The sequence below is a fragment of the Elaeis guineensis genome, chromosome 8, assembly GCF_000442705.2.
Source record: "Elaeis guineensis isolate ETL-2024a chromosome 8, EG11, whole genome shotgun sequence".
Lineage (NCBI taxonomy): Eukaryota > Viridiplantae > Streptophyta > Magnoliopsida > Arecales > Arecaceae > Elaeis > Elaeis guineensis.
This window is the reverse complement of record NC_026000.2, coordinates 11,662,508-11,733,733: the sequence shown is the minus strand read 5'-3', so window position 1 is coordinate 11,733,733 and position 71,226 is coordinate 11,662,508. Positions and strand designations below refer to the sequence as shown.

At 43.4% G+C, this 71,226-nt stretch overlaps 4 protein-coding genes and 1 pseudogene across 4 annotated transcripts; 2 read left to right on the top strand and 3 right to left on the bottom strand.

Annotated features, from left to right (window-relative positions):
* Positions 1–1,127: 1,127 nt before the first annotated feature.
* LOC105050082 (ethylene-responsive transcription factor 3) lies at positions 1,128–2,236 on the top strand. Its single transcript, XM_010929943.4, has one exon. It carries the CDS (start codon positions 1,402–1,404, stop codon positions 2,062–2,064), a length of 663 nt encoding a protein of 220 aa, XP_010928245.1. The 5' UTR covers positions 1,128–1,401; the 3' UTR covers positions 2,065–2,236.
* A 6,881-nt stretch (positions 2,237–9,117) lies between these two features.
* Positions 9,118–12,089, top strand: LOC105050262 (triacylglycerol lipase 2). Its single transcript, XM_010930217.4, has 9 exons — positions 9,118–9,331; positions 9,566–9,679; positions 9,774–9,914; positions 10,018–10,131; positions 10,211–10,354; positions 10,440–10,480; positions 11,274–11,353; positions 11,449–11,544; positions 11,770–12,089. Exons 1-9 carry the CDS (start codon positions 9,125–9,127, stop codon positions 12,087–12,089), a joined length of 1,257 nt encoding a protein of 418 aa, XP_010928519.1. The 5' UTR covers positions 9,118–9,124.
* Positions 12,090–18,302: 6,213 nt separating this feature from the next.
* LOC105050081 (uncharacterized) lies at positions 18,303–21,237 on the bottom strand. Its single transcript, XM_010929942.4, has 3 exons — positions 20,125–21,237; positions 18,855–19,155; positions 18,303–18,774 (listed from the first exon to the last, which is right to left on the bottom strand). The coding sequence occupies exons 1-3, from the start codon at positions 21,115–21,117 to the stop codon at positions 18,638–18,640; spliced, it is 1,431 nt and encodes a 476-aa protein (XP_010928244.1). The 5' UTR covers positions 21,118–21,237; the 3' UTR covers positions 18,303–18,637.
* Positions 21,238–41,896: 20,659 nt separating this feature from the next.
* LOC105050080 (glucan endo-1,3-beta-glucosidase GII) lies at positions 41,897–44,649 on the bottom strand. Its single transcript, XM_010929941.4, has 3 exons — positions 44,438–44,649; positions 42,966–44,339; positions 41,897–42,240 (listed from the first exon to the last, which is right to left on the bottom strand). Exons 1-3 carry the CDS (start codon positions 44,517–44,519, stop codon positions 42,206–42,208), a joined length of 1,491 nt encoding a protein of 496 aa, XP_010928243.1. The 5' UTR covers positions 44,520–44,649; the 3' UTR covers positions 41,897–42,205.
* A 2,672-nt stretch (positions 44,650–47,321) lies between these two features.
* On the bottom strand, positions 47,322–57,735 carry LOC105050079 (uncharacterized; annotated as a pseudogene).
* Positions 57,736–71,226: the final 13,491 nt, after the last annotated feature.

Genomic DNA, 71,226 nt, shown 5'->3' with positions numbered 1-71,226 from the left:
AAGTCATTTTTCATAGATAGTATTTACCTAGGAAATAGAAAAAAAAATCTTACCCATATAAGGGATGGTTAAATTATTTTTTCATCGGTCAGTAAAGTAGGTATTTAATTTTATTTTTAAATACTTTATCTTTATTTTCAATGCCTTCATCATTTTATACTTAATAACTCAGTCATTCATTTTCTCTAAATCTAAAAAGCATAAAGGATAATATGAGAAATATGATAAATTTTAGCAAGTTACTCAAAAAAGTAGTAATAAAAAAAAATATAAATAATAGATTTCGAAGCTATTTTTTCATATATAAAAAAATATGGATAAATTATTTTCATGTCTAAATATTGTCTGAATAATATTTATCTAGAAAAATATAGATTCTTAGATAAATTTTTATCCATAAATGAATTGATGTTAAAAAATTCTTGTTTAATAGAATGTCCAACCAACCACAATTCTACTTTTAAATTGCACATTGCAATAAAAATAAAAGGATTTATGTCTAATCTCCATAGCAATGTGTTGATGTTTCCAATAACATGCAATGTTGAATCATAACATAGATACATGAGTATAAAAAAAAAAAATGCGAGACTTCAGTCTAAATATCATAATAAGAATGGACTATGAGATAAAAATGATAATTTTTTTATTTTTTAGATACCCATATATGCCCCTTCATTTTTCTCATTCTCTTTCTCTTTTGCCCGATTATCTTTTCTTGATCAATCAATTTCTTTCCTCCTCTGCCCTGAAAGAGAGAGAAGGTGGATCATTAGTTTTAGTTTTTCCAGGTCATGACAACGACTTTTAGAAGGAAGAAAATGATCCATTATCTCTATATATTTAATAATTATTCCTACCATTTCTTTCTACCATCAAATACTACGGATTGTTAGTCCACATATTTCAGTCATTGCCAAATCCATATTTTACCTTAAATATGTGCGCATATTTCCTAAAATGTGTTTTTTTAATAAATCATACAAGCAACACGTGGCTAAAACTTTGGCACGTGTCAGGGCTACCCTGTAGTTTTATAGACCCCAATTAAAAGAGAGCTGTTTGAAGAGGGAAGGGCGTTTTGGGCATTCCACCGGCTAAAAGCCAAATATATGAAAAAAAATAGACAAAGGAGAGCTGGGGAAGGGTGGAAGAAAGTAACCAAGTCGTTTGTGGGGGCGAACGGGAGTGCGAGAGGAAGCAAAGGGAAAAGAGGTGGAGAAATCAAGACACCGCTTCTCGTTTTTTGTTAAAAGGAGAGAAAGCCAGCTCCCATCTCTCACCCCCTCCCCTCCCATCCCCAACCCTAGACCTTCCCCTCTCCCTCCGCGCCCTTTACATCGCTCCAAACCTTCATCTCCGTCTCCTCCTCTCTCCCTCCCTTCCTTCCTCCGATCAGCGATGCGGAAGGGGAGAGCTGGCGCGGCCCCGGCAGCGGTGGAGGCGGCGATCGGATCTGGATCGGGCCCGGAGGTCCGGTTCCGCGGCGTCCGGAAGAGGCCGTGGGGGCGGTTCGCGGCGGAGATCCGCGACCCGGCGAAGAAGACGCGCGTCTGGCTCGGTACCTTCGACTCCGCCGAGGAGGCCGCCCGTGCCTACGACGCCGCCGCCATCAGCCTCCGCGGCTGCAAGGCCAAGACCAATTTCCCCACCCCGTGCCCTCCCTTCCCGGCCGTCCCCCTCCCTATCTCCTCCTCCCCCACCGCCATCGCCGCCGCGGCCGCCTTTCCCCACACCCCCTACCCTCGCCAGCGCCAACCACGGCCGCAGTGGCCGGCCTCCAGCAGCCACAGCAGCACCGTGGAGTCCTTCAGCGGGCCCCGGCGCTCCTCCGCCGCTCCCCTCAGGTCTCAGCTCAGGAGCCAGAAGGCCGATCCGCCGCGCGTCCTCCCCGGCGAGGAGGACCTGCACAGCGACTGCGGCTCCTCGTCCTCCGTCGTGGACGACGATCTCGGGGACATCGCGTCCGTTTACCGCCATCCGCCTCTGCCGTTCGATCTCAACCTCCTCCCGCCGCCCGACGACCACGACCTCGCCCTCGACTGCACCGCCCTCCGCCTCTGATTCCCCCGATCGGCGCCGCAGCTGAAGGAAAAAAAGAAAAACATAAAATCTATTTGCTTTATATGTTTCTTTTTTTTTCCTGCTGTAGTCTTTTCCTTTTGGGGTCTTATTTTCTTCTTCTCTAGTTGAATCTATTTCGTTATAGCATAAATCTGAGATTGGGTTTTGCTTCTCTAGTCTCTATTTTTTTTTTTTTTCTTCCTTTCTTTCCTCTGTACAAAGGGCAAAAAAAAAAAAAAAAAAAAAAACATAAACCGATGAATGAGAAAAATTAGTGCTTTATTTGGATTAAGATTTTTCCCCCTTCCGTTAATGTCGATCAAGATCAGGGGTCCGGTCGTAGTGGGCCCCACAGTCCACTGCTGTGGGTTTGGTCGCCGAACTGCTACGCCACGCCATGGTTTGATATTTTTGAGACGAGATGGTGAATGGCAACCATTCGGTAGGAAGGAGAAGGTAGGGCGCGGCGTTCGCTACCGGAAGGGAAAGTTTGGGGGTTGGTTGGCGTATTGCATTCATACGCCTCCTTTTGGTTGCTTTCACATAATAGATACCCAGTAGGCAGCGGTGCGGAAATGAGAAGAAGGTTGGGGGGCAAAGAAGAAAACTCGATCTTGTTACATATTGTTTTTGGTTCTCTGTACATGGGCTGGTACTCTGTGCAGGAAAGGAGCATGATGTGCACATGGGGTGCGGTGTGTGGACTGGCATGTTATTGCTAATTTTGAAATGGTCATCGAACCGTATAGATAAGCATCTAGGCGTTGATAAGATAAGATAACCATGGATTGTATCTTTTATTCTTGTGGCCATAAATGATTGCCGCTGCCGAATGGCTCAAGGCATTAAGAAGTGGACGAGGCAGCATGAGGTAAAGTAGCCAGAGCACAAAGCAACTTGCCCTGCAATTGCAATAAATATGCCGTCGTTGAATCCGTTTTAGCTTTAGGGATTGCTTGCAACTGTTCCAAGTGCTGATGACATGCTCATAAACTCTGGAAAGAAGTAAAATTATGCATCAAGTTATCCTGATAGTTGAATAGAGGAGAAAAGTAAAAAGAGTTCATGAGGATTGAGGGGTGTTGATTATGGACCATGCTATGGACGGTATTATGAATGGTATCGTATGGCCAAGAATGGTAGATGCCCGAGGCCAGGTTTTTATTATTTCTTTCTCCTCTCTCATATTGAGTTTTTCAATTATGGTGGTTGAGTAGTTACTTGTAGACAATAAATCATGCCATCCAGCTGCTAAGACATTATGTGTATCAAACTACTCCTTTGGAGGGTTTGCACAATCTGATGAATTGTTAAGAATGAAGGTTTTTGTTGGAGACACGAAGTTCATTACATATGATGTGGCTAATATTCTCCACGCATTTCGATTCCAAATTAACAGCTATGCAAAGGTTAAGCAGCTTGGAGAGCTGAAATGTTTCTGAAAATGGATTGGTGGAATATTTCTGTTTGAAACCTCTTTTTTTCATAATTCATTTTTCCTTTTTTTTTTTTTTTTCTGTTTTTTTTTTTTAAAGAACTGGGATGGGTGGAAACCTAGCTATGCATTGGAGTGAGGGTGGAACCAGAGACGGCTCTCAATCCTCTATCAACACAAGAGACTTTATAACTCAGGCTGTTGGCATCCTCGGGTCATTACTTGATTAAGTACATGATCTCTTGAAAGAAAACGGCTAGCAGATGCTGCTGCCAAGCTATTTCTTCCGGAAGGTTTTACAACCTCATGAATTGCCAAGAACAAAAGTTTTTTGTTGGGGACTCGAAATTTTATCACATGCCTTCTGAAGACTCTATAAGAGATCCAAATAATATTATCGAGTGTATTTTAATTGCAAACATATGGCCAAGCCAAAGTAGTAGATCTATGGCTTGGAGATCTATTGAGGTATGTGGCAAATACATGACAACCACTATGCTACAAGTACAGTTGATGTACAAAAGTTTCTGAAAATGAATTACTAGAGGATTTCCATTTTAGATCACTGCAGCATGGAACTGCTCCAATCAGTCGATCAAGCACAATTATCAATTAAAGTTGATCTAACATGAAGGGAAAAGTCTTTGCAGGTCACATCCAATGAAGGTTACAAATGGTTGAATCAATACGTAGACAAATGCCTACCCAATTCAAAAGAATGGACAAGCTACAGAAGGCATTTTGTTTGTGATTGTATTGTATGATATAATGGAACCTTTTTGAATTGTGAAAGACGGACTTATTGGAGCTCCTTTCAGTACTTGATATCAGTCTGATGTTCACCAACAGACCTCCCTGGTCACTAGAGGCGAGCCCCGAGAAGACGAAGAAGTGTGAGACAATCAAATGGTCTTTACAAGGAACTGATTGCACTTGGAAAATACATGAGGAAATGACAAGGATAAAATTTAGTCAGTAGAAGTAGGATATACCATCAAATGATTATTAGAAGGAACCTATCGTGCTATTAAAATTCGTAGTGTTCCCTCAAAAAGAGAGAGAGAGAGAGAGAGAGAGAAAAGAAAAAAGAGAATATCTGTGAAATGACAAGGCAAACATTTAACCAGGAAAAGGAGGATATGACAGGGAGCTCAACCTAAATTTTTCAGTGTACCAAACCTAATATCTGCCTAAAAGACCCTGAAAAAAAAAAAAAAAAAAAAAATCAAACCTCAATATAAAGGAATAAAGCGACCAGTTGTTTCTGAGCCTGCCTGAGTCTGGCTAAAATATACCATGTCTGATTGGTTAATTACAGTCGAGTCCACCTAAGGTCTTATTAAAGAGGAGTATCATGTCTTACCATAAAAATAAAAATAAAAAAAAAAAAAAAGAAAAGGAAGAAGAAGAAGAAAAGAAAAGAAAAGGAGTCTCATGCATCAGTGCTATGCCAATGAAAACAATCCTCAAATTGTGATGCTAGAGCATGACAAACTGCTTGGATTTTATACATTTGACATTTGTATAATTCAAACTGAACTTGTCTCTGCACTTTTTTTTTTTTAATAGGCCGGATGAGTCATACTAATCTAGTATGAATACATTCAATAAAATTAGAAAATAAATTGTCATGCAATGGGACTGGCATGGTTGTATAATCGGCCCACAGCACATCAAAAGAATGCTCGGTCACAAATATTGGCACCATTATATATAGAGGTTTAGTTCAATCCTCTAGCCTCTTATTGTCATGTAGCTTTATGTAGGAGACCGAGTGGAATGGACAAAGAGGATCAACACTCTAGATTCAGCTTTGTATTCTGCATATACTAAAATTGACCACATGAAAATTTAGGGAAATTGATCTCCCTTTCCCTGATGAATCTGAATTTTTCACAAATTCCCATTGACCAAATTTTTTTAGATTTCCGACAAGTTGGATGACTTGCGCTTCCACTTTTGATCGCATACTTGCTAAGTTGCTATATGGCCACTTTTTCTCTCTCAAAGAAGAAGAGAGAAAGAATTAGTACTCTAAGATAAGTTGGATATGCTTTAAAATATGTATATCTTTGAGAATATTCTCAAGATATTAATATCCTCAAAAAGGCAGGCATGCCATCTTTTTCCCCTCAAGAAAAGGGTGCACATGGTTGAACATTTGGCAAAGGCAAACAAGGATTCAGGAGTTTGCTTCATAACATAATGAAAGTTTTGTCACAAAAGCATATTTTATTAAGAGGGGGTGAGGAGATCTGTGGTTGGATTAATTTTGGTTTGGGGGAGGTTAGCACAGGTTAGTTCTGTGTCAGGCTTGAACTTTAGGATCTGTTTAGGGACTTAAGGGTGGATTCTGGTGGGCTGGTTCAAATTGGTGCAGAAGACCCAATTCATGGATCTAAATAATGACTTGGGTTAGGTTTAGGTCAAGTTTATGTGGACAAAGGACCACTTGCTCCACCAAGCATAAAAAGGGAAGTTGGCATGCCGGTTTTGTTGCTGTTTCTGGCGTTTATATGGTCGGTTTGTCGTAGTCCATTGTTTGGCAATATTGCTTTGGAGGTTGCTACTTGTTGGATTGGTGGCCTGTTCTCTGCTTTGTTTTAGCGGGCTACGTGGCTGTTCCCTAGTTGTTGAACGGACATTTGGGTGGGCCCCGGTTCAGGGACTGTGGCCTTGTGTGGCTGATGTTGGGGGTTGTGGTCTTCTTGTTTCTGCTAAGGTGGTGGCTCTTTGTGGGCTATGTTCTGGCCTTTGAGGGGTTTATTAGTCTTAAATTTGGTTGTCATAGTGGTGGGCTCGTGGTTATGGTTGTAGTTGGCAGCTTTGCTCTCTTCCTGTTCCCTTGCCTCTTCGATGGACAGTTTTATTTCTTTTTTCTTTTTTTAATCTCTCTCTATTGGGTGAAGTCTTCTGCTAGGGCTCAATGGTCTCAAGGAAATGAATCCATTGGAGTCGCCAAGTCTACTAATGGAAATTTATAAACAAAAATAAAAGAAAGAAATTTTAGTTTTGATTGATGCTTAATTTGGAATGGAATAAAGGATGGATAAAACGTGGATAAAAGTTATTCCTGTGGAATAAACCATAATAACTGGCATGTGAATGTGTTACAGCCCCACATCGTATATTAGTAAAGTGGATGCGGATTCTTTACGATACTATGATGCATCGTATGGTATGATGTATATGCGCATCATCCATCATACAATGAATGACTGCACATAGCCGCATTCATATTTATACGATCGTATATACCATCCATCATGAGATAGATGGCATTATAATGCATCGTACTATGCGATGCACTGCAGAGGACCATGCTTTGGTGCGGTGCACTGCAGAGGACCGCGCATAAGGCGTGCAAAGGTTGTAATCCAATGTTATCTTTCACGGCGAAACAAAGAACACATTCGCACGAGTCCATTTCTGCTTCCAGAGTCGTGCAAGGTGCGATCGTGTCCTGAAAGATACATAACCCGAGCCCTAGGTTTGCGGGTAGGTTCGACTCCATAGTGGGTTGCCGTTGGAATTAGCATTGTCCACGTGTCGGCACGGGAGGCTATGATCTGTATATTCTCTTTTAAAAACCTTTATGTGGCTTGCCGGGCATGGCTGGGAAATATCGTGGAAAGAGATGGTGACCGTTTAATTTATTTTAATTGATTATAAATCGATCTAGATTATCTATTTAATAAAATAATCTGAATTTTATCTGAATTTTTGATCAATCTGATTTTTATATGTACAATAGACATGGTTTTGAAAAGAGTAAAAAAATATTGGAAAACAGTATTAGGTGATAAGTCTTAGATATAGGTACAATAGACGTGGTTTTGAAAAGAGTAAAAATTATTGGAAAAAAGGATGGGTGATAAGTCTTAGATATAAAAACTTAATAAAATAGAATCAAAATCAAGATGAAATTGAAATAGAAGAGTTCATATTACAAAAGTAATTAAGATGAAATCGATTAGAGAGAACTAGATGCATCCAACAATTTTCGACGATGGTCATGTAAGTATAGTGTAAATTGGAACCATGCCATCCAGACACTTTATTTTTTTTTTTTGTTAATTTCCTTCTAACCTTCTCATCATCACTCTTGAAATGACTGAATAATAATCAAGAAAAGGAAAAACAGAGATGCTTTCGTGCTTTTACCACCAGGCAATTAAAATATTGCAGCATGTATTTTTGACTTATATTAAATTTACTAAAACATCCAACACAACTTGCTTTTAAGTGTCATTTTAAATTATGGTGCTGAAATAGATGACAATATTGCTTCTCTTTTAATATTGAAAGATTGCATCCTAAGTAGGGGAACTTGGATGTAACTCTACCATATTCCTTCGAAAAGGTGATTGCATCCCAAGTGGAGAACTTGGATGTAACTCTATGGACGGTGATTAGCCCAAATGATATATTCCCTTGTTTATTAATTTCTTTTCTTCCCTCCCAGGTGGCTTGGGTTTATAATTTAATCAAATTGTAGCCTTCAAAAATTCTACGCAATCTTCAAGTTTGCAAACAACCCAAAAGACGCGACCAAAAAAGACTCGGCCTGAGCATGGGCAGGTTAATTGTTTGGAACTGAGACAGATGACCTACCAACAGATTCAGGGTGGTAGCCATGCCGACAGGTTGGTTTGGGATCTATTCCAACTCCAATAGAAGCAACTTAGCCGATTGCCACACGTACTCTGTTTTTTTTTTTTTTGATGAGAGCGTTAAAATGGATACATCTAACTAATCTAGAATAAATACATCCATGAGCATCATAAAATAGAATAAATGACATTGCAGAAGGGATATCTATCACAAATGTAGTATATGTCCAATAAATGGATCTACATGGGTCCCTTGGCTGCATAGGGATTGATCTGGCGTTCATCCAAGAATAAATTAAAGGTCATCATCAAGCAAGATATATGATCCATAGTGCTCTTTTTTTTTTTTCAGAGTCTTTCTGGAATGCCATCAGCTGATCCTTCCAAAATGAGGATAGTGGCCATATGGGAAGGGTGGGGGGAAACCATATTTGACCCATATGCTATTTGATATGAATAAAGAGTGCAGGTTCTTTGTGGTAGATGCATCATATGCACCATCCATCGTACGATGAATGGCTGCACGAGACCGCACGCAATGTGCATTGCAAAAGATCCACGCTCATGAATAAACTAATTCACCAAAGTGTGAACTCAATCGCACCATGGTACAACGCCGTGGCTGATCAATCAAATTATGTCGTTTTGTATTTTATTTGCCTATCACTAATCAAAGCCTTGCTTGTCTTCTTGATGCCCAATGATCCTTAATTCTCGATGTATCTTCTGAGCAGTCGTCGTTGTCCTCGACCAAGAGCCAACAAAATGCTGCCAATAGTTTACAATTTTTTGAGCGTTCTTACCTTGTTGGGGCAGCTCATTATTCCACATACTATAGTCATTATCAAAAATTGACATTTGAGACAAAATGCAAAGAGTACCTTGGACAAGCTGATCTGAAAGAATTTTGCTCAACTAATGCACGGCATCTACAATACCATACTGAAATTTTGTCTACTATAAAAGTCTAAGGGCCTAGAGAGCCAAAGAGAGAAATTGGACGAATTTGATCATGGCTAGCAATGCATGCCTGAAGCTTGCATGGCTTATTTATTTTGGATTAGCAATTGTTGGTGCTCTTGGGACAAGGAAGGAGCTCAGATTAGTTGATAGCATAAGCAAAGTCGGCTTGCAAGCACCGGCTCCAACACCATCCACTGCAAATGGTACATGCAAATCAAGGGTGGAGATTTATGGTTACGAATGCGAAGAACACACTGTAATACTTTCAACTGATTCCTCTCCCATATCATAAATCATGTATCATGGATTTGCTATTAAACCTAACCTAATGGTCAATTTGCATGGCTAATTTGTTGATCCATAGCAACCAAACAATCAGACTTATCTGATTAATAGGCTGTTTCAGTTAATAATTTCTTATGACAGCCTAGCTAGATCCTTAACTAGTTCCAGTCCTTGACCTTGCCTGAGACTGCCAAGCATGTTGCAGGTGACAACAGAAGATGGCTACATTCTAAGCATGCAGAGAATTCCAAATGGTCGTTTGGGCACACCCACCAGTGGGAGTAAGACACCAGTTCTTCTTCAACATGGACTCCTGATGGTATAAGTATTGTTGACATAGTAAATCTTGGACCAACTTATTTATGATACTTGGAATTCCTGTTCATGAAACTTTGAGCTTGGTGATTTGGCAGGATGGGATTACATGGCTGCTGAATTCACCTGATGAATCACTGGGGTACATTCTAGCAGACAATGGATATGATGTGTGGATAGCTAACACTCGTGGAACGATCTATAGCCTTGGCCACACATCACTCTCACCAAATGATTCAGTACTCCGCTTTTGATAAACTAGTTCCATTTCAATATTACGATCCCTTCCTGTCAAATGTTATTATCTTTTTAAGTTTTTCTGAATTGAGGTGTTCGTTGCAGGCATATTGGGACTGGTCATGGGATGAATTAGTTGCTTATGATCTTCCTGCCACTTTTAAGTATGTGTATCAACAAACAGGCCAGCAGAAGATCCACTACGTTGGGCACTCATTAGTGAGTTCTATTTTGTAGGTTTAGGGTCTGATGAGCTTTGAGTTTGGTGAAAACTGAAACTTGTTTTCCATATTGTTAGGGAACTTTGATTGCTCTTGCATCATTTTGCGAACAAAATCTATTGAGCATGTTAAGCTCAGCAGCCTTGCTCAGTCCAATAGCTTATATGGATCAGGTGTCATCACCCCTCGCAGGGGGCGCAGCTAAAGCTTTCCTTGCAGAAGTGAAGTTCGACAGCATTTTTGTTGAATTATATCTTTCTGCTAGCTTTGCATCTAGATAAATGATGACTTATGATTCCTTGGCAGGCTTATTATTGGTTGGGCCTTTATGAATTTAATCCAAACGGGTAATTGATCCACTCACCAGCTCAACAACCTATTTCAAAATAGTCATGCATTATTTTCTGCACTTGAAGGGAAGAATAATATGTCAAATTGAAGATAAAATCGTAATTTGGAAATACAATAGATTCAATATACTAAATATGAAGAAACAATGATAGGAAACATGTCTGCATATTGGAAATGGGGGTCGGGGGTTGGGATCTTTTTTTTCTTGGGTAAATCGGAAAAAAATTACACCATTCTACTATAAATATATCCGTGGGAAGATATCCAAAATCGGGACAGTAACACAAAATTCCATAAGAAGTTTCTATATAATTTGACTATATAAGATGCTATCCAATCTGCTATACTGTTAACCATGTTATAGACATGAGATGTTTCAAAAGAAAGCATATGTCGTATTTTCTTAAAAATAAAGTTTAAATCATTGTGAATAATATTAAGTGAGTATTATCATTAATAGAACTATTAGCATGAAATGATTCTAATGGAATGGCCAGAAAAAGCTAAAATGATCTAGGACCTCCTTTCTTTCAGGAAAAATGTTGGAATCCTACGTTCTTTCTATTTATTGTTAAGTAAATAAGAAACAAAAGATCCAGAACTAATGGGAAAGCAATACAACCATGCGTCGCATCACAAGTTAACCATCTAAGAGTCAAAAGCATAACCAGTTAACACTCAAAAACATGCAGCTTGAGCTACAATCTAAAATTCAATCTAGTTAAGACTACTGTTTCATGATCATACCACATAATTACATAATGATGCAGCTGTGTCATTTAACGACAGGGAAGCCGTTCATAATCTTCTCGAAACTCTTTGCAAGCAACCTGGTATTAATTGCTATGATCTTATGACAAGCTTCACAGGTAGGTCTTGCTCATCTTGCATATTAGTTTTAACTCCGAAAGACATACTTCTGAATGATCTTGTAACCCTTTGAGTTCTGAAATCTCAACTTAAGGTAAAAACTGCTGTCTCAACTCTTCCTCTGTCGAGCTTTTCTTGGACCATGAACCACAATCAACTGCGACAAAGAACATGGTTCACTTGGCTCAAAGTAAGTTGTCCCTTAAACTAGAAAAATAGGTCCAGGAAAGTTTGTCAATGTATCAAGTGCTTCCTAAACTAAACCTGCCTCCTACCAACCCATCAATTAATTTCAAACTAGAAACAAATTACCAACTGAAGAGTTTACATCCAATTCAAACTTCAAATCCATGACTACTTGGTGTGCTTCTGTCTAAAAATTTGTTAAAAATTTTTATTTTCATTGGATCAACAGTGATCAGAAGGGGCACCATCACAAAGTATGATTACAACAACGATAAGGAGAACATGGAACACTATGGGCAAACCACTCCCCCAGCTTACAACATGTCCAGCATCCCCAACAACCTACCTCTCTTTCTCAGTTATGGAGGTCAGGATGAGCTTTCAGATGTCACAGATGTCCAACACCTTCTGGATAGCCTCAAGTCCCATAATGGTGATAAATTGACGACTCAGTACGTGAAGAACTACGCACATGCAGACTTTGTCATGGCTGTCAATGCTAAACAAGTTGTCTACAACCCTCTCATGGATTTCTTCAAGCTTCAATGAAATCCATAGAGAGAATCTAGTTTCCCACCTGCTGAGGGGCATCAATATTACTGTTAGAAATAACTTTTTTGTATGCATGGTGGACCTTTCCTTCTTTCTTTCTCTTTCTGGCTAACATAGTAAAAGGTGATAATTTACCCTTTTTCCTACCCACAAAGTAAGTCTCCTTTAGCTGTTTCCTTCCCCCTCAAAAACATCCCTTGATATTTTCGTAAAATATACATGCCCAAGCATCATCACCTCAGCTTAAAGAAATAACATCATGTTGCTTGGCCACTGAACAAGAGAGTACATAGATTTAAATTTGTATTGGTACAATGTATGATGAAACGATTATTTTCCGGCTCATTAACCTTAATCATTAGCAGAAGCTAAAACAAAATGTAATATTCCCATCAATTTAGAGTACATCTCAGGCATATAATGGTAACTCGGTGGACAAGGAACTGGTGCCATGATAGCTGATATTATCTACACAATATGGAAACTTAGTAGAGGAGTGCTGGTGGAATACTTAACCATTGTGGCCAGGGATTTGTAGCATCTACAGCAGCCCGGCTTTGGTTCCATTGGAAAGCCTTCCATTGTCCAGGCCAACCACTTCCATGTCGACATTGCCGACAAGGATCTCCACCATTATCATGTGAGCAGTCTCTTATCTCAATCTCCTATGTCTTGATTTGGATCCAATGTCCAGGGGATTGAGATGATGATGATGAGATTATTCACATGATTATGGTGGAGATCCTTGCTGGCAATGTGGACGGGGAAGTGGTTGGTTTGGAATGGTTTGGAAGATGAAAGGCGTTCCAATGGAATCGAAGCTGGGCCGCTGTGGACGCTATGAAAGAGAACGCTATGAAAGAGAAGCTCTAGAAACTTCGCAGCATCATCCATCTCCTCACCTCCTCTTTCATTGCCCGGCCATCTCGCTGTCACTCTGCTGGCACCAGCATAGTCTGTCGATGTGCAGAGATCCACGTATCGAATTGTGCAATTGGTCCATCTCGTGAGAGGAGGGGAGTCTGCCATCTTCGAGCGCTGCTCGGCCAGGCCGAAGAGGACGGCGACTCATCGTCCGTGCTCCAGAGCTGCCGCCTTCGGTCCCCGAAGGCTCCGGAGTTTTCACTTTCTTCTTGCGAGCTTCGCTGGAGACGGTGGGCTTGTTGGGCTGCGGGGCTTCGTCCATGGGCTTGGAGATGAGGGGCGCGGGAGGCGAGACGGGGGCAGGGGCGGGCTCCTCGTCGGAGGATTCTTCTTTGGAGTCGGACTCGGATCCAGACTCGTTGCTGGATCCGGAAGCGATGGATTGGGGAGCCGGTATGATGGGCGGTGGCGGGGGGTGCTTCTTGGTCCGATCGTCGAATTCGGAGGAGGAGGCTCCTTCTTCATCGTCGACGCTGGAGCTTTCTTCTTCTTCGTCGCCGTCGCTGGAGGCGGCGGCGGGGTGATGGTTGGGCTTGGGGACCTGGGGAGCGGGTGCGGAGAGATGGATGGGCTTCTTTGGACGGGGATTTTTAGGGGAGGGGGATCGAGGAGAGGGACGCTTCCTCGCTGCCTCGTGGGAGGAGGAAGAGGATGTGGCTTCGACGGCGGGGCGTGTGGGGGGCTATCTCCACTCTTTCAAGCGAGGGTTTTATAACGAGAGAAGAGCAAGGGTTTGACGGTGGTGTGGGGAAGAGAGCATCGGTCTAGGGTTTTTTTGGGCCTCCGGTGAATCCGCTACCAATGCGTTCATCGCCTCGAGGACGCGTGGAGGGCAGATCAGCCCCGCTTCTTGGAGCATCTGCATCCACCTCAATACATGGCCTACAAGGAATTATTGATTAGAATAATCCTACTACATATATGCCGTAGACCATACAATAGCAAATCACAGCATCATATATTATTTTTTTAAATTTGATCGAAAATTTTAAATAATAAAAATTTTATAATTAACTATAATGGACAACTTTTATTGTTTTGAATAAAAAAAATTAATTTTCTTAGATGATGTGCTAGTTTATTATTAGATTGTCCAAGATATATATAATAGAACCATTCTAACCAATAATTCCTCACCCAAGAAAGAATACATGCAACCTAATTGGGTCAAATTCACTAAAATAGAAGCTAAAGTCCAACTCGACTTAAAATTCTTATCTCTTGAAACTTGACTCAAAATTGATTGAGTTTTAATATTTAAATTTAAATTTAATTTCACTAAATGAAAAAAATAATATTCGAGATCGATTTGATTTGATACAATTCCAACATGAATTGAACTATACTCGAACTCAAATTCAAAACTTGAACATTATTATATTATATTATATTATATATAATATAAAATTATATTTTAAAATATTAATAAATATATATCATAAATAATATATATATATACATACATACTTGATTAGATTCATCTTCGAATATTTTTCTATTTGAGCTCTATTCTAAAATCTATTTAAGCTATTTGAGTTTGATAATAATCAAATCAAGCTTGTATAGCTCCTAAGCTCTTTGGCTTATTTGCACTTTGAAAGAAGTGAAGAAATTACACCCTACATGAAGTGTAGGATAACAGCGGTACACCATGATAGTGAGATTTCTCATTCCTATGAGCTCCTTTCAGTCATGCAATTCTAAAGTTGATCTTGCTCCTGTACTAATCCTAGTTTTGGTTGGACTTGCTCTCATTTTGATTCTCCAAATTCTGAGGTCATATATTATTTAGATGCGCCTATTATGTTGCTACTCTTTTTGTGTTGCACTTGCTTTATTACGAGATAACATAAGTATCTTCTTAAAAGTTAATTGAACTTATTTAATATTATTGGGACAATCGAATTTGCTCTTTCTAATTCTACGTCGACTCCTATATTCGAAATCGACCTTTTGTTCCATACCTATATAAGAAGAATCAAGAGATCTGAAGAAAGGAGACTCTGAAAAGAAAGAAACTTCCAAAATTCAGCTTTCATGAAAGTCATCTAGTCGGAGTTATTATGGCCGAAGCAGAGTCATCATAGCTAAACTTGAATCATTATGGCTGAAGCAATATCTTTATGACCGACTGACCATCTTCATATCATGGCCAACTGATCATCTTCATGTCATGACCGACTGATCATCTTCATGATCGACTGACTATTTTCATGATTGACTGACTATTTTCATGATCAAACCAGCATCATAACGATCGACTGTCAAACAACCGACTGCCGACTGTGTCAAACGATCGATTGCCAAATATATAACTACGATACTAAAATCATAGATAATAACTACATGCCACGATCATTAGTGGATATAAATTGTCCACTAACTCCATTATTATGGCTCGATAATCAGGATAACTATCCATTAGTGCCATAAAAAGCGAGACCACGTGCTCAACGGTTACATCCGAATCATCAATAAAGGGAAGGTAAGGGAACAGGCAAGGGATAAGACACTTCTGGACTGATATTCTGTCAATTTTAATATTCTACTTCCTATTCGATCACTTTTCACTGACTTAAGCATCGAAGGATCCCGTCAAATACAACTCCAATCAGTGTGGATTTCTTTTACAGGTACTCTTCACCGACATCAAACACTCCAGAGGATTGATCGCAACAGATTGGTGTGCCAGATAGAAGGGCAAACAAGCCTTGAAAGAACAATGGCAAGAGGAAAACCCTAGAAGACATCTATCAACAATGGCTGGCGACCTTCTTGAGGGAAGAGGCTGTCTGAGCCAAAACGTAGAGTCCTTATGCTCCACAGCAACAATCAAGGGAGACCCACCATCCTTGATCACTCTTTCAAATCGACACCACCAATCATTGGCTGCCTCATTTCGACATAGCCAACATCGATGGTGGCGTAATCTCACTGGTGGGATTGGCCACACCACTTAGCCCATTACTCTCAATGCGTCGATTGCCACCTATCCCCCTCCCCAAAACTGATAAGGAAAAATAACGATGTATATTTAGAAAGCTTCTCCAAATGATGAATCGATCGTGATCGATGATTATGAAAGCTTCTCCAAACGATGAATCGATCATAATCGATAATTCAGAAAGCTTCTCCAAATGATAAATCGATCGTGATTGATGATACAGAAAGCTCCCTTCAAATGACGAATCGATCCTGATCGGCAATTCAAAAAATTTTTCTAAATAACAATTATGCTCCTTTACAATGGAACGACTTATGATCATGTTCTGGATCAACGAAATAATCTATAATAATGTTCCTATATAGCAGAACGATTGCTCTTCAGACATGGAATGCCAACAATCTACGACCGTATCTTCAATAAAGTTGTTCTTATGATAATAGCTCTTAGTTTCTTCAACATACTTTCAACTGAAATATGATACAATAAGCTCCGGCTTAAGATGATTGGATGATAAATATGAGCTCCAGCTCAAAGATGATTCGACGACAAATACAAGTTCCGACTCATGCCTCAAAGGGCCAAAGTAGAAAAATACTGATCTACGGATTGAAATGAGTCTCCAAAAGGCCAACATGCCGACTCGACTCCGATCGGATAGAACAACATGCCGACTCGACTCTAATCGGATGAAACAACATACTAACTCGACTACGGTCGGATGGAACAATATGCTGACTCGACTTCGATCGGATGAAACAACATGCCGACTCAACTCCGGTCGGATGAAACAACATGCCAACTTCACTCTGATCGGATGGAACAACATGTCGGCTCGGTTCTGATCGAACGAAACATGCCGACTCGACTACGATTACGAAATGACATACCGACTCAACTCTGATCGAGCGGAACAATATGCCGATTTGACTACGATCGGACGGAACAATATACCGACTTGACTACGATTGAATAGAATAATATATCGACTTGACTATAATCGATCGAAAGAATATACCAACTTGACTTTGGTTAGCCAGAAAATATTCAACAGTTATCTATGATGAATGATAATCACATTCAAAGAGACAACACAAAAAAATTTCTTTCACTACAAACTGAATGCTATGAAATCAGACTAAGATCCGATAACAAAAGAAAATTTTTTTTATTATCAACTAAAATGACTACAAAATCGGGACTCAAAGTCATGGCAAAAGATACGATGACTCTCATTGTCCAATGCGTCAAGCCATCTGAAACTTGAGAGTAAGGGACAACTGTTGGGATAATCAAATTTGCTCCCCCCGATTCTACATCAGCTCTCATATTCGAGATCAGCCTTTGCTCCATACCTATATAAGAAGAGCCAAGAGATCCCAAGAGGAAAGGCTCTGGAGGGAGAAAACTTTCAGAATTCAGCTCTCATGAGAGTCATCTGGTCAAAGCAGAGTTATTATGACCAAACCAGAGTCATCTAACCAAAGCAAGTCATCATGACTAAACTTGAATCATCATGACCGAACCAATATCTTCATGGCCGACTAATTATCTTTATATCATGACCATCTTCATGGCATAGCTGACTGACCATCTTCATGACTAAACCAGCATCATAACAACTGACTGTCAAACAACTGACTGCCGACTGTCAAACGACCGATACCAAGTATATAACCATGATACTACAATCGTGGATAATAACTACATGCCACGATCGTTAGTGGACATAAATTGCTCACTAACTCCATGATTATGATCCGATAATCGGAGCAACTATCCCTTAATGCTATAAAAAGAAGGACCACATGCTCGACGGTTACCTCTGAATCACCTATAAAGGAAAGGTAAGAGAACAAGGAATAAGATATTTCTAGACTGATATTCTACCAATTTTGATATTCTACTTCCTATTCGACCGCTCCCTACTGACTTAAGCATTGAAGGATCCCCATCGGATGCAACTCTAGTCAGCATGGACTTCTTTTGTAGGTGCTCTTCACCGATGTTAGACGCTCCAAAGGATTGGCCGTAACAAATATATAAAAAATTTAGTCCACAATCTAAAGTTAGATCTATTTTATTGTTGCACACCTTTTTTATAACTATATATCAAATCAACATTTCTTTTTTATCTTAATTTTAGCATGTTGAGGGAAAAATTCATTTGAAGTCCCAGCATCTCACTCCTTGCTAGCAAGCACATACCAAAAGAAAAAAGAGACTACAGATTATGTAAAACCAACATTACCATGCCCATATCTTACTCATATTCAATGCAAGGAAATCAAATTGTGTTCTTGCAGCATTCGTACCAGATAACAGAGATGTATTTGCCAATGTCACTAAGATCATCTGTAGATGTATTGCAGGTGCCTCAACACACATTCACCTATTCCAATCTTATAGGATTTGCAAAATAATAAACATGTGTCACGAGTGATTGGAGATATATTCTAGGAAGTTACAAAACAAAATATAAGGTATTAAGAGCCAATTTTACACCTTGGGAAATAGTCGAGCAAATATTACGTGATACTTTCAGCTGACATGAACTCATAGTACCTGAAAACCTCCACCATTGCTTTCGTATCTCATAAATCTATACCATTTCCTTTACGTGAGGAGGGTGAGAATCCATATCCAAAAGAATAAATCGAAGGAGATCATGATGGCCCTAAGAGATACCGATTGTCTTCCCCAACAGCCACAGAACAAGAGAAAATTCAATCATAAATAAGCCCTGTAGCGAAGATCTGTCCACCACGAACCCGAACACAGTGATCCCTGCTCTGTTGTTCTCTAGATATGTCACTAATAGAGGGGAAGAAGGGATCAGAACAACTACCATGGATAAGTAGCTAGTAAAACTAACAGAATACAAGAGTGCTCACCTAGTGCCTGCCTCTTCTGAAAGGAAATGGTGTTGACATTAGATGGCATGAGCTTTGTGTCATCCAATCCAAGCTCATCCCCAGTCTCTTCTTCGTCTGAGTCACCCCCGGAATTGCTCAATGGGTAGACACTTGCAGATGTTTCCAACACCAGGTCTTCAGTGTCTGCACTAAAGGATTCTATGGTAGCAGAAACGTGCCATGTTGCAGCATGACTTGTAATTGCTTGAGCCTTATGGGTTATCTTCGCAGCGCTACGCAGGCATATGAGCAGTCCAGTCATAAGTCCAATTGAGCAAAGCTGCCAAATTGCAAATGGAAGTTTGATCAATTCAAAAGCTGAATTATAAATTCACTGCAGCATCAATAGTACAACTAGTCTGTAGAATTTGGTCGGCTTTGTATCCTAAGTTCCACAGCCTGACTGACTGGGCAATATTATATTGCTTCTTGTGGTTAGAGATTATGGCAGAACATATAGATACCGGACATGGTCGAATAAGTGACTTCTATCCAACTTGAAGTTCCTATTCTTGTTGTTATAATTAAGTTCTCCTATTGGAGTGGGCCATGCAGCAATCAAGGGAAACAATGCAGAGGAACAACTCGTTGTAATTGGAATGCTGAATATGATGACTATATTTTTAGACAGCTCATGTGAAGAATTAAAGTCCAATAACTCGGCATGCGGAAAAAGGCAGATTTAAGGAAAGGCATGATACTATCCATGTATTCCATCTCGGTAAAGCCTGCAAATGCTATTCTACCAAGAAAGCCTTTTCAAATGCCATAGCATCAAAATTTGCCAAAATTTCGTATGTGGCGATCGAATAACAGAGATCTACTTTATGATATCCTCGGCTGATCTTTGGATATGTAATTTTTCTTGTTTGATTTCAATCATCCAATTTAACATTAAAAAAAAAAAATGTTCGTCGGTGATGTATATGTAGTTGAACTCGAAACCAATGTAGCAATGTGAGCATGAGAACTTGATGATGATCTCATGGAGACCTCTGTTAGAGAGGAGATCATGGACCCAGGATATAAACAACAGCAACTTGAAAATATTCAAATTCTTTGTTACAACCTCAAATGTGGATTACAGCAGAAAGTTGTTATGAATTAGCTTGTTAGCGTAGTTTGAATATTTCCCTTATCCTCTGGATTCATGAGCTCTAACGGTAATCTTGCCCATTGTTCAAGTGAAATTACTGTATTACGTTTTGTGATGATCAGAGAGAGAGAGAGGGATTTAAGAAACACTTACAGCGAGCTCGCCGGTGTTGGCGATGTTGGTCGAGGCATGGTGGCGGCCAGTGGTGAGCAGCAGCGACACGAAATTGCTGGCCGTGACCAAAACGAGGCAGGACACAATGAAGGCCCGGTACCGGTGACTGATAATCCTGAGCTGCCTCCTTATCCTCAGATGCGCCCTCAACACCGCCGCGACGTCGGACTCCTCCTGGAAAACCGCCGCGAAGTCCTGCAGCCGCAGTATCTGCAGGTAACAAATCAGCCGGAACAGCACGCACACCAAGAAGAATATCGCCATCCGGTATATCCACGACGCCAGCTCCAGCCCGCAGGCCGCCGCCTCGCTCGCCCACGCGCCCCACCTCCCCCCGAATAGTATCAGGTAGTCCGGGACCCTCCCTGCGCCGGTCGCGTACCACCAGATCTTGTAGGCCACGTCGCCGCCGAAGGAGGGCATGATGAAGAAGGCGAGGAGGCGGAAGGATCGGCTGAGCTGGATGGTGTAGTCGAGGCGGACGCGCTCGCTCTCCCCGACCAGCTTGTCGAGGAAAAGGAAGCGGCGGAGGCCGTACCGGCGGTGGAAGGCGGAGAGGCAGAGGTAGGAGAGGGAGGAGACCGCCGTCAGCGAGAGCTGGACGGCGAGATCGTAGGGGCGGCGGGCGGGGGAGTAGATCAAGAGGAAGTGGGAAGCGGCGGGGACGAAGAGGCCGAGGAGGAAGAAGAGGGACCAGGAGAGGACGGCGCGGGGGCCGTCGGATTGGTCGACGCAGAGCCAGCGGAGGCAGGAGCGGAAGCTCTTGAGCTCGTCTCCGGCGTGGGAGAGACAACGCGTGTACGACGCCTTCTGGGGAAGAAGGGGCTCTCTCGCACGATCAAACACTCCTCCTCCTCCGGATTTCGGCATTGATATCGATACTCTCTTTCTCTCTGTTCTATCTACCTGCTCCTCCAAGTCTCCTTCGTTGAAGATTGGAAGATGGATGCCTGCTTCTTTCTCTCTCTCCATTTCTTCTCCGTCCGTGCCCCCTTTTTGTTTTTGTTCGTTTCCTCTGTTCTTTTTCTTTCCCTTCTCTTTGCAATTGCGCCTACGGTTGCGGCGAAGGAGGAGGAGTTGACGACAAGGGAGGCGGAGGAGCCGGGTTATTTATAGACGGAGATGCCCTTGGTTGGCTTGAACGGGGTTTGATTCGAGGGAATGGTCCCAATGGATTGGTGCGGTGGCTTTCGAGGGATTCGGGTTCTATCTTTCGCGACGCCAACCGTTGGATCGCGCGACGAAAGCGATTGGAATGCTTTGAAACTTGTGCAAGTGTGATGCAACGGTTGGCGTCGCCAAAAAGGATCTACCATTCTTTCGCGCGAACTTACGCTCCTGCCGGTGCTAACCATGGTTAACCACGTCCCCGCCATGATGCCATCCCGGCACCCACACTACTGTTTTCCCCCCTCTCTTGTCTTGTCCCAAGGGACGTAAATATTCTTCTTCTCATGGCTGGTCTACCTGGCCATGGTCCAGGCAATAATTTCTCTGTTCTTATGCTTTGGGACACCGCAAAGGTTCTGGGAGCTTCAGCTGACACAGGCTTTGAAGGCCGCGAGAGACGTTAAATGGGGATTTCTTTTTTTTTTTTCTAAAAGAAAAGTTAAACAGGGAATTTATAGACAAGGACATACCCTTCATTACCCTAAATGGGGATTGATTCGAGGGAATGGATTGGCGAACAGATTCGAGGGAATGGATCGGTGGGCTTTCGAGCCACGTTATATGATACACGTTTTCAAGGCCCAAACACGATCCTGTGCGGTACAGGCCATGAGGATGGATGGCCATTGTATAACATGTTCTGATGAAGACCACCAAAAATTATATAGCACCTTATGATGCATTCCTCTATTGCGGAAGATATTAATTTTAAAATATCTTCATGTCCCATCTTCTGAGAATGGATGTCAATACCCTACAGTGCAAATAATGCATCAAGGATCTGAATTTTCACCATATCAAGAGTGATCTTAGCGCCAAAGAGATGATTATCCAGAAGCTGCGTGATATTTTGTATTTTAAATTTTTGGACTGCATCCGTATTAGAATGATGTGGCCATCTACTTGTATTAGAAGAAAAAAAAAAAAAAAAAAAAAACAGCTTGTGAGGAGTGACCTGTGGCCGTGTCTAGGTAGGATTAGAATGTAGAAGAGACACGTAGTATCCAAGTATTTGCTCAATCTTAGAAAAAGTGCGGCGCGTCGGGGGAGTAGGTTGGGTTACCACCTACCGTCACAAGCAACAAAGTTGGTGTCCGAGTCTCTCAGTCCTCGTTCCTCCAGAAAAAGGGTGGATGCTGCTTCTGCCTCGCATTTATGGACAAGTGTGCTTAGTATAGGGTTCATGTATGTAGATTGGTGATCATATAGCAAAAAAAAAAGAGAGGGGGAGGGGGGGGGGTGCATTTGGACGTCTGGTTGTCTGCTAGACCACATGAAGAAGATAATTTCAGTTGGACCTCAAATTCTGAGGGAATGGACCTAAAAATAATTTCAGTGATCCCAACGTCCTAGCATGAATTTTGCATATACTTTATTGAAACATGATGCCTTGCTTCTATATGTTTGAATAACTTGTACAAAGTTCATCTTCATTTGAATATTTGAGCTCCCTCCCCCCGTATGCATGGATCGTCCTAATAGGCACAACGAAAAGAAGCAAGAGTTAACCAGTGTGATCAACATAGCAGCATATGCTGACTTTAAATATCCAACATGTTAAAAAAAAATTGGGATGTATTCCCCTTGTCCTTTCATTGTTTTGTCCAAATAAGTGAATGAAATTTTTTTTTTTTTCCTCAGCATTTGTCTTGCTATATGTTGCTTTGGATCTTCACTTTGCTTGCAAAATAAACTTTTAGACTCGAGGAATAGGTAATGATTGTGGGGTTTTAACATAAAGATTAAGCTCATTAGATACTAATTCGGTGTTTGCATTATGACTGTTGTTACAAGATACATGTTACTAGACAAAGCCAAGAATAAACATGCTGTAGAATATTTCATTTTCATTAAGGTGACATCGATCCTTATGTCGCATTTTTTAATTAACAATCCGCATAGGCCATGTGGGTTCATCTAGCATTCATTATAATAGTTTAAAGATTAATCATGTTATGATCATCGAATCGTACAAATCCTATGAAACAACTAACTAGTTATAGTGTCAAGACAACACATGTTTAGGATGCAAGGCCATGAGCTTGGGTGCGAGCTCCGCAAGCTCTACTCTATATTTAGTAATTGTTTATTTGTGTAATACTGTTCTCAATCAACTTGTGATTCTACATGAAATTTTAGTTCATGGAGCATATATCAAGTGCACACAATCAGTAAGCAAGTCATCACATCTTGGTTAATCATGGAATGACATAAAAACGTTATCAAATAGTAATGTCCATTCCATAAAGAATATAAAGTTATTTTTATTTTTAATATTATATAATATCATTTATTGCTATTTTATCATATCAAAAATATTTTTTCAATTTATTTATCAGTATATAATTAAAATCTATAGCATTTTAAAAATATAGTTATTAAATAGTAAATAATATTTTATAAATATTTTATCTTTCAAAATTTCTATTACTCGAAAACTCTACTTTTTAAAGTTCAAAAAGAATCACTCCTAAAAGCAATCCCAAACAGAGAAAGAGGGCCTTCGAACTAGTCATGCGGACTATAATTTAAAATCAAAGCCATCTGATTGAAGTATTTATCCTTTAGCATATAGCAGTGTGGAAGAAAAAAATATTGGAAGTAATATGATGATGCGCACAATTCAATCAGGTTGATTCTGCTAGATGAAAATTTCTTGATATGAGTAGACGATCATTTTTCCCTCATTTTTCTCGACATGATGGAGTTTCCTGATTTTTTCCTTTTTCCTATTCTTCATTTTTTTAAGAACCGGTAGTGTTAAATAACAACCATGTTACGGTCATTTAGAAGTGCCAATGGGTGCATCAATCCGAAGCCCATAGTCAACAATAAAACGAGTATCTGGGTCTGTTGGAGGTTTGGATCAGATGATTATTTTTGACCGTAAAATCATCACTATATTGCTTAGATCTATGATTAATCAAGGTAGAGCTCGTTCGGTAGGGAGGACTGGAGGAGAAAAGTGTTTTTATTTTACTCTATTTTTTATTGAAGATCATTTTGGTCATTTAAAAAAAATATATTATATAGCATTTGAGTCCCATTATGACTTAATAGAGCGTCTAACGGTTTACATTAAACTGTAGGATTTAAGTAAATGTAAAAAATGTAGGTATAAATTTTTAAAATTATTGAATTTAATGTAATTTTGATCGGATCTTAGAAAAATTTTTATAGTATATATATATATATATATATATATATATATATATATATATATATATATATATATTTACGATTTCTATTGGAAATTATATAATATTATACGGTGCATTGCCCTTTTGCAGAAGAGATTCAAAGGTATCATCACGTCTCTTCTTCTGATAATGGGCACCGATTCCTGCGGTACAGATAATGCACAGAGGATTCTGGATTTTTCAAGCCCGTGGGGAGCGGCCATGTTTGGTTTTGCTGGCGTAGTAGGTAGGACGTAGAGTGCAGAAGAGATGCATGGTCTCCAATGATTTGCTCCATCTTAAAAAAATGCGACGTGTGGAGGGAGTAAGCTGGATTACCACCTACTCTCACATGCGACAAGATTGGCGTCCGAGACTCTTCAGTCCTTGTTCCTCCAGAAAAAGGGTAGATGCTGCTTCTGCCTCACTTGTTAATGTGCTTAGTAGAGTTTATATATGCCCAAAGATAAATTGGCTATCACATACAAGTCGTGAAATTGAATGATATCACATGATTGCTGATGGATTTGGATGAAGCCAAAAAAAAAAAAGGCAGTCGGACGTCTGGTTGTCCATTAGACCAACATGAAGAAGATAATTTATAATACGTTCACATTGGATATGAAATTCTTAGCGCATGGACCGAAAAAGAATTTGGTTAGTGATCCTAACGTCCTGCCGTGAATTTTGCATGTACTTTGTTAAAACATGATGCCTTGCTTGCATATGTTTGAATAACTTGTTCAAAGTTCAATCTTCATTAGAAAATTTGATCTCCATCCCCTGTATGCACGGATCGTCTGAATGAGCATAATGAAGAAGAAGCAAGAGCTAAGCCAGTGTGATCAAGTTAGCAACATATGTTGACTCTATTAAATATGCAATACGAAAAAAAATTGGGATATATCTCTAGGAGATATTATCCGTTCTAATCTCTGACGCTGTCGCATGAGACCGCATGATTTTGCTCCCTCAACCAAGGAAGAGTATATACGTGTGGGCATAAGGCTTTTTCTACTGGGCTTGTCCGTTTTAGTCTCAGGCACTATCGCATAGAGCCACACGATTTTATCCTTTAGAAGATGCTTCACGTAGAAAAAAAAAATTTCAATCTATATAAGTTATACTTCCTTTTAACTCATAATCGATATGGGACTCAACATGTCCTTCCCATCTATACCACAACAATCTCTCTTGTCCTTTCATTATTTTGTCCAAGTAAGTGAATGATTTTTTTTTTTTTTCCAGCATTTGCCTTGCTGCATGTTGCTTTGGTTCTTCACTTCTAAGTTGCTTGCAAAATAAATTTTTAGAAAAAAAAAATTTAGAATTCTACCAAAAAAATTAAACTTTTAGAAGAGAGGAAACAGGTTATGAATGTGGGGTTTTAAGTTAGAGATTAAGCTCATTAGATAATAATTCAGTGTTTGCATTATGATTATTTTTATGAGATATATTTTTACTAGACAAAGCTAAGAAGAAACATGCATGTCGTATAATATTTCATTTTCATTAAGGCGACATCCTTATGGTCACATTTTTTTAATTAACAATCTCTCTGATCCATATGGGTTCATCTAGCATCCATAATAACAGTTTAAAGATAAATCATGTTATGATCATTGAATCAGGCAAATCCTATGAAACAACTAGCTACAGTATCAAGACAACCCATGTTTAAGATGCAGGGCCATGAGCTTGGGTGCAAGCTCTTCTCTATGTTTAGTATTGGTGCAGAATTTCGCCGACGCCAGAGAAGCTAGAGTCGAGGAGATCGCGTTCGCCATCGGGACTTGCAACAAAAGTCTAAACCGGAGTTGGAGATGCTCCGGCAAGACTCTCCGACGCTCAAGTCAGTACTCTGCCTCAACAGAAATGGAGCACTCAAAAGAAATTTTAGCAGAGTTTCGAGATAGAGTTTAGAACTTAGAGAAGAACGTATCTGGGGGTCCCTTTCTATAGACAGAAAACGTAACTGATTGACAGCGACGTCTGTAACCACCTGGTAGTGGGCTGTTCAGGGCCATACAAAGTTTGTTATGGAGAGTAGTGGCGTCAGGGGGCCGTTCAGGACCGCGTGGAGTTTGTTATAGAGAGTGGAGTGGTGTCCGTTGTCGCGACTTGTCAGAGAGTAGTGGAGCCACGTGAAATCTGTTACAGAGAGTGGAGTAAAGTAGTGGCCATTGTCGTGACTTGCCAGAGAGTTCGGGCCTGACGGTCGAAGCTCGGCTGGGACGTCTGATGGAGCGGAATGGCTCTCTGTCTCAGCAATCCAGAAGAAGCTCGGATATTTTCGAGGTTGCTGACGAGCCTATTGTTGTCGGATGCCTTGGGCACTGATTGGATGCTGATGCTGTAGGCGGGAGTCATCTGCTGTAGAAGCTCGGACGGAGACTTTCTGTTGGAGAAGTCCGATAAGAGTCCAGTTGCCAGGAGAGCCCGTCTGCGATTTGCCTGATGTGGAAGCTCGTCTATAGATTGTCCGTCGGAGAGGTCCGATTTCATGAGGAATCTGGCAGAGGATCGTCCGACAGTGGAGTTCGGACGGCGTCGTAGAGGTTCATCCGCTGGAGGAGTCTTGAGGACACTGGGGAAGGTCGAACGTTGGAGGAGTCCGAGATTCAATTCTGTCGTAGAAGTTTGGACGGAGTCCGGCTCTTATAAGAGTTCAGAAAGAGACTTCTTATTGTAGAAGCTCGGACGAAGGCCGACTGCCGTGGAAGCTCGGATGGAGACTTCTTATTGTAGAAGCTCGGACGAAGGCCGGCTGCCGTGGAAGCTCGGATGGAGACTTCTTATTGTAGAAGTCCCGCTGCTGAGGAAGCTCGGTCGAAGATCAGTTATCGTGGAGCCCGTCCGTTGTAGAAGTTCGATTGGGATCCAGCTCTTGTAGAAGTTTAGATGAAATTCGAAAGGCGGTCGATCGTCGTAGAAACTTGGATGGAGTCTGGTTACTGTAGAAGTTCTACTGTTGGAGAAGCTCGAAAAGCGTTTGGAGCAGCCCGATAGATGAATAGAGGAGCTCATTGTCAGAGAAGTCCAGACGGTATTATGGAAGCTCGGACGGTCGGAGGAGTTCAGAGAGAGACACCGCATAAGGTCGGAAACCAGAAGAGCCCAGGGAGAGTCGGCCTTTTACAAACTTTTGCTGGGGGTATTTTATACCCAACACCAGTCCCCCTACTTTCGAGTTCGGATTCCGAATAAAGGAAGCACAGAGAAATTTTCACAGCCGAAGTTGTCTTCCTCAATTTTCGTACTTGGTTGTTTCTAGATATTTTGGCGTTTGGCGCACTGGTGCTGGAGCCTTTTCAAATCGAGGCGATCTGAAAAGATTTTTTCGAAATTTTCGCTGGAGCGTTGCTCTAAGTACGGCGCAATAATGGTTCTATCAGCTGTTAGTCGCTTTCAGCCACCTGTCATGGTGAGTGGGACATGTGGCGGTTGTAGATCGGTCAGAGGAGATCCGCAATCATCACTGCGTCGGACCTCATCGCTTATTTAAACCCGCCTCCCTCCTTCAAGGGTCTCACTTTACCTGGAAGCTTCTTCGGTCCCTCCTTCTTCCTGAGAGTTGCGTTCTTCTCGGCCTTAGGCGTTCTTTGAGTCATCCCCATCTCTGCATCTCTGCATCCTTCGGACCAGCCTAGGTTAGTTCCAGAACTCTCCTTCTGTATTTTTTCTTGCTGTTCTCCTCCCGTTTTTCTTCCTTTACATTCCACCTGTTTGGTTTTTCGCGGGCGCCCCGTTTCTTATTTTTCTCAATTTTTTCAAAATTTTTAGGGTTTTTAGTTGATTCAAAATGTCCTCCAACACTTTCTCCTTTAGTAGTTCTAGGAGTTCATCGGTTCCAGCCCCCCAAAATCTCAGTTCTGTAGATAAACCTCGTTCGATATTTGTACCAGACACCATCCCCAGCTCTCTGACTCCAGAAGAACTCTCATTGATTAGGATTCAGTATGGGGTTCCTTCAGAATACGAGCTGGAGCTTCCTGGGCCGACTGGCCGGGCTAGCGCCCCTCCCTTCGGCTACTTTTGTTTATACCAAGAAGCTTTTCGTGCCGGACTTCGACTTCCGCTTCCACCTTTTGTTATTGCTCTCTTTCGCTTCTTAAATATTTCTTTAGTTTCTGTAGCTCCGAACTCCTTTAGATTTCTAATTTCTCTCCCTCTGTAGTTTAGCTGAAGTTCGGCCAATCCTTTCTTTGTTTAAAAATTTTTATACCTTCAAGCGTCATCCCTCGATAAAAGACTGGTGGTACTTCTCTCCTGAATTCGGTAGAAAAAGGTTGCTGAAAGGTGCCCCTTCTTCTATCCACAACTGGAAGGAGAGGTACTTCTACGTTCGATGCCCGACCTTGGAGTTGGGGTTGCCTCCCTGAGGCTTCCTGAGAGATTTCGTCCGTCGAGCTTCTAGCTTGGGACAGGACGACCTTGAAGCCTCCAACAAACTTGAGGCTTATCCAGTCCCTCTTCTCTCCAACCTTCTGAAGGAACAACTCTTGTTCAACATCGGCCTAAGCCCTCTCAACCCCGCCAGTATTGATATATATATACTTTTTTTTTTGTCGTTCGTTGCTTCCCCTTTCTTCTTGTTCTTTTGTTAAGCTGTGTCGATCCTCATTCACTGCAGATATGGACGCTGACGCAGCTCGAATGCTAGCCCGAGGTCTCAAGACCCACAAAAGAAAAGGTGCAGCATCCTCGAGGGCGGCGAAGAGGGCAAGGGTAGAAGAGGCAAGCCCGACCGTGCCTGCTCAGGCGGCCGTTGCCGTCGATGCTTTCTCCGACGTTGAGCCCGTAGTCCCCCGGGCCTCTTCAAGGAGTCCCCCAACCGAGGTTTCCACTCCAGAGGCTTGGCCCGAGGAGGCACCAGGGGCCGAACGGAGAAGGAGAAAGAAGATATTGACCCGCAAGAGCCGCAGCAGCAAGGCTGCCATCGAGGGGGCCGATGGCTCCGAAGAAGATCCGGGGGAGAATCCCTTCAACAATAGGGATCTAATAAAGAGATTGGTCGACGGGTGCATCCTTCCTGAGGTCGTCCACAGGATCATCCACGTCGATCCTGAGCAGCGAGTCTAGGACTCTCTGGGGTCCTTTCTCGAGGTAGGTCAATTTACTCCTCTCTTCTTTTCGCCTCTTTGCTTAGCTTATTCTTCAGCTTTTATATTGACTCCCTGGCCGCTCCTGTAGATTGGACACCAGCTCATCGCCAATATCGAGGCGATGAACAATGCTAGAAAGGAGGCCGCCCAGGCGGAGGAAGGTCGCCTACCCGAGGCCGCCCGCCTCAAGGAGAAGATCGTTGATGTCGCGAGTCTCCAAGAGGCGCTGCAGAAGGAGCAGACCTCGGCAGACTTGAAGGCCAACTTGGAGGAGGAAAGAAAGAAAACAGAGGTCGAGGTCTCCGAGTTGAAGGCACAGATCCCGACCCTGGTTTCGGAGGCAACGGCTCGAACAGTGGAGGAGTTCAAAACCTCCTCCGAGATGAGGGATCTAAAAATCGAGTTCGGCCAGGCCGCCTTCAACAAGGGCTTTGAGCTTTGCCAAGAGAAGGTGGTCGGAAAGTTTCCCGAGCTGGATTTCGACTTCCTGGATGAGGCGTCCGATGACGAAGCCGGGCCTTCCGAGGCTGCTGCTGGTCTTCCTTCAGTCGAGACTTGCTCGACTGCTGCGGCTGCCATGGCCGATCTTCCGGGGGTGCCGAGCTCCCCCACTTCTAACCCACAGGTCCGAAACCTCTAAATTTATATTTTTTTTTGCAACTTTTTCTCGTTCTCTTGTACTTAAGAACTACTTAATCAATGAAATCGGGTTCTTCTTTACAAATGGCTCCTCTTTTTTACTCTGCATTCTTTTTCTTCTCTTTTTGTCTTCTAACACTGATTAGTGTTGTGGCACTCTTGTCTTCCAATGACAGTGCCCCACCGAAGCTCTTCCCTTACCACGAGGGATTCTTCTGAAGTCAATGGTCCGGGACCTCAGAAGGAAAGTTCGTCACCTGATGAAGAAATCCAAGAAGCTAGATGACAAACTTCACCGACGAGGAAGAGCCATTTGGAAGTCACTGTAGAGGCTACTCACTTTCGGGACCTCCACAAAAAGGACTTCATGGACTACACCCGGAGGAAGGCTGACTTCATGAAGGAGCTTGAGGAACTTCAAAAACGTGCCAACGACCGATCTTGGACTCAGGCTTCCCAGATCAGCTCCCTTGAGATCGAGCTGGTGGCTGCACGGGAGAAGATCGGTCAGTTGGAAGGGAGCTCATCCTGGCTCACAACTCAGGCCAACCGCGATCGAGACTGGTCGAAAAAATTCTCCGACCTTCAGAAGCAGCTGCAGGACGTCGAGGCGAACTACAACGCCTACCGAGTCGGCTGGTGCGGGCAAGTAGACGACTATCGAAGGAAGCTCAAGACGGCGACCGACGAGGTTGCTTGCCTTCAGAGGCAGTTGTCCGAGAGAGTCCAAGCCGCCTCTGCACAAGGCTCTGACAAGCTCCGCTCCTTGAGGAGGACCATAGAAGAACTGTCCGTGGCCCTTGGGTAGAAGAAGGTTGAACTGCAGCGGCTGAAGATTCAACTGGCCTACGAGCAGTAGGCGGTCAAAGATGCCGAGGCGGAGTCCGAAGTTCTAAGAAAGAGGCTTCAGGAGTCGGAGGGCGAGAATCAGTGGTTCCACCAAATGTATCGGGAGATGCTGTTAAGAAAGAAAGAACTGGAAGAAGAAGTCGAAAGTTTAAAGCAATCCCTGACGATGACTGAAACCGAGAGTTCGAAGTTGGAAGAAGCCGAACTTTCTTAGAGCTTCTTTTATCTTTTATTCTTCCATGTATTCCTTTGTTTTCTTGTCATTTTTCTTTTTTGGCCTTCAAAGGCTTTGTAATGCACACTTTACTAATAAAATGAAAAGAAAATTTTCCATTACCTTGTCCATTCTTGCATTAAGTTGTCGTTTACCGAACTTCTTTTGTCTTTTGTCTTATTCAATGTCGACGTCGTTTGAAGATTCCTAATCGTCCTGTATTGATTTGCCCCTTTTGTTCATGATCGAAGGTCTTTTCGAGGCCACTCGAGTTTGATGCTTCCTCCCGGTGCTCGAGCTTGAGGGTCCGAACTTCTCGTTACCTTGAGGAAGTCGATTTTCTCCTGCCAGTGCTAGGTTCCCTCTTAGAGACTGAGGGTTTTTGACAAGAGTCTCCTTCCTCATTGAGACGAGGTTCCTCGTGTCTTTGATGTAGTTTGTTTTTTCCTTATCACTAGCGTGGCTCGTCGCTTTCTCTTTTTCTCTCTCTCTTTTTTTTATGTTCGAGTGAGGGTTGTCCTTCTGCTCTTAACGGGATTGTAGGGGTGTAGAGGAGCCGTTGAGGAGGCTTTTCTCCTCATCCGATCTTGAACGACTGGACCTTCATTTGTGTCAGGACGAGGTTCTCCTCCTATTTCCAGCACAATCAATTTTAGCTCATGTTAGGATGAGGTTCTCCTCCTGTTCCTAACAGGGCTGTGGGGCCACGTAAGGACTGTTGCAAGGGCCTCTCCCCCCATCCGATCTTTAAATAATCGGACCTTCGACTTTGCTCATGTTAGGAAGAGGTTCTCTTCCTGTTCCTAATATGGCTGTGGGGGCACATAAGGGCCGTTGCAAGGGCCTCTCCCCCATCCAGTCTTTAAATAACCGGAACTTCGACTTTGCTCATATTAGGATGAGATTCTCCTCTTGTTCCTAACATGACTGTGGGGGCACATAAGGGCCGTTGCAAGGGCCTCTCCCCCCATCCGATCTTTGAATAATCGGGCCTTCGACTTTGCTCATATTAGGACGAGGTTCTCCTCCTGTTCCTAACATGGCTGTGAGGGCACATAAGGGCCGTTGCAAGGACCTCTCCCTCCATCCGATCTTTAAATAACCAGATCTTCGACTTTGCTCATGTTAGGACGAGGTTCTCCTCCTGTTCTTAACACGCTTAGTTTCGATTGTCGGAAGGAGCTACTCCCTGTCATTACGAGCTCATGCCAAAAGAAAAGATATGCAAATATGAAAGAAATTTTTATTTAAGACAGAGTTATTGGTAATACATTCATAGATTTTTCGAATCCTATAGTCGCGGAAGGTCTGCTCTCCGTCAGGGTCCTCTAGAGATGGAGTTGATGATCCCAATTGGAGGTCGATCTTCAGGCTGCTCCTCCCTCCTTGGCGGCTCCGGTTGTGGCAGGGCCCTCAGTCGATCTTTCCTACCTTCAGACCGGCATCGAATGAATCTGTCGAGCCGACCTCGTCTGATGAGCTCCTCAATCTCATCTCGGAGCTGAATGCACTGCTCCGTGTCGTGGCCGTGGTTACGATGATAGAGGCAGAACTTGTTAGGGTTGTACTTTTTGGGGTGTGTGCGCATCTTTTCTGACCTCGGTAGCTGCTCCCTGACCTCCATCAACATTTGGGTTTTCGATGCATTGAGAGGGGCGTAGCTGTGGAATCTTCCTAGGGGAGAGCTCCGTCGAACTATGCGGTTCGAGCTTCTCTACCTACGTGTCCGGGGAGGAGTCTGGACACGCTTGTGTCCGGAGGGAGTTCGAGAATATGGCCGAGCTTCACTCGGCCCTTTTTCAACTGCAAGCTTATTGGAGTCACCAGCCTGCCGCTCCATCGCGGCCTCCTTATCCTTCTGCTTGAAGGCTTCCTCCGCTCGGGCATATCCTTCAGTCCGAGCCAGCAGATCAGCGAAGTCCCTGGGATACTTCTTTTCCAGAGAGAACAGAAGATCGTTCTTTTGAAGACCGCTCTTCAGGGTGGCCATTGCAATCGATTGGTCCAAGTTTCGGACCTTCAATGCGGCGGCGTTAAAATGGTTGATGTAAGTTCGGATGGATTCTCCCTCCTTTTGCTTGATATTTGTTGGTGCAAAAATCTGCTGGCGCCGGATGAGCTGGAGTCGGGAAAGTCGCGGTCGCCGCCGGGACCTGCAAAGGAAGTCTAAACCGGAGGTGGGGTTGCTCCGGCAAGACCCTCCGACGCTCAAGTCAGTTCTCTGCCTCAACAAGAATGGAGCACTCGAATGGAGAATTTAGCAGAGTTTTGAGATAAAAAAATGAGCTTATAGAATAACGTATCTGGGTCCTCCTTTTTATAGGCGGAGGAGATGACGGATGGATGGCGACGCTTGTAACCGCCTGATAGTGGGCTGTCATAAGTCAAGCAGAATTTGCTGCGAAGAGTAGTGGAGTAGACCCGTGGCCCTCGCCGGAGCGTGCCACGTGGTGCTTGTTATAGGCAGTGGAGTCATGCAGCCCTCGCCGTAGGGAGTGGAGTAGAATTATGGCCGTTGATACAACCTGTCAGAGAATAATGGGGTCGCGTAGGATCTGCCGCAGTGAGTGGAGCAGAATCATGGCCGTGGATACAGCCTGTCAGATAATAATGGGGCTGCGTAGGATCTGCCGCAGTGAATGGAGCAGAATCATGGCCGTTGATACAGCCTGTCGGAGAGTAATGGAGCTGCGTGGAACCCGCCGCAGGAAGTGGAGCAGAATTATGGCCGTGATTGTGGCCTGGGAGTGCTGATCTGCGGGCTGGAGTTCGGCAGCGGCCGGAGTCTGGCCCCCGTAGGGGTCCGGGCAGAATCCTTCTTGCGGTTGGGGGTCGTGGGAGGAATCCGGCTCCCGTGAGGGTCCGGGTGGAATCCCCTGCAATCAGGGTTAAAGGCGAAGTCCGGCTCCCGTAGGAGTCCGGACCGTGCTTACCAGCGGTTGAAGTTGAGGACGGAGCCCGGCTCCCGTAGGAGTCCAGGCGAAGTCTACCCGCTGTTGATGTCGTCGGCGGAGTCCGGCTCCCATAGGAGTCCGGACGAAGGTCGCTGGCAGCTGCTGGAGTCGAGGACGGAGTCCGGCTCCCGTAGGAGTCCGGGCGGAGTCTATCTGCAATCAGGATTAAAGGCGAAGTCCGGCTCCCGTAGGAGTCCGGACTGTGCTTACCAGTGGTTGAAGTTGAGGACAGAGCCCGGCTCCCGTAGGAGTCCAGGCGAAGTCTACCCGCTGTTGATGTCGTTGGCTGACTCCGGCTCCCGTAGGAGTCCGGACGAAGTCTGTCTTCATCTGCTGGAGTCGAGGACGGAGCCCGGCTCCTGTAGGAGTCCGGGCGGAGTCTATCTGCAATCAGGGTTAAAGGCGAAGTCCGGCTCCCGTAGGAGTCCGGACCGTGCTTACCAGTGGTTGAAGTTGAGGACGGAGCCCGGCTCCCGTAGGAGTCCAGGCGAAGTCTACCCGCTGTTGATGTCGTCGGCTGAGTTCGGCTCCCGTAGGAGTTCGGACGAAGTCTGTCTTCATCTGCTGGAGTCGAGGACGGAGCCCGGCTCCCGTAGGAGTCCGGGCGGAGTCTATCTGCAATCATGGTTAAAGGCGAAGTTCGGCTCCCGTAGGAGTCCAGACCGTGCTTACCAGTGGTTGAAGTTGAGGACGGAGCCCGGCTCCCGTAGGAGTCCAGGCGAAGTCTACCCGCTGTTGATGTCGTCGGCTGAGTCCGGCTCCCGTAGGAGTCCGGACGAAGTCTGTCTTCATCTGCTGGAGTCGAGGACGGAGTCCGGCTCCCGTAGGAGTCCGGGCGGAGTCTATCTGCAATCAGGGTTAAAGGCGAAGTTCGGCTCCCGTAGGAGTCCGGACCGTGCTTACCAGTGGTTGAAATTGAGGACGGAGCCCAACTCCCGTAGGAGTCCAGGCGAAGTCTACCCGCTGTTGATGTCGTCGGCTGAGTCCGGCTCCCGTAGGAGTCCGGACGAAGTCTGTCTTCATCTGCTGGAGTCGAGGACGGAGCCCGGCTTCCGTAGGAGTCCGGGCGGAGTCTATCTGCAATCAAGGTTAAAGGCGAAGTCCAGCTCCCGTAGGAGTCCGGACCGTGCTTACCAGTGGTTGAAATTGAGGACGGAGCCCGGCTCCCGTAGGAGTCCAGGCGAAGTCTACCCGCTGTTGATGTCGTCGGCTGAGTCCGGCTCCCGTAGGAGTCCGGACGAAGTCTGTCTTCATCTGCTGGAGTCGAGGACGGAGCCCGGCTCCCGTAGGAGTCCGGGCGGAGTTTATCTGCAATCGATCCCGCTGAGGACTTCGGCTGTGGTCACTTTTATACCCAACACCAGTCCCCCTACTTCCGAGTTTGAATTTCAAACGAAGGAAGTACAGAGGGAGAGATGAGCGCAGCCGAAACCGTCCCTTCAAATTCCGTGCGCTGCCGCCTCCAGATATGTTGGAATTCAATGTGCGCACGTCAGAGCCCATTTTTCGGTGAAGGTGACGTAAAGAGTCTTTTCGGGACCCCCGTCGGAACGCGATCCCAAGCGTCGCGCTACGGAGATTTGCGAACGGTCAACCCTCGATAGCGATGAGGGGGACAAGCGGGACATGCGGCATGCACCAGCTGGCCCAGCAGTACTCGCCGCCATAACTGCGCCAGGGTCCGTCAGCTATTTAAACCCCCCAGCCTCCTTTCGTGACCCTATCCTGCTGACAGGACCTTCCCTTTGTCCGAGGGCTTAGCTACCTAGCCATTTCCTCAGCATTGGCCCTTGGCTTCTTCAGTCCCCCAACTCTTCTCCGAGGGTTTCCAGGCCGTGCCATCCATCCCGGAGGTCATTCTTGAGGGGACGTTTAGGACTTGGAGGAAGGAGAGGAGGAGAATGGCGGCCGGTGAGAATCTCCGTCGTGCTGAAGGGGGCTCGAGGAAGAATTCCTTCAACAACAGGGGTTTAATAGCGGGGGCCGCCGATGAAGACACTATACCCAAGAATTCGGAGCAGCAAGGTGAGGTGATACCGGTCAAGAGAGCAGAGCTGCCGTCATAAGCTGTGGCGAGATCTCCGATGCCGTCGGGGCCGAGGGACCAGAGGCGGTCGGCGTCGATGGTGGGGCAGTAGAATTTGTTGCGGGGACGGTGGAAGTAGCGCATGCCGACCTTGCCGGAGCGGCGGAAGTAGCGCACGCCGACCTTGCCGGAGCATTTTGGGTGGCGGCTGTTGCGGAGCGTTCGGAGATGGAGCATATAGCTGGCACCACTGCTGCCTCCGAGGTGACTCCGGCTCTTCTTGAAACAGGTCTTCGCCACTGCCATCGTTGCATCTACCGCCCCCGGGAATCTATCCCACCCTTTTCCCCTTAGGGTTGGGACGTCGGTGATGGAGTGAAGCGAGGTGGGGCTAGAGCTGGTCCGCTACACGCACTGGAGAACGCAGCTGAGAAGGACAAGGACAGGAAGAGGAGTTCGCAGATCGGAGCGGCCTTCGATGTACCCCTTCCAGGCCGTACCCGCGAGGCCTGCGTACATTTTTTTTTTTTTTCATCGGGTCCTGTAACATATACCTTGCTGAATGAAAAAAAAAGGGTTGAGTTATCCTGTTTGCATCTTGCGTTGAATGGTTGTCTGCCGAACTCCTCTATTTCCCTTTCCTCTTTCTTCCTTCTTGTCTTCTTTTCTTTTTCATATCGTCCCGAGGTCGTCGACGACCTCTTTTATTCGCGTAGAGTTGTTATTTGTCGAGCTCCTTTCACACCGTTCGAAGATATCCAGTCATCCTTCCGTTAGCGACCGCAGGTTCGTTTGGGGCCATTCGGGCCCGGGGTCCCTACTGGGGCTTGAGTTTGGGGATCCGCACTTCCGTTTCCCTTGTGCGCTGTTCGTTTTCCAATCATCGCTGTTGCGAGCCATAGCCTTTCCCCCTTCACTTTTGATGTCGTGGCTGAGTTCGGCTCCCGTGGGAGCCCGAACGGAGAATCCCTCTTGGAGTCGGAGTTGTGGGCGAAGCCCTGCTCCCGTAGGAGTCCGGGTGGAGTCTGCTGCTGTCGGCGTTGTCGGCAGAGTCCGGCTCCCGTAGGAGTCCGGACGAAGGCTGTTCGCAGCTGTTGGAGTCGAGGACGAAGCTCGGCTCCCGTAGGAGTCCGGGTGGAATTATCCTGTGGTTGATGTAGGCGATGGAGCCCGGCTCCCGTAGGAGTCTGGGCTGGGCTTACCCTGTAGTTGATGTCGGCGATGGAGCCCGGATCCCGTAGAAGTCCGGGCGAAGCCTACCCTGTAGTTGAAGTTGCTTAAGTTAGGACAAGGTTTCCCTCTTGGGGGTGCATAGGGGCGTTGCAGGGCCTCCCCCGCATCCGGTCTAAATGGAACCGGGCCTTCGACTTTGCTCAAGTTAGGGCGAGGTTCTCCTCCTGTCCCTAACAGGGCTGTGGGGGCACATATGGGCGTTGCAAGGCCTCTCCCCCCATCCGGTCTAAATGGAACCGGGCCTTCGACTTTGCTCAAGTTAGGGCGAGGTTCTCCTCCTGTCCCTAACAGGGCTGTGGGGGCATATATGGACGTTGCAAGGCCTCTCCCCCCATCCGGTCTAAATGGAACTGGACCTTCGACTTTGCTCAAGTTAGGGCGAGGTTCTCCTCCTGTCCTTAACAGGGCTGTGGGGGCACATATGGGCGTTGCAAGGCCTCTCCCCCCATCCGGTCTAAATGGAACCGGGCCTTCGAGGGAGCTTGAAGTTCGGCGAGATTGGTTCCTGCATGATCATTTGAAAGAAAGGAGGGTTAGTGCAGATGTCCTCACCGTAAGCAGTGGGAGCATGGCGGAGCTCTTCGACCCGTCAGTTCATCTCCCGAAATCTTTGATCCAGGAGGTCCTCTCGACTGCGAGTCTCGAGGGTCTTCTGGTGGAACGGAGGTAGAAACTTTCCGGAGGTGGAATCGTGATCGGACGGTGGGCTCTCCACCTTCTGCTTCCTCTTTCTGGGGAAGACAGGGCGACTTGCCCAAGTGGCCCGCCCGATCGTCGAATTCTAGAACTCCGACGATGCTCTTTCCAGCCGCACTGATGCCTGCAGCTGCTGCAACTGCTACTGCATAGCCTGCACTGCTTCGGTGAGGCCCCTGACCTACTGAACCAGCGAGTCAAACTGCTCCATGCTGACTACCATTGCCAGAGGAGGAGCCTAAAAAATTGGAGACGAGTTCGGAGTTTGCGGAGCTCGCTGAGATCTAGCCGCGAAGGTCGTGGATCGTCTGGTGGATGCCTTTCGGAGAGGCATCAGGTGGAGATCTGGCAGGAGAAGGAGAAGAAAATATCGAAGAAGATGACTGAAGACAGTCCCGTTGAGTACTCCTTTAAGAACAAGGGTACTACGAAGATACAGCACGCTTCCTCTAGCGCCAATTCTGTTGGTGCATAATTTCACCGACGCTGGAAAAGCTGGAGTCGAGGAGATCGCGTTCGCCGTCGGGACCTACAAGGAAAGTCTAAACCGGAGTTGGGGGTGCTCTGGCAAGATCCTTCAACGCTCAAGTCAGTACTCTGCCTCAATAGAAATGGAGCACTCAAAAAGAATTTTAGCAGAGTTTTGAGATAGAGTTTAGAGCTTAGAGAAGAACGTATCTGGGGGTCCTTTTTTATAGATGGAGAGCATAACTGATTGACAGCGACGTCTGTAACTGCCTGGTAGTGGGCTGTTCAGGGCCACGCAGAGTTTGTTACGGGTAGTAGCGTCAGGGGGCCGTTCAGGGCCGCGTGGAGTTTGTTATGGGGAGTGGAGTGGTGTCCGTTGTCGCGACTTGCCAGAGAGTAGTGGGGCCGCATGGAATCTATTACAGAGAGTGGAGTAAGATAGTGACCATTATCGTGACTTGCCAGAGAGTTCGGATCTGATGGCCGAAGCTCGGCTGGGACGTCTGATGGAGCAGAATGGCTCTCTGTCTCAGCAATTCAGGAGAAGCTCAGATGTTTCCGAGGTTGCTGACGAGCATAATGTTGTCGGATGCCTTAGGCGCTGATTGGGCGTTGATGCTGTAGGCGGAAGTCATCTGCTGTAAAAGCTCGGACAGAGACTTTCTGTTGGAGAAGTCTGGTAAGAGTCCAGTTGCTAGGAGAGCCCATCTGGGATTTGCCTGATGTAGAAGTTCGTCTGTAGATTGTCCGTCGGAGAGGTCCAGTTTCATGAGGAATCCGACAGAGGATCGTCCGACAGTGGAGTTCGGACGGCATCGTGGAGGTTCGTCCGCTGGAAAAGTCTTGAGGATACTGAGGAAGGTCGAATGTTGGAGGAGTCCGAGATTCAATTCTGTCGTAGAAGTTCGGACGGAGTCCGACTCTTGTAAGAGTTCAGAAAGAGACTTCTTATTGTAGAAGCTCGAACGAAGGCCGGCTGCCGTGGAAGCTCGGATGGAGACTTCTTATTGTAGAAGCTCGGACGAAGAACGGCTGTCGTGGAAGCTCGAATGGAGACTTCTTATTGTAGAAGCTCGGACGAAGGCTGGCTGACATGAAAACTCGGATGGAGACTTCTTATTGTAGAAGTCCCGTTGCTGAGGAAGCTCGGTCGAAGATCAGTTGTCGTGGAGCCCATCTATTATAGAAGTTCGGTTGAGATCCAGCTCTTGTAGAAGCTCGGATGAAATCCGGAAGGCGGTCGATCGCCGTAGAAACTTGGATGGAGTCTGGTTACTGTAGAAGTTCTGCTGTTGGAGATGCTCGGAAAGCGTTTGGAGCAGCTCGGTAGATGAATAGAGGAGCTCATTGTCGGAGAAGTCCGAACGGTATTATGGAAGCTCGGACGGTCGGAGGAGTTCATAGAGAGATACCGCATAAGGTCGGAAACCAGAAGAGCTCAGAGAGGATCGGCCTTTTATGAACTTCAGCTGAGAGTATTTTATATCCAATATTTAGTAATTATTTATTTGTATAATATTGTTCTCGGCCAACTCATGCTTCTGCATGAAATTTTAGTTCATAGAGTATATATCAAGTGGCCACAATCAATAGGCAAGTCATCACTTCTTGATTAATCATGGAATAACATGAAAAAGTTTTCAAATAGTGATGCCAATTCTATAAAAAATAGAAAGCTATTCTCTATTTTTAATATTATCCAATATAATTTATTACTATTTTATCATATCAAAATATTTTTTTAATTTATTTATTAAATATATGATTAAGATCTATAGCACTTTAAAGGTATAGTTATGAAATAGTAAATAATTTTTTATAAAAATTCTGTCTCTCAAAAATTTTATTATCCAAAAACTCTTGTTTCGAAGACTCAAAAAAAATCGCTACTAATAGCAATCCCAAACAAGGCAAAGAGGGCCTTTATTTTTTTTTTTTTCCAAGGAGTCATGCAGAATATAATTTAAAATCAAGACCATCTGATTGAAATATATTTATCTTTTAGCATGGCAGCATGGAAGAAGGAAAAAAAAATATCGGAAACAATATGATGATTCTGACACTTCAGCTATAAAGGTTGATCTCGCTAGATCAGAATTTCTTGACATGATTAGGCCATCATTTTTTCCTCATTTTTTCTCGGACACGATGAAGCTTCCACATTTTTTCCCTTTTTTTTTTATTTTTCGTTTTTCCAAGAACTGGTGGTGTTAAATAACGGCCATGTTATGGTCACTTTATTGTGTCAATGGGCTGCATCAATCCGAGGCCCAAAGTCTGCATGGAGTTCGATCCTTTATGGTGCAATCGGACCTGAAGCTTGTCCATAGGTCAGCAATAAAACGAGCATAGGAGTCTGTTGATTTGGGCCCCACTACTTGGGCGAGCATTCTACATGTCCTCGGCTTATTTGGGCTTAAGGTCCTTCCTGCCTGGGCCAGGATTCTATATCTCATAGGCTTATTTGGGCTTCAGGTCCTATTGTCATGAAAGGTGTACACTTAACAACCAACTGCCTACGATCATTACTAGTGAATCACAAAGCAACACTCGGGTAACAACCCCCCCTCTTGTCGAAAAAAGAAAAGAGTGCACGAAGCAATAATTAGGATGGTGCTTGACCGTCACAAACATTTTAAATTTCTGAAAAATTAGAAAAGACCTGAAGAATTTAAAAAAAAACTGAGTTAACACACATCATCAGTATCTTCATTGCCGTACTTTTGGGAAATACTGAAAACTAGTAACTACAACAATATCAGACAGAACGCAAAATACCAAAAGATGCTTTTCGTACTACCATTTTACATATTTAAAAAAATTAAAACAAGAAAAAACGAGCTTCAGTCACCAGCAGTTACTAATTTAGCCAAAGTTTCCTCCATCCAAGCTCCATCTGTTCCTGAGGAAATAAACTAATCCCGTTCTTCTCATACGAGTGACAAATTACCCAGCAACTTGTGCACGTGCCCAACGCTGAGATCTCTTAAAATAATATATATGAAGGGGGACGCAGTACAAGCTTGCAAGAGACATTCAGATCCAAGGTACTCGTGTAAAATAATGAGATCACTTAAAATAATATATAGCAAGGAAACGCAGTACAAGCTTGCAAGAGATTCTTGTGTAAAATAATAAAATGCGGTGCACTACTGGGAAGACATCACCAGTCCACCACCAATGCATCTGAACCAGATCCTACCATAAAATATCACCAGTGACAAGAACTAAAACGGATAGTTAAATTAATAAAAACTTATACGCTGAAATCCTAAACATCAGTTCATTAAAAAGAAGAATAAAAGGGGACAAGGGTCAAACAACTGCTACCCTTGTTCACATGCTATCTGCCATAAAATAATACAATTACATTACAAAAAAAAATATACATATATTCAGAATCCAAGCTGCCCCTCCTGACCTCCAATCGCCACCCAGCAGCGGTCAACAGCGGCAGCAAAGATTCTCATCATTCCTCACTGTATCCTTTGCCGTGAACACCACTCCTCCGGCCTCCCCTCTACCGTTCAAGGTCCCGCGGGGAGCGTACACTTCCCAATACCTGCAATAGTTGGCAAAAAAAAATGCACCATTCGCTAATTAGTCAGTAATAAAGCAGCATTAACTAACAGCAGAGCATAAAAAGAGAGCACAGCCAAACCTATGGTGCAACGCACGTGCCAAGTTCTTGCCCGTGCCAAAAGTACAAATTATTTTTACATCCAGTAATTTTAAGTTCACACCTCCATCAGTCTGCTAACCAGCGACCACCATGAAAAGGTGAACATAGCTAAAAAATTTATTATCCAAAGTTAAAAGAAAAGCAACGGACGACCTCAATGAATGAAGATTATGAGATCCGTACCAACCCCAGAAGCAGGGCCAGACCAAGGAGGAAAAAAAGCAAAGCAACCACGCCGTTTCCTCTCCCCAACGCACTGCACAAAGCGACACACAGAAGAGCTAGAGACCCGGACGACTAGATGACACGACTGGTCGCGTTGCATCGTGCCGTGGGCCATCACCGTCTCGTGACGGTAGGCCCTTAGACTGGCAATAGAGGTAACAGTAACTGGGAAACACTGGAAATAAAAAGACGGAAAAAAAGAATCTATGTTACCTAACATTACTAACTCTACGTTAATCTCCCTTCAGTCATCATTGATCTGGGAGATATCCTAATGATCCAACGGTTAAGCACCACCAATCTGATCCAAAACTTTGCAGGTTAGCAATAGCAAGGAGAGGATGAGAGGGAGGGAAGGAAGGAGAGGGTAAGGAACTCACTGGGGGCCTGGGAGACGACGTAGGCGGCGCCCTCGAAGTCGCAGGTGCCGACGCCGCGGCCTTTCTTCTGGAAGTAGGAGTTGAAGGCGTAGGAGGCGTGGGCCTCCAAGGTGTTGGGCTCGTAGCAGTCCGCCCCGGGCTGGATCGACCTGCAGTCCGCCCCTCCCTCCCCGCACGCGTAGTCCAGCGCCGCCTGCAGCCTCCCCCTCCCCACCATCCCATTCGCCACGCACCACTTCTCCCCTGTTGAGCTCGCCGACACTCTCCCACTCCCCGTCGACGACGACGACGGCGACGATGACGACGAGGAGGAGCCATCCCCTCCGTCCGCTCTGCCCCTATTCTCCCGCCACCTTAAAGCCGCTCCACCGTTGCTACTGCCACCACCACCGCTTAAAGTGAACTCGATGTCGTATACTTTCTCCTCGTCCGGGTAGAAGAGGCCGTAGTTCCTCTCCGATGTGGGCCCGGGCTTCTGGTCCTCGTTGAAGAGGGCGAAGAGGTAGACGTCCAGGTCCGCCTGCGGCCGCCGCGGCGTCCCGGCATTCCCGGAGAGAACCCGGCGCACCAGGTTGCCATTGTACGCCGCCGCGTTCGCCGCCCCCGCTCCCGTCTCGTTCGCATCCCCCTTTGACGGCCACCCCGTCTCGGAGATCACGACTTTAACGTCGTCGTACTTGAGGGCCGACATGGCCGCGAAAACGGCGTCTATCTGGGCGTCGAGTAGGCTGTAGTATTTGAGCCCGTTCCCGGAGTCGAGCACCCCAGGGTTGGGGCGGAAGAGGGCGTAGTCGAGAGAGATGACGTCAGCGTTAGCCTCGTAGGCGAAGAACGGGTAAGCGTTGACCATGAGGTAGGAGCCGGTCTGGCGCAGGAGCTCCAGCATAGGCTTCATCACCGGCTCGGCCAGGTCGGCTCGGAACGAGCCGGCGGAGGAGGGATAGGAGTTCTGGAGCGCGGTGAGGGCAATGGGGGACGAGACCTTGACGTCGGCGTCGAGGCGGAGACGAGCGAGGGCAGCATGGACGTTCTGCATGGCCGGGACCAGGGCGGAGGTCAGGTTGTGGGGGTCGACGAAGACCTCATTCCCCACGGCGATGGCTTGGATCTGGGTGGCCGGGTGGTAGGCGGCCACGTTGCGCTGGACCCAGGCGAGGGCGAACCCCGGGCGGCGGGCGGCGGCAGCCAGCTGCTCATTGGGGAGGGCGACCACCACACGGATGCCGGTGCCGGCGAGGGCGCGGAGGACGTTGGGGTCGGTGTCGTAGAGCTTGACCTGGTCGATGCCCTGCGACTTGAGGAGCTGCACCACGTTGGCCGCTGGCGGGAGGTTGTTCGCTACCCGCCCATAGTTCACTCCTATGGAGCCCGTCTCTGCGCTCCCCGGAGGGGAGTAAAAACAAGCACATTAGAATAAGTACAGAGCACAATGCGGCTAAAAAGGAGAGAGAAATGCGGGTCTTTATACTCACCGGAAGAGCGGAAGAAGGAGGAGAAGAGGAGGAGGAGGGAACAAGCGGTAAGAGGCCACATGCTCTGCGACAAAGGGAGCATGTGGAAGGAGAAGGGGAAGTATTAGAAAAAGGGGCTCTTTTTCTGGGGAAGAGGAAGCGGAGAGCGGGGGTTTCTTTTTCCGATTAGGTAGGGTAAATGGTTGGTCGCCGGAGCCGCGGGGGGAGGGCGTGAGGCTTTAAAGCTGGTCTCAGAGGGCGAGAGAGAGAGAGAGAGAGGGGTAGTGGGGCCCACCCACGTAGGGGGTGGAGCTGGGTAGTGGGGCCGACATGGGAACGGTCTAGATCCTCGGGTCGATCTGACAGAGAAGAGCATGGATGGCGCTGATAACAGGATCATAAGTGGGCCACAAAACATACATACAAGCGGAGAGCTCTTGATGATGGGTACGTGTCAATAAATGGATGGGAAACAAGTGTTTGTCTGAGCGCAGGGTCTAGCATCTGATCGACGTCGCAGCGCGCCGAGCGAATGCGGGACCCACCCACGAAGCCGACCGTTTTCGATCGGGGTTCCGGAGCTGGCTGGTACGAGAGAACGGTCAAGAGATTCAATTAAACAACTCAGCGGGGCAAGTGGGGAGCGTGCAAACTGGGAAACGTGACGGAAGGGAGTAGCAGTGACGGAGTAGAGAAGAAAAAAAGGTCGAGAGGCAAAACAAGCAACTAATTGATGTCAGTAAATTAAGTTCTGGGTTAAATAAAGGAAGGTGCAACGACAGCTGTTCTTGTTGCATAGGGATGCGGGAAATGTGGTGGTGGTGCCTCGTTGTCGTTGGTAACAGAGCATCTGTGCACAGTAACACTCGGCAGTGTAACGCAATGTGACTCAACTTTGGGACCTGGTTGTATGAGTGTGCGCGTCTCATGAACCATCATCCACCTAAATGCTTGTCAGATGCGTACTACTCTGGAACGAAGAAGGGGCCTCGATGTCGAGCGCGAGGCCGTCCTACGAAGTCTTTTTCCCTTATTTCTTTCCTTTCCTTTTTTTTTTTTAAAACCTCTCCTCTCTAATCCTTTCTTTAACGTGCCCACTGTGTCAGCTTCGCTCCATTTCGACCATTTTATAGTCGATTCCTGAATAAAAATACTACTTTATGTCTAAATTAAATATGAAATAATTTGGATAGGATCATAATTTCTATCTTTCATGCACATACTCGATGCTGGTTAAATGGACTGGAAATGGTTTACCAAAAGAACAGACCGGAAATGGGCTATCATGTGCTCTCAAACCCAGCCACAATGTTGGCATAGTGCAGGGACTGAATTAGTGCATCCAGGATAATGTCCGACAGAGACAATACTATCCAGCAAAAGTGAGGACGCACTATTCTCCGAGAGGTGGGTGGGCAAAAGTGAGGATGAACAATTCTACCATGAGGAGGGTGGGGACGCACAGATCATCATTTACTTTAAAGATGTTACGAAGCTCACAAAAAATTCGCATGGAGATTGGAAACCGACATGGTGGGCTTTTTGCATTATTTCGCTACTTGAAGGTCCCCTGTTCCCTAGGTTGCACTATTCGGAGCTGCAAGCGGAGTTCAAGCACAGAATCTGGCTCGTGGCCAAGTTGATTGCAAGTTGTAAGCTCGTTAGTTGGGGATGGATGCATCTTTAGTTGCAACGACGTATTATTGGATCAATTTACTCACTTCCTGGACCAACGAAACTCCGATATTATCCCAAATACAAGTAGATCATTGCAACATGAAATGTTGTACTTTTGAACTGCATTACAATTTTCTAGATAGATATGCACTCATGATCTGCTTTTACCCTGGACAATTATTTTGTTAATTTATGTACTCATCGAACAGTTTGTGGCAATACTTACTAACAAGTGAACAAGTGGATTTATTTCTTGTCTATCATTCAAATCATTCTGAATTTTCTACTTATTGTCGATTATTAATAAAGTCTTATTATTTGGATGCAAAGTGCTGATATGACGTTCCGTTCAAGTGTTGCAAAATATAAAGATTAATTTTCTTAGGCTAGCTTGTTAAAAAAGAAAAACTGAAAATATGGGAAAATAAATACATTTCTAACATAATTGATCTTATTTATGATTTCTGTGCAAGATAAGTAAATCAAATTTTAATTTATTTTTTGACGGTTCATGGAGTGACATGCATAGTCAGCAAAAATGTACTTCACCAATATTACATACGAAAATCTCGTGATGATTTTTTTGAGAAAACTTGATGATCTTTTTCGAGGAAAAAAAAAACTTAGATGATTTTTTTTGGTTGAAAAAAAAAAAATTTTGATGATTGGAGACGTACAATAAACCATAACAAACTCCACAAACTGGTACTAAAATAGTAAATGAGTCCACAAAATCCATAAGAAACGATAAAACATGTGAGGCCTCGCATGTGTACATCACTCTTTAACACGTTAGCCATGCATGCGCGTGTCGGACTAACAGTGTTTGGTTGGTTGGCACCAATGCAGTGTCCTTGGTCCTTTCATTCTTAAAATTTTTATGTACATACTTTCCACCTTCCTTTCGCTTGGCTTCCACTGGGTCTGTCCAAGTGGGATCGCATGTGATTTAGCGGCAAGCATCTGCCTTGAGTCGCTCGGCTCCATCTTTCCTGTTTCCAGTTTCCACCAACTCGGCTTGTTTCCGGTGGAGAGATGAGCTAAGTGAAGGCAGGAACAAAAATGCTGGGTGGCCAAAATCTATCACCCGCCGCCAACATCACCTTTCGAAGCGTTGAGAGACATGCAAACCAATTGCCAAAGCCAAACGTATTTCCTACTCTCTTTATTAAAAAAAAAAAAAACAAAGAATTAATGCTGCCTAGTTTTATAATTTATATCCACAATATACTTAAGAAAGATAACTCGTGCAAGATATTATGGTTGTGGATAAGCCTGTAAGTTTCCTACAAGGAAAGAACAAAGAATGCAGTGTTGCTAATAAAGAATGTGTTGTTGCTGCTACCTAAACATGGCTTTTTGTGTTATATATTTGAACATGGACCTTTTGCTGTGCACCACACGGAATGGTGTATCACGTGCACCGTCCATTACATAATAGATGGCCTCAAATGGACACGGACTATGTGATGCACAGCAGGCATGCAACCATCCATCTCATGATGAATGATGCGTACAATACACTGCACTGTGTAGTACATTATGATTACCATAGAAAACCGCATTCTATTTATTTCACTGGTCAATCACCAACTCCTTGCTCCTGCTTTGCCGCCTCAAGAGTTCCTCCTGAGAATTCAGGATACGCCTGTCATTAAGAAGTAAATTTTCAGTGATGACCGTACTATAATGCCCATTTGCCTCAGATTTAAGCTGATGAAACCAGATGGTCAGGAACCTTAGGCGTGGACCTTTTTGCATTCTTCCAACTGCGCCGAAGAGAACAACAAAACGGTGCAAAATGAGGCATGAAGCACCAAAAATTATAAGCAAAACACACGATCTTCCATATGGTCAGCTCATGAATCTTAGGATAAAGGAACCAAAATAAATATGATCTCTACCGTACCTATTGAAGACATCACAATATGACAGCAATCACATGCTTGGTTCATTTTAAGTTGCTAAGGTTTCCTCATTTTTACAACCCATATATATTATCACCATGGGACCTTTTTTTTGTGAGTAAATATCATGCATATTACCAACTTACCCATGTTCTCCCACTTTTCAAGATAGATAAATTACTTTCCCAAGAATAGCATTTACTCATGAAATGAGAGAAAAGCTAATCCATCTAGGAGGTGGCTAAATTATTTTCCCATCAACCGAAAATATAATTTTTTTGATTCATTCTTAGTATACCCTTAACCTAAAAATACTAATATAATATATTATCATATATAATAATATGTGCTTATATAATATAGTATAATACAATAATATAATATATTATACCATATTATATAATAATATTTTATCATATATATTATATTATATTATTAATATAACAATATTATATTATATTACATTATAATAATCTATACTATATTATAATAATATATAATAATATATTATTATTATTATATACTATAATATTATAATTTATTATATTATAATATTATATTATAGTATTATATAATAATATTTATATAATAAAAGATATTTTAAAAAATATGTATAGATTTTAGCAACTTATCTAGGAAACTAATAATACAAAAAAATATAGATAATAAATTTTTGAACTATTTTTTAATGCATAAAAGAATATGGATAAATTATTTTTCTATCTAAATGTTGTCTGAAAAATACTTATCCAGAAAAAATATAAATTTCTGAATAAATTTTTTAGCTTCAAAAGAAGGGGCCCTAAAGAATATTAGAGCTTCAGAGATATCTGCCATGGCATGTACTACTTGTCATCCACTGTGGAAGCGTGAAAGAAATGGAAACTAGGCATAGGTGATAGAGAAACATCCTCATCTGCCTGGTTACTATATTAGTTGGAGCATGCACCAAAAACTGTAAGAAATGCTTAAAGAAACCCTGGTCATGGATCAATAATTATTTCGATGGACTCTATTATAAAATTAATGATAGTTCATATTACCAACTAGAACACAAAATGCAAGCTATGAAAGGTAATGATCTACATCAATCAATTGTTAGCAGGATCCCTATGAGGATTCTAGAGGTTGCATCACCAAGAAGAGGGAAAAAAGGGATAGTTTGGAGAGTTGTGCATAAACCTCAAGTACAGAAAAACATCCCTACTTTTCATGTCTTCATTGGATTTTTTAAATCAAAAGGGCTGGAAATCAAACGAAGATAAAAACCATGGGAAGCCAAAAGAGTGGTTGGTCCAAGCATTGTTGATGTGGTGAAGGTGGACGGTATCCATCAGCGAAGCAGTGGCTTGACTTACTTGCAGCCCTCCATGGTTACCTAGACTACTTTAGAGTCCAAGAGGTTGAGGAAGGCATGATATAGCAAATTGCTTTCATATATAAGGCATATATGATAAGCCAACCATCTGAATTGAAACCTTATTCCTAATGATATAAATAGGTCACTTATAGGGTTCTCTATTTTTTTGGCATCAATAAGCCATACTTTTGTGAAAGGAATCACCAACATGATCAGCCACTGCTTTGAGAAAGCTGTCCAGTTGCTTTCAAATGATGGATAGTTTTAAGTGATATTAAAATCAATAGTTAAAGATTAAGCTCATAAGTAAATCTAATGGAAATTGATCAAAAAACAGTCCCCTGAACATTGGTATTAAGGTTGAGAAAATTAACCTAAATGTCAGACAACAAAATCAGATAAGACCTTGTTTCTCACACTAAAGATAAGTCCCTTTTCTGAATAACAATGCTCAAATTCAATGGGTTTCCTAAGTAGCACACTTGACATTTGCTTAATTCACCTATCTCAGGGAAACACCATTATAGCTTTTACAATTCACATCCATCTTTTCGGAGAAGCAAAAACTAATTGACAGGAGAAAAACAGTCTTTCCAAAATGTTCATAGTGTGAACAGCTGAAGGTAAAAAGTTAAAAAGTTTTAATCATTCTTCCAGAAATTCACACCTACCAACTAGAATATCTTAAGGAACTCACAGGAGTCTGTTTTATGTTTCACCCTGCCTTGACCAGTGCCCGAATGTCTTGAACAACGAATAGCATGAGATAACCGCACAAGGAACTCCCTAATATAATCGTAAATGCTGCAGCACCAGAAGGCCAATTATAATGAACAGCCATGCATGTTATATGACAATAAAATATGAATTACATTAGAAAATGAACAACATATTGCAATCCCTAAAACTTACAGTAAGTAATGCCAAAATGCATGCAAAAAAGAAATTACCCAAAATAAATCAAAACAATGTTTATTAATTGAGAACAAAATTACAACTTTCAAGTAGTTCTCACTCCAATTGTTCCTAAGAGGAGAGGAATGCAACATATAGGTTGCTTCTTTGTTCTTTGGTCTATGGTGGTACCCAGTAATTTGTCCAAAGAAACGGAGGTGGTGATGGGATTATAATGGCCAGTTGTACCTGATGGTGCTCTGAATTGACTCTTGGTTGTGCTTGTTAAGATTTTGTATTTGATTATAGTTTGCAGGTTTTGATCATCTTTCCCATCTTTCTTCATTGTTTATTTCAACTTTAATGGATTGGATGGTATTTTTCAAATCTTCCCCAGTACATGCGTATGCTCATAAGCACACGTATGCAGGAATGCACACACACAAAAAGTTCTCTTTTCACTGAAGGATCAAACAGAAAATACTTTTTGAAACAGATGAGGATAAAATTAACACATACAAAAACTTAGAGTAAACTAATCTCATTTCATAAGCAACTTATCTTAATTTTTATTTCTTGCACTTGACATAAGGTGGTATATGACTATGATTTTAAACCCAACAATATTAGCATGGGGCTATGCTGTCCAATGCAGATGTTCAGGATGTGCCCCTTAGGCACCAGCCGCAATCTGGGGTCCTAGGCAAGATTGTCCCAGCCACTGTTGGCACCTAGGCAAGCATCTAGGGCCCTTTGTGCTGCTTGGTGCTTATGCTGAGACTATGAACCACTACAAGGAAACTTGGTTATACACAACATAAAAATGTGATCAATTGGATATGATCTAAAAGATCTAAAATACCTGCAAACAAAACATCATGTTCATGCATTAAGTCATCCCAGAACCACAGGATGTCATTGACAATTAATCATGGGACGGTTTTAGATTCGTTTTGCAACATGTGTTTTGTTGTTCCCATAAATATTAATTGCAGAAGTTTCATGGCATGCCATCCACCAAAGAATATATTTGTAAAACTATAAGTTATTCATTTAAAACTTTTAAATTATGAGAAAATTTTAAGTTTAGGTGCCCGCCAAGCCCCTTGGTATTCCATTAAGGCCAGTAAAGGGGTCACTGCTCTGAACTGCCTAAGCAATATGACAACCTTAAGATAGGGTGTCTTTCAGAACCTGTTTAGAAGAATACCCTTCTACCAGTCCAAATCTAAGGCGCTTTGAAAATGCAAATGCTTTGAAAATGCAAATGAAATATAAGAAATTACCATTTTGATTTAGTTTCTGAGTTGATTCTCTGGCAATGTCTTGTGATTATCATTCCAAGTTCTTTCCCTTTTCTCCTTCAATAATTTATGAATTAATCTAAATTATCCAGAATTAGGTAGCTAACTAATGAGAGTTTGCTTCATGTGAAAAAACAAAGGGTTTTATGCTGGATATTTTGAATAATATATGGCCACCTTGGTCGCCAACAAGCTTTTCCATCTACTATAGTTCAGAGTCATGCATCTCCTGAAAAGTGCTCCCAACAAAGGCGACATCCTCAGTAGAAAGCATTCTGTAAATCTCTTGCAAAACTTTGTTTCTGTTTCTGCAATAAAACTAATATTTAAATATTGGCTGAAGCAGCAGCCTAGGAGACTGCTTTATGAGTAAAGGAGTACCGAGCACCTCAAATCTATGCAGCCTTAGTAGTCCAACAACTAAGTAGCTGTCTGCACAGGCAACCTTTTTTTGAATGAATCAGGTTGACACAAGTTGGGGTTCAAGTAGAAATACCCTCCACCCTAAAATAGTTGGGGTGGGGAGGTGGGGGGGGATGGGGCGGCTCCCAACAGCATCTGTTGGTGCTATCAAGAAACAGAAAACACACGTTGAAATTTTTGTCAAGTGCTGCCAAGAAAAAAAATGAAATTTAGATGTAACTATACAAATAGACATTCATGTCAAACTAGCCATATGTTGAAGGTCCCTGTTCAGTCTTAAACAGAAAGGCTCACCTTATTTATGTAAATATTATGATCGGATCACAAAATAGGACAAGTATGCTTATCATAACATTAAAAATTTATTTGTCTATTTTTTAAAATATAGATCACATACCTCATGTGGTGCCCATTGCAGGTAGTGAAGAAGGCAACAAAACCATACAGAATGCTTCAAAGTGCACGGAAAATCTGAAAGACAAAAAATAATAAGAAATTCTGATATCATGAACATTAATGATCATAAGCATATCATTACCAATAAAGTCCTCTAACCCGAGAAAAGAGGTCATTCCAAGGGGATTGCCACATAGACAATTCATAAGCACCCATAGTTGCTTTAGATGCAGATGCATATTGAAACATGGTACCAATAGACGACCAAATTTGTCTGATCAAAAAATAAATGTTGACGAAAATCATCACCACAAGAGTTGCCATTGCAAAGACCAAGCGAAAAGGAGCTGTCAAAATTTCCTAGAGAACCCAATTATAGGGTATGTAACATAAATTGCTGTAACAAAAGACAGACATTACACAAGTTAAAGAGGAAATAATTAAATCTCTCAAAGCAGATGTAAGATGGCTAACATCATACCGATACTCCTTACAGCACTAAAGACGAACCAGAAAGGCCAAACTATATCTGCAGAATCTCCACAATTACGCTGCATGAAGATCCCATTACAATCCATATAATATAAACTAGCCATTCAACTGTATGACATATATTCCAGATGGGAAGAATTAATTCCACAAGCTCCATAACAGGACCAGCAATTGGCTTCATCAAAATTGAAAGCAGAGACCTAATGGCATGCATAACCATAAGGAACCACATAACAGCTTTCTCAAAGTTGTGAAGAAAAAGCATAGTTCTCAAATATTTAATTCTTGAAGCCATTTCCCAGGTTTCTATCCAGTCAAAAAATGGCCCAGAAAAGTGTGATGCAGTTGGCTTTGGTACTGAGACATTCTTGTACAGGTCATAAAATCCTATAAGGACAGGAACAATGGAATCAAGACATACAAGGCTCTTGCTAGAGGGCACATCCATGGAAGATAAATTTGGCAAAATACTGGATATGAATGTCGGAAAATGAGCCATGAAGGAAGTCCAAATTCCAACAACATAAGCAGCCACAGATCAGGCATGATTATTTCTTTCAGCTTAAATGGGAGATCGTGATCATTAAATCTGAATAAAATGAGAACATCTTTGCAAGTGCTAGCCTCAAAAGATGAACTTGCACATGCACTGTCACTGCGAGGCAAAGATAAGGATACCAAGATTCTTGGTGAGATCACAGTTTCGCTGTATGCTTCCTCAGAAACTTCAACCCTCTTCACTTCCCGCACTTTGTTTCATTATCTTTCTTCTCTTGTAAGGCCCATAAGCTGGAGGTGGTTTGTAAATTGAGCTAATATCATCTTTAGTTCCCCTGGAACAATGAATAGGGTCAGAATTATCGTAAAGAACTTTGTCCTCATGAAAATCATTCTCATGGCTCACATTTTCACTAGCACCACTAGGTTTTGAAATATCTTCCTGTGCATCATAACATATATCTCCTGTAAGGTGGTGTTTGGTTCGTAATCGAAATCGGAATGAGAATGAGAATTGGAATGGCTTGGAATCGAAATCAGAATGGCCAAATCCTCCGAAGCGTTTGGTTCATGACCGGAATCGGAATCGGAATCGAAATTAGAATGAAAATTTGAATCCATAAAGGAGAATAGGGATTGAGTTCTATATAGATCGAGCCATTCTCATTCCACTCTGAAATCGGAATTGGAATGAGACTCCTCCCAACCAAACAGTTGGAATGGAAGTTACCCATTCCGATTCCAGACCTCCACTCCCTCCAACCAACACCCCCTAAAAGTAATTAAATTATTAAAGATGAAAAAAAAATAATAAAATATACAAGGTCATTGAGTTCTATATATATCTCTACCAGAGACACTGTCGAGATGCTCTTGCAAGAGATGACGCTCATGGTAGGTCCCAGAGGACCATGAAGAAATGCAGCCTAAAGCTTGTTCAATGGTACCAAATTCTCATCTTTTCATTGACTTAACCTCCAATGCCATTGATGTATCAGTCTGCAAATAAAATAACAGGTTAAAAAAGTTAACTGTCTATTAGAATTTAATATGGCCACAGTTGGATTATCGGGTAAGGCAATTGGTAAACTGAACCCGAAAGATTGGTGATACCTGAAGTTCATTTACATAGTGTATACCACGGACGTTAGCCCATTTCACTTCATAAACAATAAAACCATACAACATGCGATGCAACTCCTGATTCAGCAGAAAAGACCCATTTAGCTTCTTTACTGCAATCAATGCTCTTTTCTGATATAATGTAGAATGTATCAAGGAGAAACCTTTATATAAAGTCTTTTTCTTACTGGGATTGGATGTAGAGCTATTTGTAAAATTTAGTCTTTTTCCAATATCTCTTCTTTCCCTTCGAGCTGTAGCATTTGTGAGAGGAGACAACCTAGACTGCACACAAAAAAAAAGGTTCAGCAAACTATAATGCCACCTTAAAAACCAAAGCATGCAAACACTGGGAGTTTTCAGCATAACCATAGTAACCATCAACTGCCGTAGGTGAGAAAGTCGTGTATCCTGGTTAGGGGTACAATCGAGCTAAGTCGAGTAGAGTAACTAGAAGCTCGAGCTCGACTCAACTCAAAATACTCGGACTCGAAACTCAGCTCGAGATCGACCGATCCTTAATATCCCAAGCTTGAGCTCGGCTCGATGAAAAATAGACAAAACTTGAGATTAACTGGAATATCAACCGAGCCATACTCAAGCATGAGTACGAGCTCAAAATCAATAATATATATATATTAATATATATATATATTATAAATAAAAATAATATTATTAAAAATATATATAAATTTAAGTAAGCTCACGAGCTTTCGAGTTGAATATCTTGCTACTCGAGCTCCACTCAGAAAATTATTTGAGCTACTCAAGCTCGACTCGAGCTCAATAATCATCGAGTCCAGTCGAGTTTGAGTAGCTCGCAAGTGGCTCAACTCATTTGCACCCCTAATCCTAGTCAATCAACCATGGCTGGTTGTCAACCAAGATAAAGATCTTGTTACTTTTAGTGGCCAGAAAAAGTGTCAACATGAAAGATAAGAGTCAAGTCCCTGCAAAATATAGCAAGATGCAGTCAGTCACCTATCTTCAGCAGTAGGATGTTAGATTTACATAGATGTCCATACAATTTAGCTTTCCTTTTGACATCTATTATGGTATATGCTTTATACTGTGGCCGATCATCCAAGGATTGCAAGCAAAATATACAATTACAAACTATTATCACCACTCTCCAAACTGGGAGTTTGTTGAACATTTAAACAACTAGTGTCAAGTTTGGGAAAGTTGATAGGAGTTGAGTGCAAAATTCTATCAAAGTTTGTGGTACATTTATCTAGAGAGGTAAAAATCGATACAACCATAAGGTAACAACTTATTTACTGGAAAACTGCAAAAAGAAGTTGTTATCGTACATATGGCAACAAAAATGGAATACAAGATAGAAGGTAGGTGCCATTAAGCATCAGTCACATATCCAACAATACTTTCTTAATTTTTGAGACCATCAGAAAGAATTATAAAATATTTTGGATATACTGAGAGGTCATTTAATGCAAAACCTAGGACAAGAAGTCGATTAGTGAGGCATAAAAAACTGGAAATGCCCATTAAACAACATATCTGACAAAATGAAGCTTTCTAACGCTTGCTGGTTAAACAATATGATGCAGTGACTTGAAGAAAAATGGCAAGTTATCCAGATCACCAAGCATATGATTTAACCTGCTAGCATTTCCCAAGTTCTGAACTCATGTAATACCAAAATATAAAATCTTTGATCTTAGCATGCTTTTATGATGTCATAAGCCTATAAATAGAACCCACTAATTCAAGGCTTCTTGCACCCACTTAACAAAAATATTTTGTGGACCTGACAGGCCTTAAGCTGCTAAGTAAACCCCTTCAAATTACACTGGGCATGTGTAACTGTTTTTTTATTCCAAATGGGCACAAGCCCTAGCAAACATCAATACAAGGAGGTCAACAGCTCCTTCATTATGGAACACATAAATTATCGTGAATCAGCATTTCCCTGCCATGCTATTAATACCCTTATAATCAAACAGATAGCCAGGTTATCTGTGTGGTTGAAGCTCGGTTCAGTAGAGATTCAATGTCAAAGTTGGAGACCATGACACTATCTTTCTCATATTGTTCATCCAAAAAAAAAACAAAGTGAAACCTATTTGCTAATTTATCATGTTTATTTGACTAGAAATCTTCAGACATGCTCTAATTTCTCACAAATGCCATTTAAGGTATAAAAAAAAAAGTAAAGTAGAAACATCAAGAAAATAACTACCACATAGTGATAGATGATAAAATAGGCTAACAACTTTTGAGTAGATCAAGCTTTGTCACTGCAAATCAAAGTAGTGCTTGTCTGATCTAGAGATGGTAAATCACCAAAGTGCTAAGACCATGATATGGAGGTAAGTAAGATGATTAGAAACAAGTCAATAATTCAAATTTTCATGAACAATATTACATGGATCACTCTTCAATAGCAAATGAACAACATGATACTTACACTTGGGCAACCCATTCAAAGAAGTGCATCAGTAGAAATCTGTTGTAGAATTGAAGTGAAACAAAAGCTGTGATGGAAATAAAATTATATTACTCTAACCGTCAGGCTCTGATACCATGAGAGAAGTAAATAGGAGGAAGAAAGGTAGACGTTCCCAACAACACAAGTAAGATCAATATATCCATATCAGATCGGAAACAGAAACGTACTTGCACTCACCCAATCTGCAAGCTCGTAAGAGGAAAGGAATGGCGGTTCTCGCCGATCCCCATTGCGATCGCTATGTAACCAAAACTCCAATAAACACAAAATTCAAAGCTTTAATAAAAGGGCAAAAAAATGAAAAAGAAAATTTTAATCCAAAATCTAAACAAGAGCAAGTCTTGGAAAAGGATCAAAAAACCTGAAGTCATATCAAAGGAATTTCATGGTCGACAGCCTGAGGGGAGAAGTAGGAAGCCGACCAAAAATCCAATTCCTGCGGGCTTCATAACATAACGAAACCGAGGAGCCGAAGGAAAACAATAAAAAACGATAACACGTGTTGCGCTGATAACTCTCGTCCTTGACACGTCCCTGGTCGACGACGTCACGCTTCCCGTCGGCTGCATTACGCGCAGCGCCGCCCCACATCCCTCCCCGCCCCCCTTCCTCCTTCTTGAACCCCTCGGGATCCGCTCCTCCGTCGCCGCCACCGCTGGCGGCGCTATAACCCCGGTCTCAGGTGCTCGCCGGTCGCCGTCCGAGATGCGCGGAAACGAAAACGGCGCGGGAGGCAAGTTGACACGCCGTATTCGCCGAATAGCGAAGATCATTCGAGCGACAACAACAATAACAACAAAGGAAGCAAATAAAAGGACGCGAATAGGAGAAAAAATTAGAGGCCAGGGGAGTCCGGATTAGGGATGGTAACGGATCGAATATTGAATGGATTGGCGCATTTGTGCATCCGTTCCATGAGTACAAATTTTTATTTTCATACCCATTTTGGGTTAGGTTACTTCAAATAGAGATACAGGCGAGATTAAATCGGATAGATAATAATAGTCAGGCCGAATCGGATAGGATTGGGTATATATAAATCAGATAAAATCATTATAATTTGAAAGGAGGATACACATTAAGATTATAGTGAGTTGGATTCAATACGAAGTATATCACTATCTACATCCAATCTAAATTTATTTGAATTTTTTTTTTAAACTCATATTCATCTTAAATTCTAATAGATCTGATAAAATCCACACCATTTGAATCAAATCAAATCGAATATCCGATGAATCAGATTAAAATTATCATCTCTAGTTCGGATCATGACATAAAAGGTGGAGTTGTCCATCGAAAATAAAATTTGATGTCTAATTATTTTTTCTATTTAAAATAGCAAAAAGCTTTTTATTTGTCTTACTCGTTGTTCATCACGACGGTGGTTTGAATAAAATTTGTTTGATTTAAAGGTTGATTCCAAATCGGTTCGAACCACATCATGTACACCCCTATCCATATATATGTGCTGATATATGGGCTTACAAATATATCAAGATCGTGGCCATTAAAGGGCCTATCCTACCACATATGTTGCAATCTTTTAGAAATATGCATAAAATAATAATGATAATTTTTTTGCTAAAACATAGCAGCACTTTAAACAAAAGAAAATATGAGGAGCCCAATCGGAAGGGATTCTCCACCACTCTATTGACAGAGATTTTCTTCATTAAGTTTATTAATGAAACTTTAAAAACATTAATCGCCATCACCAATTCTTTCGCTCTTTTTTTTAAAAAAACTTAAGTTTGACTATTTTGCTTTGTGATCTTCTCTCTCATAAAGGCTTTAAAATAGCCCTTTAGATTATATTTTATAACAAAGAAATTTCTCTCCGTCACCTCCATTGAATATACTTTAATAAACAGCTCATGGGAAGGACCATCATATAAATCCTAAAAATTACATCAATTCTCGATGTACTCCCATCTAAATCTAGTTGAAGAGGAAAAAGAGAGGTCCAAATATCCTCCATGTTTGGCTTTTTCATCCTTCTTCATCCTTCTACATCCTTCATCCTTTTTCATCCTTCTTCATCCTTTTTCATCCAAATATCCTAAAAAAATGAGCCCCATCAAGTCCAATCTCTTTCAAGTCTCCTACATTGGTGATGTTAACTGACTTCGATCCTTTCTCTATTTCCCAATCCGACGACTTTGATCCCTCAACCTCCTCCTCTAACAAGCGATATACTACTGGTGTTACCATCAATACTTTCACAATCACTATTACCACCACCACCACCACCATTAATACCATCAATACCATCACCACATCCATCATTGTTGCCCTCCTTTCTTTCTATGATGACCCACAAGCCCAATATCACTGCTAGGAGATGTTTGACATACGGTGATCGTTGTAGAATCAAAGATATTGTAAATGGAGATAATGAGATCACTGTAATTGATTGCACTATGATGATCCTAAATAGTAGTGATCTCAAATGATCTCGCTTCTCAAATCATCGTCTAATTTAGCAATGGGATACTCATCCTTGAGATTGAAAATTCAAGATCACCCTGGAGCAGTGATCTTGGACTAAAATTTGAGAAAAAAATATCTCTTAGTCCAACTAAAAAATTGGTATATCAATATACTGTTAATATATTATATCTATAGTATATATAATACTACATTATTTGATATTATATATATTATATTTATAATATATATTATATACTATTATTTATATTATTATTGAATGATAATTTTAAATTATAAGAGAAAAATATTATTACATTTTATTTTTATAATCAAATTATTTAATATATTACTTCTATTTGCTTTATTTTTCTAATCAAAATAAATATTATTATTTAAAATAATAGATTATAAGTATAAAAATATCAATTCTATAATAATGATTAATATATTTTTATAAGATTAATAGTTTATAGGACTGATGAATATATTTTTATGAAATATATTAGTAATTAATATATTAATAAATATATTGATATTTTATTATAATATATTTTATATAATTAATAAATATATTCTATCAAATATATCAAGGATGGTTTTGGTATTATATGGTTAGTAAACTTGGATTCTTATGAAATATCAAATAGATTGCTCATGGATATTTAAAGATGTTTGATCATCAAACCATAACCTACCAATGTGATTTTAGATCACTGGGCTTCAATCATCCTAGAACTCAAATCACTAATAATCTTAAATCACTGTGGTGATCTAATTTCGATCATCAAATGCTATCTTGTTACCACCAGCAACACATTCATTGCCACCTCAACTATAACTATCATCTCCACCATTAACGTCATCAACATGATCATCATCATTGCCCCCTTTCTCTCCTTCCGATAACCCACACACCCACCATCACTATGCACACTAACTATTACCACCAATATCCTCACCATTACCACAACCACTATAACCATGACCATCATGCCCATCGCCTCCATCATTACCACCACCATTATAACCATGACCACTATGCCCATCACATCCACCATCACTAAAACCACAATTATCCCTTCTCTCTTCTTTCAAAGACTTGCATGCCTATCATCACGGTCGCTATCACCATTATAGCCATTACACCACCATCTCCACCATCAATATATCACTACCACCCCTTTCCTCCCCTTTTTTTGTCATCCCAACGGACCCCTACCCTACCTTTTGGTGCCTTCGATCATCTTTAATAATAGTGGCAATATAATAGCCTAGAATTTCATCTAAAAATGCTAGCTAGAAGTCTTATTTAGATTTCTTGGCCCTATATAAATCCAAGATTTTTCTTGCAAATAATCGATGTGGGACTAAATACGTGCTCGTATGAGTCCTTATATACTCTATGACGTCCTCGCTAGGTTAACGGTCTAAATCCATGCATCTGTTCATAAATATCATGATCGACCCATGGTTAGTCCCAATGAACCCATGTCGCAGTATCTCTTAATCCAGATAAACTATATTCTGGGTCAACTCTAGTACTATTTGTAACAATCCAAGATTTCATTCAAAAAGATTAGTCAGAAGATATTATTTAAATTTTTTAATTTTATATAAATATCCAAGATCTTAATTTCTAGCACATAATTGATATGGGACTAAATACGTGCCCACATGGATCTTTAGAGATGGTCTCGACATCAATAGAGTAATCCTCTCATAGGATCCTGTTTCGAATACCTTATTGATATCTACTTTATACTGCTTGACGAGCTTATGGTATAAAATATTATCATGGCTTTTCTTTGGGTCCTCTTCATTTGGTTGAATGCTCAATAGGATTGACATTATTGTCAAATAGGTAGAATTTGAGTAGAATATATCCTAGAGGATAGGACTCGAGAGGTAAATACTTAGCTCAAAAGGTCAAACATAAGTTCAAAATTTGCCAATCTATCACAAATACAATCTTCATGATGGCATTCTTAAATATTTTATCTCAAACATCCGGAGGTGTAGGCATTACTCAGGTAGGATAGGTCTGATTGTTTCATCAGAATGACAAGGAACAACATTCTATGATGGTGGATTATACTCAAAATAGGATTATCATCCACTATATCCATCCATCCGAGCAGTCAGCAGAGAGAAATTATGCTCAACAGTAGGAGAGGCATAGTGACTAGAAGATCGATCGAGCCTACCTGATGGGTTTTGTTTGAGTATTTTGTTAGCGAACAAATTATGATAATAGCATGGGATGTATGTTTCCTATATGTCCTATGCCAGTACTATTGAGTTAAAGAAGCATGATTAAGAAGCGGAGAGGGAGGAGGGTGAAGGGAAGAAGTGCATGGGATTAGGATGATGCTTGGGCCTTGCAAGGAGAGCACCTCATCCTTAAACTTGGCTAGGAGGCTAAAGGGGCACCAACCTAAGTGATATCATCCTCATGAATGATGCCGATAGAGAGAGCACTGTGGTAGATATTCTTGACCTCCATGTCAACCTTACTAGACTCAATAATCATGATGCTTTTATCCTTGGAGAGACAATTGCCCCCAACCTCGACACTCTACTCAATCTTGTCCTTCATTATGGTAAAATAAAGGATCGACATAAAAATCTCTCAAGTCTTATCCATGATAGTCGAGATTGAGTGGCAAAGGAGCAATGGCTCATGGTGGCTGGGGAGGGAGAGGAAGCGACAACCAAATGACAGCAAGAGATCATAGGAGATGGTGGTGGTAGCCACCATTGCTACTAGCTTTAGTTTCAGAAGGGTAGAAGTACAATAGGTGAAGTTGAAAATGAAAATGAAATATATAGAGTGCTTTGGAGTTTGGCATTGGCTTTGGATATATATAGAGAGAGAGAAAGAGCCAGAAGAGGGAAGCAATTGCATCTCCTTGAAAGTTGAAATGGAGGCTTACAGATGGTGAAACCATGGGCAATGATGGGGGTGACAATCTGAGATAAGGAAGAGAAAGATGGTTGTGGTGGTGATATTTTTATCATCTATGGATGATCGTAAAGTCAATAGAAAAATAAATAAAGAGACATCTTTACCACAAAATATAATTTAGAGGGCTAGAAATGAGAGGGCCATGATGCAAAATGGACAAACTTAAAAGGGTATAAATCTACTTGTCCTCTTATGTTAGTGTAGAACTAGACAAAAAGATACCACTCATATCCCAATGCAGTGGAAACCGCTCCTCTCCAAGCCTGATCAATATTATATAAGAGATTTTCATATTCATAGACAATTAAATATATTAAACCATGCTCGAACAATCTATCAAGAGTTTTTGAATTATGAACCTAATATAGGTCAAACAATCTAAGTTTTTATTTTGCGGTAGATGGAACTTTATTATTATTATTATTATTATTTCTGATAGAAATAGTAGATGGCACTTAAACAATAACTTTCTATAATATAGCACTGAAGTCGATAGCATGACTGGCTCTTATTTGAAACTTCACAAGGAGATAACTATTGCAACAATAACGAGTGCTAAAGGACCCGTTAAGATTGATAGAACTCTTAATTTTGCAAATGGTTCCATGTTATTGGTTCACCATTCTATGGTTTTTTTTTTTTTTTCAATTTCATAGTCAACTTGTCTAAATTCATTCAAGATAAACTAGTTTGGCAAAGATTTATCATAATCACCTGGTTTAAGTTAGGCAAGGCATAATTTTAGTTATAAATAAGTCAAGATTGAGCTTGGCCCTCTAATTGATCGATAGTCAAAGATCAGTCAAAATTTTAAAACCTAATCTTATATTCTTACAATATTAATTTTTGTACTAAATAATAAATTAGTTAAAACTTGCATTTTAAGTGCTTAAGAAAATTCATGCAATTAATAAATAGAAGGAAAAATATAAAAAGATTATGGATGAGTGAGTTAGTTGTCTCAAAGAAGAAAAATCTCCTTATTCTAGCTTCAACTCTTAGAGTTCTTGTGGAATTAGGTAATAGAAGTAAAAATAGATAGGATATGATGGTAACGATATAGGGCCATCGTAAGAATGAACTATTTGCCAGCTAACTGGTGTTTGTTTTGAAATAGAGCTCAAAATCAACTTGCTTGGTTCATGAACAAATGAATTTAAGTCTGATTTCAAGCTCAAAAATTAAATGAATTGAGCTTGAACTAATTCCAGCCTCTTTCGTCAAAGATCGAGTAATTTGAAGTTAAACTCATTTTTATATCAAATATTATATTTTTAAATTAATATTATAATTTTATATTTTTAAGTGTCAATATTATAGAAATGTATGTGTTGGTGCAAAAATCCGTCGACGTCGGAGAAGCTGGAGTCGAGGGAGTCGCGGTCACCGTCGGGACCTGCAAAAGAAGTCTAAACCGGAGTTGGAGGTGCTCTGGCAAGACCCTCCGACGTTCAAGTCAGCTCTCTGCCTCGACAAGAATGGAGTGCTCGAACGAAAATTTTAGCAGAGTTTCGAGATAGAAATTAGAGCTTAGAGAATAACGTATCTGGGGTTCCCTTTTTATAGGCGGAGGGTGCAACAGACTGATGGCGATATTTGTAACTGCCTGGTAGTGGGCCGTTCGGGGCCAGGAGGAGTTTGTTACGAAGAGTGGTGGAGTGGAGTCGTGGCTATCACTGTGGCCTTCCATGTGGAGCCTGTTGCGGGGAGTGGAGCAGTATCCGTTGTCGTGACTTGCCAGAGAGTGGTGGAGCCACGCAGAATCCATCGCAAGAAGTGGAGCAGAGTCGTGGCCATTACTATGGCCTGCCAGGGTGTGGTGAAGCCGCGCGGGATCCATCGCAGGGAGTGGAGCAGAGTCGTGGCCATTACTATGGCCTGCCAGGGAGTCCAGGCCTGTCGGCCGAAGCCCGATTGAGGTGTTTGGCGGGGAGAGGCAGCTATCCATCTGAGGGGAGCTCGGATGTTGCTGGCGAGCCTTCTAACGTTGGGTGCCTTGGGCATTAATACTGCAGGCGAGGGCCATTTGCTGTAGGAGCTCGGCCAGAGGCTTTCCATAGGCGAAGTTCGATTTCACGCAGAATTCGGCAAAGGGTCGACTGGCAGCGGATGTCGGATGGTGCTGGAGAGGTTTATCCGTTGGAGGGGTCCAGCTGCTGAAGTCCGTGTGCCGTAGGAGTTCATCCGAAATCTATCCGCTACAGGAGTTCGATCAGAGTCCGATCTCCATAGAAGTTCGGATGGGGACCATTTGTCGAGGGAACTCTACCGAAGCCTGCCTGCAACGAAAATCCGGAAGGAATTTGTCCACAATGGGAGCTCGGGTGAAGGCTTACAGTAAAAATCTGGTGGGGACCGCTCGTAGTAGAAATTTGAAGTAGACCGCTTATAACAGAAGCTCGGAGTAGATCGCTTGCGGTAGAAGTTCGGAGTCCGATCTTTGTAGGAGTTCGGATGAGGTCTACGTGCAATAAAAGTTCAGGGTGGAAGTCCGACTCCTGTAGGAGTTCGGATGAAGACTACCTGCAGCCAGAGTTCGGAGAAGAAGTCCGGCTCCCGTAGGAGTCTGGATGAAGACTACCTGCAGTCGGAGTTTGGGGACGAAGTTCGGCTCCCGTAGGAGTCCGAATGAAGACTACATGCAGTCGGAGTTCGGGGAAGAAGTCCGGCTCCCATGGGAGTCCGGATGAAGACTACCTGCAGCCGAAGTTCGGAGAAGAAGTCTGGCTCCCATAGGAGTCCGGATGAAGACTACCTGCAGCCAGAGTTCGGAGAAGAAGTCCGGCTCCCGTAGGAGTCCGGATGAAGACTACCTGCAGCCAAAGTTTGGGGACGAAGTCCGGCTCCCATAGGAGTCCGGATGAAGACTACCTGCAGCCGGAGTTCGAAAAAGAAGTCCGGCTCCCGTAGGAGTCCGGATGAAGACTACCTGCAGCCGGAGTTCGGGGAAGAAGTCTGGCTTCCGTAGGAGTCCGGATGAAGACTACCTACAGCAGAAGTTCGGGGAAGAAGTCCGGCTCCCGTAGGAGTCCGGATGAAGACTACCTGCAGCCGGAGTTCGGAAAAGAAGTTCGGCTCCCGTAGGAGTCCGGATGAAGACTACATGCAGCCGGAGTTTGGGGATGAAGTTTGGCTCCCGTAGGAGCCCGGACGAAGTCTAGAAGGTGGTCGACCACCGTGAAAACTTGGGTGGATCCGTCCGTCGTGGAGAATCCGATCGACACTGATGGGAGTTTATCCGTCGGCAGAACTTGAGAATGTTGCAGAGGCTCGACCGTCGGAGAGGTTCGAAAAGATGTCACCGAAGGTCGGACGTCGGTAGAATCCCTGGAGGGTCACTCCTGACACGAACTTCGACTGGAGGGTATTTTATACCCAACACCAGTCTCCCTACTTCCGAGTTCGAGTTTCGAATGAAGGAAGTACAGAAAAATTTTCACAGCCGAAGTTGCCCCCTTGAATCCTGCGCACGACCGTCCTCGAAAATCCTGGCATTTAATGCGCACGTGCTGGAGTCTTTTCAAATCGGGGCGATCCGAAGAGTCCTTTCAGAATTTCCGTTGGAGCGTTGTCCCAGGTATGGTGCAGTAATGGCTTTGTCAGCTGTCAGCCACTTTTAGCCGCCTGCTGTGGCGAGTGGGACACGTGGCGAGCATGGGTCAGCCTGGGGAGATCCGCGATCATTATAGCGCCGGATCCCAGGATCTATTTAAACCCGCCTTTCCGCCTTCAGGGGTCTCATTCTACTTGAAAATTCTATCGGTGTCTGCTTTCTCTCCGAGAGCTCTGACCTTCCTTGGCGTCCACTTTGGCCCTAGGCGTTCTTCGAGTCATCCCTGTCCTTGCACCTCTGCATCCTTCGAAGCGACTTAGGTTAGTCTCAGAATTTTTGTTCCTTTTCTTGTCATCTAGGTGCCCCTTCTCCTCCATTTTTCTTCTGCCGCATTCCTCTGGCTTGGTCCCCCGCGAACCTTTTGCCTCTTATTTCGCCTGATTTCTCTGGAATTTTTAGGGTTCTTGTTTGAAATATTTTCTGGCACCTCCGCCTCTAGCAGTTTCAGGAGCTCGTCCGCCTCGATCCCTCAGAACCCTCATACTGTAGACGAACCCACATCTAGGGCTGGGCCTCGTCCGATTTTTGAGCCGGATGCCATTCCCTGTTCTCTGACTCCAGATAAATTTTTACTGATAAAGATTCAGTATGGAGTTCCTTCGGAGTACGATCTGTAGCTTCCTGATCCCGTCGACCGGGCTAGCACCCCCCACCTGGCCGTTTCTGCCTGTATCAGGAGGCCTTCCGTGCTGGACTCCGGCTTCCGCTTCTGCCCTTCGTCATCGCTCTTTTTCATTTTTTAGACATTTCTTTAGCTTCAGTCACGCCGAATTTCTTTAGGTTTCTGATAGGATTCCTCTCCCTTTGCCACGTAGTCGAAGTTCAGCCATCTCTTTCTTTATTTAGGTATTTTTACACCTTCAAGCGCCACCCCTCGACAAAGGACTGATGGTACTTCTTCTCCAGTTCGGCAAGAAGGGGTTGCTGAAAGGTGCTCCCTCTTCAATCCATAACTGGAAGGGGAAGTACCTCTATGTCTAATGTCCGACCTTGAAGCTGGGATTGCCCTCTTGGGGCTCCCTGAGGGACTCTGTCCATCGGGCTCCCAGCCTAGGGGAGGACGACCTTCAGGCCATCCGGAAGCTTCTTAGTTATCCAACTCCTTCCCTTCCTAATCTTCTGAAAGAGCAGTTTTTGTTCAACATCGGCTTGAGCCCTCTGGATCCTGCGAGTATTCCATCTTTCCTTTCTTCTTCTTTCCTCCTTCTCTTCTTCTCCTCTCTCCTTTTCTCTTTTTTTCTTCTCTTTTTTTTTTTAACCGTGCGTCACCTCTTTCCTTTTTCACTCCATTACTGATCTCTTTTTCTCTCTCTTCTTTCCCCTCCTTTTTTTTTTTTAGGAATGGACGCTGAAGCAGCACGGATGCTTGCCAGGGGCCTCAAGGTTCACAAAAGAAAAGGCGTCGCAGCCTCTGGGTCGGCAAAGAAGGCCAGAACGGAGGAAATGAGCTCGGCCACATCTGCCCAGGCGGCTCTCGCGGTCGATGTTCCTTCAGACGCTGAGCCCCCAGCTCCTCGGGCCTCTTCAAGGAGTTCTCCCGCTGAGGTTCCCGCCTCGGGGGCCCGCTTCGAGGAGGTGCCAGGGGTTAAAAGGGGGAGAAGGAAGACGATGGCCCGCAGGGTGAGCGGCCGTCGAGCCGCCATCGAAGAATCCCACGGTTCCGAAGAAGAGCCGGTGGAGAATCCCTTTAATGACAGGGACCTGATAAAGTGACTGGTCGACGGCTGCATCCTGCCCGAAGTCATCCAGAGGATCATTCGCGCCGATCCCGAACAGCGGGTTTGGGACTTTCTAAGATCCTTTCTCGAGGTAAACAGGTTCACTTTCCTCCTTCTCCTCGCTCCTCCGTTTAATTAATTCCTCAACTTTCATTCTGACCTCCTGGCCGCACTTGCAGATCGGGCACCAGCTCCTTGCCAACATCGAGGCGACGAATCGGGCGAGGAGGGACGCTATCCAGGTAGAGGAGGGTCGTCGGGCCAAAGCCGTCCGCCTCAAGGAAAAGGCTGCCGAGGTAGCCAACCTCCGAGAGGCCCTTGAGAAAGAAAAGCAGGTCTCGGAGGAGATGGTGAGGAAGGCGGAGGCCGAGGTAGCCAATTTGATGGAGCAGATTCTGGTTCTGGTCTCGAAGGTCAGGGTCCAAGCAGTGGAGGAGTTCAAGGCCTATGCGGAGATGAGGGACCTGAACGTCAAGTTCGGCCAAGGTGCGTTCATCAAAGGGTTTGAGCTCTGCCAAGAGAAGATGGTCAAGAAATTTTTCAAGCTCGACCTCAGCTTCTTGGACGAGGCATCTGAAGACGAAGCCGGGCCCTCTCCTACAGTCGCTGCCACCGCAGCCCCCCTTCCAAGAACACCGAGCTCCCCAACTCCTGCTTCAGAGGTCTGAGACCTCTGACTTTGTATTTTTCTTTTACTATGATTTTTTTTTTCTTTTGTCTTTAAGAAATATTCAATCAATAAAATTGGGTTTCTCCTTATGGAGGGCTTCTCCACTCTTTTTTCTTTTCTTTCTACAATCAGACACGTCTTTTGACGCTTTTGTCTTCCGATGGCAGTGTCCTGCCGAAGCGCTTCGCTCATCACAGGGAGTTCCGTTGAAGTCCACGATCCAACATCTGAGGAAGAAAGTTCGTCATTTAACCAAAAAGTCGAAGGAGATGGAGGGCGAACTTCGCAGGTTGAGGGAGAGCCACTCTGAGGCCACCGCGGAGGCCACATACTTTCAGAACCTCCACGTGAAGGGGATCATGGAGTACAGTCGAAGGAAAACGAACTTCGAGAAGGAGCTCGAGGAACATAAGAAGCACGCCAGCAACCGATCTTGGGCTCAAGCTTCCAAGATCAGCTCTCTCAGAGCAGAGCTGTCGGTTGCACAGGAGAGGATCAGCCAGTTGGAAGGAAGCTCGTCCTGGCTTTCGACTTAGGCCGACTGCGACCGAGAATGGTCGAAGAAGTTCTCCGACCTTCAGCAACAGCTCCAGGATGCCAAGGCGAGCTATAACGCGTACCGGGCTGGCTGGTGCAAGCAGGTGGACGACTACAGGGGGAAGCTCAGGATGGCGACCGACGAGGTTGTTCGCCTTCAAAGGCAGTTATCTGAAGGAGCTCCGTTTGCTCCGGTTCGGGATCTCGATGAACTCCAATCCCTGAGAAGAATCGTAGAAGAGCTATCTATCGCCCTTGGGGAGGGAAAGGCCGAGCTGTAGCAATTGAAGATCCATCTGGTATACGAGCAGCAGGCAGTCAAGGATGCGGAGGCGGAATCCGAGGTCCTGAGAAAGAGGCACCGAGAGGCGGAGAACGAAAGCCAGCGGCTTCATCGGAGGTATATGGAGATGCTAATGAGGGAGAAAGAATTGGAAGAGGAAGTCGAGAGCTTAAGGCATTCCCTGATGAGGGTCGAAGCCGGAAGTTCAAAGTCGGAGGAAGTCGGGCTCCCTTAGGGCTCTTTTTGCCTTTCGTCCTTCTATGTGTCTTCTTTTGTCGTTTGTTTGTTTGTTGTTGTTGTTGTTGTTTTTTTTTTTTTTTTAGCCTTCTGGGCTCTGTAACGCACACTTTGCTAACGAAATGAAAGGAAGATCTTTGTTACCTTGCCCGCACGTCGTGTTGGATTGTCGTCCGTCGGACTTCTTTCATTTTTTGTCCCGTGCGATGTCGATGTTGTCCGAAGGTTCCTTGTTCATCTTTGTATCAGGTCGTCATTACCGCATTTCTTGAGTTTTTTTATTTGTTTGACGTCGACCTCGTCTGAAGGTTCTTGGGCATTGCAGTGTTGATTCGCCTTTCGTTCGTGACCGTAGATCTCTCTTTCTCTTTCTCCTACTTCACGAAAATGAGGTCCTTTGTGTCTTTGATATAGTTTGGCCTTCATTTTTTTGCTGGTGTAGTCCGTCGCTTTTCCTTCACATCTCCCTCTTCCTTTTAAGCAAGGGTTCCTCCTAGTTTTTTATGGGGTCGCGGTAGCGTAGGAGGGCCGTCGAGAAGGTTCTCTTCTTTCTTATCAGGTCTCGAATGGCCGGACCTTAGTCGGTGTTAGGATGATGTTCTTCTCCTATTTCTGATGCAGTCGATCTCAGCTCAGATTAGGACGAGATTCTTCCCCTGCTCCTAATAGAGCTGTGGGGATACATAGGGGCGTTGCAGGACCTCTCCCCCCATCCGATCTCAGAGTAACCGGACCTTCGACTTTGCTCATGTTAGGGCGAGGTTCTCCTCCTGTCCCTAACAGGACTGTGGGGGCGCATATGGGCGCTGTAGGGCCTCTCCCCCCATCCGGTCTAAAAATAATCGGGCCTTCGACCTTGCTCATGTTAGGGCGAGGTTCTCCTCCTGTCCCTGACATGGCTGTGGGAGCGCATATGGGTGCTGTAGGGCCTCTCCCCCATCCGATCTAAAAATAATCGAGCCTTCGACCTTGCTCATGTTAGGGCGAGGTTCTCCTCCTGTCCCTAACATGGCTGTGGGGGCGCATATGGGCACTGTAGGGTCTCTCCCCCCATCCGGTCTAAAAATAACCGGGTCTTCGACTTTGCTTATGTTAGGGCAAGGTTCTCCTCCTGTCCCTAACATGGCTGTGGGGGCGCATATGGGCGCTGTAGGGCCTCTCCCCCCGTCCGATCTTAAAATAATCGGACTTTCGATTTCGTCCATATTAGACGTTGTTTTCGTTGTCTGAAAGGGTTATCCCCTGTCATCACAAGTCCATGCCAAAAGGGAAAGATGTGCAAATTTGAAAGGAATCTTGATTTAAAGCAAAGTCGTTCATAATACATTTACAGATTTTTCAAATCTCGGGGCTGTAGAAGGTATGCTCCCCATCAAGGTCCTCCAGAGATGGAGTTGATGATCCCAATTGGAGGCCGATCTCCGGGCTGCTCTTCCCTCCTCGACGGCTCAGGTTGCGACAGGATCCTTGGCCGATCTTCTCTACCCTCAGACCGGCATCGAATGAACCTGTCAAGCCGACCTCGTCTGATGAGCTCCTCGATCTCGTCTCGGAGTTGAATGCATTCCTCTGTGTTGTGGCCGTGGTCACGATGGTAGAGGTAGAACTTGTTAGGATTGTGCTTCTCGGGATGTGTGTGCATCTTTTCTGGCCTTGGGAGCTGCTCTCTGACTTCCATCAGTACCTGGGTTTTCGATACGTTGAGGGGAGCATAGCTGCGGAATCTTCTTGGGGGAGAGCCCCGCCGAACCTAGCGCTCCGGGCTTCTTTGTCTGCGTGCTCGGGGAGGAGTCTGGGCGCACTTGTGC

What these genes read in the sequence shown, in the direction of transcription:
- LOC105050081 (XM_010929942.4), bottom strand. Translation starts at nt 21,117, where the DNA reads ATGGAGAGAGAGAAAGAAGCAGGCATCCATCTTCCAATCTTCAACGAA. An exon ending in CCAACACCGGCGAGCTCGCT is followed by an intron (nt 19,156 to 20,124) that starts GTAAGTGTTTCT and finishes GCAATTTGGCAG; the next exon opens with CTTTGCTCAATTGGACTTAT. An exon ending in TCAGAAGAGGCAGGCACTAG is followed by an intron (nt 18,775 to 18,854) that starts GTGAGCACTCTT and finishes CCCCTCTATTAG; the next exon opens with TGACATATCTAGAGAACAAC.
- LOC105050080 (XM_010929941.4), bottom strand. Translation starts at nt 44,519, where the DNA reads ATGCTCCCTTTGTCGCAGAGCATGTGGCCTCTTACCGCTTGTTCCCTC. An exon ending in CTCCTTCTTCCGCTCTTCCG is followed by an intron (nt 44,340 to 44,437) that starts GTGAGTATAAAG and finishes CGGGGAGCGCAG; the next exon opens with AGACGGGCTCCATAGGAGTG. An exon ending in CGTCGTCTCCCAGGCCCCCA is followed by an intron (nt 42,241 to 42,965) that starts GTGAGTTCCTTA and finishes CAACTATTGCAG; the next exon opens with GTATTGGGAAGTGTACGCTC.
- LOC105050262 (XM_010930217.4), top strand. Translation starts at nt 9,125, where the DNA reads ATGGCTAGCAATGCATGCCTGAAGCTTGCATGGCTTATTTATTTTGGA. An exon ending in ACGAATGCGAAGAACACACT is followed by an intron (nt 9,332 to 9,565) that starts GTAATACTTTCA and finishes AGCATGTTGCAG; the next exon opens with GTGACAACAGAAGATGGCTA. An exon ending in ACTACGTTGGGCACTCATTA is followed by an intron (nt 10,132 to 10,210) that starts GTGAGTTCTATT and finishes CCATATTGTTAG; the next exon opens with GGAACTTTGATTGCTCTTGC.
- LOC105050082 (XM_010929943.4), top strand. Translation starts at nt 1,402, where the DNA reads ATGCGGAAGGGGAGAGCTGGCGCGGCCCCGGCAGCGGTGGAGGCGGCG.